Raw genomic sequence first — 72,089 nt, 5'->3', positions numbered from 1 at the left:
TCTATAAGCTCAACTGTTTAAGGAATATCCTAGAAAAATCCCTTCATCACTCTTTGTATCGAATTTTCCCAAAATTTCACGATCACGTAAAATATAGCACTTGCTGCCAAAAACTCGAAAGTATTTAACAGTAGGCTTTTTATTGAACCACAATTCGTAAGTCGTTTTATTATTATCTTTGCTAGTGTAGACTCGGTTAATAATATAGCAAGCTGTGTTGACTGCTTCAGCCCAAAGATTTTTAGAGAGCTTCATGCTATTCAACATGACATTAGCCATTTCTTGAAGCACCCTATTCTTTCTTTCAACAATTCCATTTTGTTGTGGAGTTTTGGGAGCAGAGAATTCATGTAATATTCCTTGGTCGGCACAGAACTTCTCAAAATTGCTATTCTCAAACTCAGATCCATGATCACTATGAATTTTACTGATTTGAGAAGATTTTTCAGTTTGAATCCTTTTGAGAACTTTTCTTACTTCTTCAAGGGTTTCAGATTTATCCCTTAAGAAGACTACCCACGTGATATCCGGTAAAGTCATCAACTATTACCAGATTATTTTTCCCACCACAACTTTCCGTTCTGGTAGTCCTATCACATCCATGTGGAGAAGTTCGAGTGGTCTTGATGTAGTATTTGAATTCACCCTTTTGTGTGAGTTCTTTGTTTGTTTGCCTATCTGGCACTCACCACATATTTTATCTAATTTCTGAAGTTTGGGTAAACCTCTTACAAGTTCTCGTTTGCTCAATTGATATAAATTTCGATAATGTACATGTCCAAGATGTTTGTGCCATAAATCTGTCTCGTCTGTATGGACCATGTAACATGTTTGATTAGATGATCTGGATTCGCTAATAATATAGCAATTTTCAGACGTTCTACATCCAGTTAATATTACGGAACCCTTATTGTTTATTATCTTACAGCTTTGATTAGAAAACCGAACATTATGGTTATTATCACATATTTGTGATATACTAAGCCAGTTATGTTTTAAGCCTTCAACGTATAAAACATTTTTAAACACCGGAAGATTAAAAAGTTGAACCGTACATTGGCCTATAATCTTGCAGTTGCTACCATCACCAAATGTGACTGAACCATCAGTCATATCTTTTAGATCCGTGAATAAAGCTTTGTCACCTGTCATATGCCTGGGGCATCCACTGTCTAGGTACCACTTTGAATGACTTGTTGCTTTGAAAGCAGTATGAACAACCAAGCAGGTAACTTTAGGAACCCATTTCATAACTGTTTTAGGTTTAGGAACATTGTTGGTCTTCTTTTGTGTATATTTGTAGGAATGACCTATAGAGTTAGATTTTAAGAGCTCCTTGAGTAAATCAACTATCTTTTCAGCTAGTGGATTTCGTTTTTGATTAAAGTTGACATGGCTGTTTCTAGGTTTTTGAAAAGTTTTAAAATTTTTAGAAAAATCTTGATAAGTACTTTTCCCTTTTGAGTTTGAGGACTCTCCTTTAACAAACATAGGAGGAGTATACATTTGTTTAGGAGATAAATTTTTATCATAGCCCAACCCGGATCGATCGCCACATTTTCTAAATCCGGATAATAGTTTTTCTAACTTTGGATCACCTTGGGCATATTTCCATGTGTCCTTTAGACTCAGAAGAGAAGATACTTCAATTTTAAGTTTGTCAATTTCAGATTTTAAATCAACAATTAGTGAGTTTTTGAATTCCAAATCGCATTTTGATTTTTCAAAACAATTTGAAATTTGTGATTTTTCTAAGACAAGTGAATCAAAACAATTTTTGAGTTTAGAAAACTTTTCTTTTGGAAGTTTAAGGTTTGACAGGAATTTTACAACTTTCCTTATATAGGGCATTGTAAGCGTCTTGAAGATCATCTTCATTTTCACATTCACTATTCAGATTTTCTTCACTTGTAGAGTCATTATTTGAAAATGTGAATTTGGCTAGAGTCATAAGAGCTTTAACCTCATTGCCGACTCAGTTTCAGAATCTAGAAGAACCTTCAGAATCCGATGATTCATCCCATGTAGCCAACATACCCTTCTTCTTGGGTTTGTCCCTTTTAGGACATCTATTTGCTAAGTGCCCATATTCTTGTAATTGTAACATTGACTATCTTTCAAAGATTTTCTAGATTTGGGTCTAAACTTCTTTTTATCATTTGATTTTTGAAAATCAACACTTTTCTTGCTTTTGAAAATCTTGTAAAATTTTTAGCTAAAAGAGCCATATCATCTTCTGAATCAGAATTTTCTTCTCAATTACATTTAGAAGATTTTAGTGCGATAGATTTACCTTTAGGAGCTTTAAAGTTTAACTCGTAGGTTTGTAGAGAACCAACTAGTTCTTCTACCCTCATATTATCCGTATCACGAAGTTCTGGATCGCGGTTACTTTAGAATTGAATCGTTTAGGAAGTGAGCGTAGTATTTTTGCACACACTTTACTTTCTCGGGATTTTATCGCCAAGACCCCACATTGAGTTTACAATGTCATTCGATCTAGTGTAAAAGTCCATAAACATTTCATTTTCCTCCAAATGAATTTCTTCAAATCTGGTTGTGAGGAGTTGGACTTTAGATTTTTGACAATTGTAGTACCCTCGTGTGTCATTTCTAATATATCCCAAGCTTGCTTTGCGGTCAGAGGAAATGATTCTTTTGAACTCATCCGGTGATAGTGCGCAAGTAATTGCATTTAGTGCTTTAGCATTTGCACTACTCTCACTTTTCTCAAGAGTGGTCCATTGGTAATATGGTGTGTCTTTCATTGATTTTGAACCATCAACCCCAGAACTTCCATGATAGGAGGATTCCATTCGGTCACCGTGGCTTGCCACACATTTTCATCCATTGATTTGAGGAAGATACTCATTCGGCTTTCCAATAGGCATAGTTGGAGCCATCAAAGGGTGGAGGCCTAGTGATCGAAAGGCTATCAAAATTTGACATCTTAAATAGCTTAAATCGTTAGCTCAGAATTAAATCCAAAAAAAGAGCTATTAGGCTCGATACCACTTGAAAAGGCCAAGCTATATGTCCTAGAGGGGGTGAATAGGACAATGCCAAATAAAAACTTATAACAGCGGAATAATAAAGAAAATGATAGCCAAAGTAAATCACAATGCAGTAAATTAAAATAACCTCAAAATTAAGATCTTGAGAGGTTGATACAAACGTTGTTCTAAGGACAACCTTACACCAAAACCAGAGTTTATGGTAGGACAACCTTATTTCTAGAAAGATCTTTGTATCAATCTCAAACCGAAGAGGAATACAAAAATAAATATAAACTGAATTGAAATGACCTGTAATTAAAAATGTATTGTTCTAGGGACACCATACACCATAAAAATGGCAGGGCAACCTTGCTGGAACAACTTTCAAAAGAAATTAAATATCAAGTGATAAAGGAATAGCAGAAAATAAATTCTAAACTATTACAACATTCTCACAAGCTTGAATTAAATGATTACAACATTCACCACCATACATACATCCCACAAAATAATTAAAGATTAGAAGAATAAATCAACCACAACACAAGGATTTATAGTGGTCCGCCTGTGTGTTCACCAACCGTTATACAACACCACACAAAATGCTACTCCACTCCTAATATCCTCACACAGTATATTAGCATTCACTAAAAATAGGTTTTCCCAGTTCACCCAAAACCTTTACAATTGTGTTTTTTTCTATGGGCTTACACAATTAAAAACCCCACTTCGAGTTTTCCTGGCTCTCCTCGTAAAACCAATACAACAAGATTTTTCCGCAAATCTTGAAAGAAACCAAAATAGAAAGGGATTTACAATTAAATGTAAAATACCCGATTATCTCCTTCGTTGTAGCACCGGTAGAACCAAATCAAAGTAGATGATTGAATGTCCAAGTTCAATGTCCAAGACTCGATTACAATGGTTCTAATTCTAATAGATTTTAAATTAAACCAAATAGGGCTTGCCTTAATTGATTTTGATTCCAAAGAAAGGGAATAATAATTCCTCTTATCAAATCGATTGGAATAGCAGAAATAAAATCAATTAAATAAAGCTAAGGAAAGAGAATATTAAATAAGCACACTTAGCTTAGATGGAGCACAATTATCTCTCGAAGTTCGACGAAGATTGGCTTGAATGAATTAATTAAATCGATGATTTCTTCGAGATTCGTGCACTATTTATAAGTGAGAAGATCGGGTCTTCGATCGTCTAGAGTGCTCTTCGACTAGTCGAAGCAATATGATATTTGAAAAATTCGGCGGGATATGCTTTGACCGTTCTACGATCGTCGAAGCTCTCCTACGATCGGTCGTAGGTCACCTACGATCGGTTGTAGGTTTCCTTCGATCGGTCGAAGAACCTAAACCATTGCTCGAATTCGAGTCGAAGATGTTCGATCGTCGAAGATGTAGTCGACACTGCTCCTACGACTGGTCGAACAGATTCTGGACTAGTCGAAGCCTAACTTTCATCCCGAATTTGTAACAAACTCACGATTGATCGAGGAATTTCTTAAACTCGGTCGAAGCAAGTCTAGGACTAGTCGAAGAAGGCCTAGGACTAGTCGAAGAACAGACCAATCACATGTAAAATAAACATTCGGTTTATGTATCCAAAATGACCTACTTCTAAGGTCAACCTATGGTCAGTTAAACCTTAATCATGAAGTAAAGGACATTGAAACATTCGGAGCTAGTGACCTTGAAGAATGAGCCTTGAAGTCTTGATGTTGATCAATCTTGAAATCTTGATGTAGCTCAATCTTGAAAGGGTCTTGAGTTCTTTACCAACTGCCATGTACTCTTCTTGAAGTCTTGTAGCTTGAGTCTTGTCTTGTGAGCTTAGCTTGTTCATGAATGTTGATCCTTGAGAGAGCATCACTTGTGCAAGTTATATATAACATAACAGTGATTTTGACACCACAAATTTGGCAACAGACAGGGATATAAACTATCCCATGACGATACCCTAATGGTGACCATGACCATAGCCAACCGCAAAGTGTTTCAAATTTTGGTGGACACCGGCAGCTCGGCTGATATCTTCTTCATTATCACCTTCAACAAAATGGAGATTGAAAGATCCTGACTCTGACTCGTCAAAACCCCTCTGCTTGGATTTGCAGGAAAAAGGTCACTTCAGAAGCATCTATACTCCTCCCAATCACTACGGGAGAGGGACAAAACCAAATGACGATGATGATCAACTTTCTTATGGTTGATTGTCCTTCCTAATACAATGTCATCCTCAGACGACCGTCCCTCGACACCATACGAGTGGTAGTATCAATCTACTACCTCATAATGAATTTTTCGACCGAGTACAATGTCGTGGAAGTAAGAGGAGACTAGTAGGAAGCCCACCAATGTTACTCCACAACTTTAAGGATGCAACACCGTACGATGATCATTGCTTCCCTCGATCTCGAGGAAGAGTCCCTCAAGAGAGGGTCTCTGGTGGAAGACCTTGTAGACACCCCCTCAGTGAGTCTGATCAGACCCGTACTGTACGGGTCATCTCATCGCTGGCTCCAGATCTATGGGACAAGATCATGAACTACCTCCGATGCCATGCTAACATTTTAGCCTGGTCCCACCAAGATATGCCCAGCATCAGCCCGAAAGTAATGGTCCACAAGTTAAACATTGATCCTGACCACCGACCAGTGAGGCAGAAGCGAAGATCGTTTGAACCAGAACAATATGCCATCATTTGAGAGGAGGTTGGTAAGCTCTTGGAAGCCAGATTCATCGAGGAGATCTATTATCCTGATCGAATTACCAATGTTGTCTTAGTGAAGTAGTCCAATAGGAAATGGTGGGTCTGTGTCGACTATACAGATCTGAACAAGGCCTGTCCCAAGGATAGTTTCCTCTCCTGACGATCAACTAGCTGGTCGACAACACTGTAGGACATGAGCTCTTGAGCTTCATGGATGTGTATTCAGGTTACAATCAGATCGCCAAGCACCTATACAACAAGCAGAAGATCACCTTTGTCACCGACAAGGGGCTCTACAGTTACAAAGTGATGTTATTCAGGTTGAAGAACGCTGGAGCTACTTACTAGTAACTAGTCAACAAAATGTTTACTCGGTAGATAGGGGACTCCATGGAGGTTTACCTTAACAACATGCTCTTCAAGAGCATCAAAGTTATTGGTCATACCAACGACCATGAGGAGATGTTTACAGTCTTGTGAAAATATCAAATGAAGATGAACTCGAGTAAGTGCGCCTTCGGCGTTGGCTCAGGAAAATTCCTTGGCTTTCTGGTAAGCCAAAAGGGAATTGAGATAAATCCTGACAAGAATTGATCCTTGTTGGATATGATCTCACCCAGGACGATGAAAGAAATTTAGTGCCTCACTTGAAGGGTTGCTGCCCTTAATCGCTTCGTCTCCTAAGCCAGTGATAAGTGCCTTCCTTTCTTCTAGCGGTTGAAAGGAAAACAAAAGGTGGAATGGACCGAGGACTACGAGCTAGCGTTCCAATAACTTAAGAAATACTTAGGTTCACCTCAGCTACTTTCTAAGCTTGAGCAAGGAGAGCCTTTGCTACTTTACCTGGAAATCTTAGCCATGACTATCAGCACAACTCTTATCCGGGAGTAAGCGAGGAAGCAACTCCCAGTGTACTATGTCAGATAGGCCTTAGTCTTAGCCGAGACTAGGTATGTAGACATTGAGAAGCTCACCCTAGCTTTGGTCGTATCGTCTCATTACCTCCATCCTTACTTTCAGGCCCATATAATCATAGTCTCGACTAATCAACCTCTTTGTTAGGTACTCTAGAAGTCCGAGGTATTAAGAGACTAACGAAATGGGAAAATGAGCTCAACGAATTTGACATCAAATATTAGCCTTGGACTGCCATTAAAGGTCAGTCGGTGGCCGATTTCATTGTCAAGTTTGCTTATGGCCGAAACCTGGAAACTGATCCGACTGGTGAGATTGACCAATTGGTTGAGGTTGATCAGGAGGTCAACGCCGACCCACTGACCTAAAAATTGTACATTGATAGTTCATCTTGTATGTTGATGTTTCATTTAATTTTAAAGGCAGCGTTGCCAGGATAGTCCTCGAGGCACCTGACCAGACCTGCATGCAATGTGCCTTAAAATTTGGATTCTAGACATCGAATAACGTGGCAGAATAAGAAGCACTACTCATCGGGCTCAGGCTAGCAGTGGCAATGAGGGCCTAAGTTATGAAAGTCTACAGTGATTCACAACTCATCGTTAACCAGGTCGCCAACGAGTAACAGGCCAAATAAGAGAAAATGATTGCCTATCTCCAGAAGGCCCGTGAACTCATAAGAGAATTCCAAAAATGTGAAGCCATTCTAGTCCGCAGAACAGAGAATTCCAAAGCAGATACATTGGCAAAGCTAGCCACAACAACTGAGGATGACATTCTGACCTCAATCCCCATTGACTTCCTATCCGACCCTAGCATCAATAAGCCTGACCTGGAAGTAGCTTGCCCCGTCAGCTCAACCTCAAGCTGGATGGAAATAATCTTTGAATATCTTTGGGAAGGCACGCCGCCCAAAGACAAGCTTGAGGTGCATAGAATTCTAGTCAGGTCAGCTTGGTATACCATGGTAGGAGACCTCCTTTACAAAAAGGGTTCTCCTTTTCTTATCTACGATGCCTCCGACTTGAGGAAGTTGAATATGTTCTGAAAGAGATACACGAGGGAATATGAGGAAACCACTTTAGTAGTTGTTCTCTTGCTCACAAGGTCATCCGACAATGGTACTTTTGACCGACCATTCAGAAAGACGCCAAGCAGTATACTTAGAAATGCGACAAGTGTCAAAGATTCACAGTGGTACCTCATCAGCCATTCGAGCAGCTGACCCCCATAACTGAACCATGGTCGTTTGCCCAATGGGGGATAGACATCATTCACCCACTACCAACAGGTAAAGGTCTCACCAAGTACGCTGTCCTCACGGTCAACTACTTCATCAAATGGGCCGAGGCCAAGCCATTGGGTAAGATCATTGATTTCGTTTGAAAAAATATCATTTGCCGACATGGAATCCCACACACTGTTGTCAAATTTGTGGTGCCAAAATCACTGTTATGTTATATATAACCTGCTTAAGTGAAGCTCTCTCAAGGATCAACATACATGAACAAGCTAAGCTCACATCAAGCAAAGCTCTCAAGTACAAGACTCAAGATCTTGAATGAAAGAACTGCTCACAAGACTCAAGCTGAAAAGAAAAAGAAAGTACAAGGCAAGACTCAAGCTGAACTCAAGACTCAAGTTGAAACTCAAGCCACTTTCATGATTGAGCTACTTCAAGGTTTAGTCTACATCAAGACTTCAAGGCTCATTCTTCATGGTCTCTTGTTTCAATGTCCATACTTCTTGATTGAGGTTTGTTTGACCATAGGATGACCTTAGAAAGTAGGTCATTTCGGATACATAAGTCGAATGTTATTTTACATGTGATTGGTCTGTTCTTCGACCAGTCTAGGTCCTCTTCGACTAGTCCTAGACTTGCTTCGACCGATCTAAGAAATTCCTCGGTCGTAAGTTTGTTACAAATTCCTGATAAAATCTGTTAGCCTTCGACTAGTCCCGGAATCTGTTCGACCAGTCGTAGAGCGTCGACTGCATCTTCGACCACTCGTAGAATCTACGACTCGAAGTCCAACGAGTCAGCAACTACGAGTCGAAGGAAACCTACGACCGGTCGTAGGTGACCTACGACCGGTCGTAGGAGGGCTACGACTCGTAGAACGGCCAAAGCATATCCCGCCGGATTTTTCAAATATCTCATAGAGCTTCGACTAGTCGTAGAGCACTCTAGACCATCGAAGACCTGATCTTTTCACCTATAAATAGAGCACGAATCTCGAAGAAATCATCGATTTTAATTATAGTATTCAAGCCAATCTTCGTCGAACTTCCGAGAGATAATTTTGTGCTCCATCTAAGCTAAGTGTGCTTATTTAATATCTTCTTTCCTTAGCTTTATTTTAATTGATTTTGTTTCGTATATTCAATCCGATTTGAAAAGAGGAATTGTTATTCCCTTTCTTTGGAATCAAAATCAATTAAGGCAAGTCCTGTTTGGTTTAATTTAAAATCAATTAGAACTAGAACCATTGTAATCGAGTACTGGACATTAAACTTTCAAAATCAATCAACTACTTTGATTTGGTTCTACCTTGCTGCTACAAGAAGATATTCAGGTATTTTACATATTGTAAATTCCTTTCTATTATTTTGGTTTCTTTCAAGATTTGCCAGAAAAATCTTGTTATATTGGTTATCTGAGGAAAGCCAGGAAAACTCAGAAGTGGGGGTTTTTTTTAATTGTGTAAGCCCACATACAAAGACACAATTGTAAGGGTTTTGGGTGAACCTGGGAAAACCTATCTTTAGTGAACGCTAATATCCCCTGTGTGAGGATATTAGGAGTGGAGTAGCTTTTTGTGTGGCTGTTGGATAACAGTTGGTGAACACACAGGCGAACCACTATAAATCCTTTGAGTTGTGGTTGATTGATTTATTCTTTTAATTGTTTTTATTCTTTTTGTGGGATGTATGTATGGTGGTGAATGTTGTAATTATTTCAAGCTTTGTGAGAATGTTGTAATAGCTTAGAATTTACTTTCTGCTATTCCTTTATAAGTTTGTTTTTCAATTTCATTTTGAAAGTTGTTCCAGCAAGGTTGCCCTGCCATTTTTATGGTGTATGGCTGTCCCTAGAACAATACATCTTTAATTACAAGTTATTTCAATTCAGTTGATATTTGGTTTTGTATTCCTCTTCGATTTGAGACTTGATACAAAGACCTTTCTGGAAATAAGGTTGTCCTACCATAAACTCGTTTTTGGTGTAAGGTTGTCCTTAGAATAACGTTTGTATCAACCTCTCAAGATCTGAATTTTGAGGTTGTTTTTCTTTCTTGCATTGTTATTTAATTTGGCTATCATTTTCTTTATTATTCCATTGTTATAAGTTTTTATTTGGCATTGTCCTATTCACCCCCTCTAGGACATATAGCTTGGCCTTTTCAAGTGGTATCAAAGCCTAATAGCTCCTTTTAATTCTTGGATTTAATTCTTCGATGATTATTAAAATCTAACTCTATAGGTCATTCCTACAAGTATACACAAAAGAAGACCAACTATGTTCCTAAACCCAAAACAGTTATGAAATGGGTTCCTCAAATCAATGGATGAAAATGTGTGGCAAGCCACAGTGACTGAATGGAATCCTCCTATCATGGAAGTTACTGGGGTTGATGGTTCAAAGTCTATGAAAACCACACCATATTACCAATGGACCACCCTTCATAAAAGTGAGAGTAGTGCAAATGCTAAAGCACTAAATGCAATTACTTGCGCACTATCACCGGATGAGTTCAAAAGAATCATTTCCTGTACCGCAAAGCAAGCTTGGGATACATTAGAAATGACACACGAGGGTACTACAATTGTCAAAAATCTAAAGTCCAAATCCTCACAACCAGATTTGAAGAAATTCATATGGAGGAAAATGAGATGTTTATGGACTTTTACACTAGATTGAATGACATTGTAAACTCAATGTGGGGTCTTGGCGATAAAATCCCAGAAAGTAAAGTATGTGCAAAAATATTACGCTCACTTCCTGAACGGTTCAATTCTAAAGTAACCGCAATTCAGGAACTTCGTGATACGGATAATATGAGGGTTCAAGAACTAGTTGGTTCTCTACAAACCTACGAGTTAAACTTTAAAGCTCCTAAAGGTAAATCTATCGCACTAAAATCTTCTAAATGTAATTCAAAAGAAAATTTTCAGAAATGATATGGCTCTTTTAGCTAAAAATTTTATAAGATTTTCAAAAGCAAGAAAAGGGTTGATTTTCAAAAATCAAATGACAAAAAGAAGTTTAGACCCAAATCTCGAAAATCTTTGAAAGATAGTCAATGTTACAACCGTCTAGAATATGGGCACTTAGCAAATAGATGTCCTAAAAGGGACAAACCCAAGAAGAAGGGTATGTTGGCTACATGGGATGAATCATCCGATTCTGAAGGTTCTCCTGAATTCTGAAACTGAGTCGGGCAATGAGGTCAAAGCTCTTATGACTCTAGCCAAATTCACATTTTCGGATAATGACTCTACAAGTGAAGAAAATCAATAGTGAATGTGAAAATGAAGATGATCTTCAAGATGCTTACAATGCCCTATATAAGGAAAGTTGTAAAATTGTCAAACTTAAACTTCAAAAAGAAAAGTTTTCTAAACTCAAAAATTGTTTTGAATCGCTTGTCTTAGAAAAATCACAAATTTCCGATAATTTTGAAAAATCAAAATGCGATTTGGAATTTAAAAACTCTCAAATTGTTGATTTAAAATCTGAAATTGAGAAACTTAAAACTGAAGTATCTCTCTTTTGAGTTTAAAGGACACATGGAAATATGCCCAAGGTGATCCAAAGTTAGAAAAATTGTTATCCGGATCAAGAAAATGTGGCGATCGATCCGGGTTGGGCTATGATAAAAATCAACCTCCTAAACAAAAGTATACTCCTCCTATGTTTGTTAAAGGAGAGTCCTCAAACTCAAAAGGGAAAAGTACTTATCAAGATTTTTCTAAAAATTCAAAAACTTTTCAAAAACCTAGAAACAACCATGTCACTTTAATCCGAATCGAAATCCACTAGCTGAAAAGATAGTTGATTTACTCAAGGAGCTATTAAAATCTAACTCTATAGGTCATTCCTACAAACATACACAAAAGAAGACCAACTATGTTCCTAAACCCAAAACAGCTTATGAAATGGGTTCCTAAAGTCACCGCTTGGTTGCTCACACGCTTTCAAAGCAACAAGTCATTCAAAGTGGTACCTAGACAGGTGGATGCTCCAGGCATATGACAGTGACAAAGCCTTATTCACCGATCTCGAAAGATATGACTGATGGTTCACCACATTTGGTGATGGTAGCAATCGCAAGATTTTAGGCCAAGGTACGGTTCAACTTTTTAATCTTCCGTGTTTAAAAATGTTTTATATGTTGAAGGCCTAAAGCACAACTTGCTTAGTATATCACAAATATGTGATAATAATCATAATGTTCGGTTTTCTAATCAAAGTTGTGAAATACTAAACAATAAGGGTTCTGTAATATTAACTGGACGTAGAACGTCCGAAAATTGCTATATTATTAGTGAATCCAGCTCATCTAATCAAACATGTTACATGGTCCATACAGACGAGACCGATTTATGGCACAAACGTCTTGGACATGTACATTATCGAAATTTATATCGATTGAGCAAACAAGAACTTGTAAGAGGTTTACCCAAACTTCAGAAATTAGATAAAATATGTGGTGAGTGCCGGATAGGCAAACAAACAAAGAACTCACACAAAAAGGTGAATTCAAATACCACATCAAGACCACTCGAACTTCTCCACATGGATCCGATAGGACCTACCAGAACAGAAAGTCATGGTGGGAAAAAGTATATCCTAGTAATAGTTGATGACTTTACCAGATGCACTTGGGTAGTCTTCTTAAGGGATAAATCTGAAACCCTTGAAGAAGTAAGAAAAGTTCTCAAAAGGATTCAAACTGAAAAATCCTCTCAAATCAGCAAAATTCGTAGTGATCATGGATCTGAATTTGAGAATAGCAATTGTGAGAAGTTCTGTACCGACCAAGGAATATTACATGAATTCTCTGCTCCCAACACTCCTCAACAATATGGAATTGTTGAAAGGAAGAATAGGGTGCTTCAAGTAATGGCTAATGTCATGTTGAATAGCATGTAGCTCTCTAAAAATCTTTGGGTCAAAGCAGTCAACACACTTGCTATATTATTAACCGAGTCTACACACAAAAAGATAATAATAAGACGGCTTACGAATTGTGGTTCAATAAAAAGCCTACTGTTAAATACTTTCGAGTTTTTGGCAGGAAGTGCTATATTTTACGTGATCGTGAAAATTTGGGAAAGTTCGATACGAAGAGTGATGAAGGTATTTTTCTAGGATACTCTTTAAACAATCGAGCTTATAGGGTCTGAACAAAAGGACTGGTGTGATTCAAGAATCCATTAATGTTGTCATTGATGATCATTTAAACACACCAACTTCTAATTCAGATAATGATGAAGTACTAATCATTGATAAACCCGATACTTCATCAAATCAAACTGATTTCGAGTTGAGGACTGTTAAAGATCATCCAACCACACAAATTCTTGGAAACCCTCTCACCGGTGTTCGCACCCATAGACAACTTGAGGATATATGTAATTATGTATGTTTTACATCCCAAATTGAACCATCTAACGTAAAAGAAGCGCTCACTGATGAGAAACCGGATTGTTGCGATGCAAGATGAACTCAACCAATTCATAAGAAATGATGTTTGGTATCTCGTACCAAGACCTAAAGATAAACACATCATTGGAACAAAATGGATTTTCAAAAATAAGTCGGATGAATGTGGAAATATAATTAGAAACAAGGCTAGACTGGTGGTACAAGGTTATACTCAAATTGAAGGGATTGATTTCGATGAAACCTTTGCACCGATAGCACGTCTTGAATCTATCAGACTATTTATATCCATTGCATGTTTTAAAAAGATAAAGATCTATCAGATGGATGTAAAAGTGCTTTTCTAAATGGCGATTTACATGAAGAAGTCTATGTTGAACAGCTAATGGGTTTTGAAGATTCCAAAAATACTGATTATGTGTATCGGCTTAAAAGGCACTTTATGGATTAAAACAAGCACCTAGGGCATGGTATGAGAAACTAACGAAATTTCTTTTAACTCATAATTTTCAAATGGGATCTGTTGATAAAACTCTGTTTGTTAAAAAACAAAATGATCATATCTTAATGGTACCGATTTATGTTGATGATATCATTTATGGATCAACGTGTACTGACTTGACTACTGAGTTTGCAGATTTGATGAAATCACAATTTGAAATGAGCATGGTTGGGGAATTGACTTATTTCCTTGGATTGCAAGTAAAGCAACAATCAAGGAATATTCATTTCTCAATCTAAGTATGCCTTGAATCTAATCAAGAGATTTGGATTTGAGAATGGCAAGAATTTCGATACTCCTATGAGTACTACCACGAAACTATCAAAAGACTCTAATGGTAAAAATGTTGACTCAAAACTTTATCGGAGTATGATTGGTAGTTTGTTATATCTAACTCTGCTAGTAGACCCGATATTTCTCTAAGTGTTGGTATTTGCGCAAGATATCAATCGATCCAAAAGAATCTCACTTGATTCTTTGTCAAGCGAATTATTAGATATGTCGCAAGTCCTGTTAATCTCGGTCTCGGTATCCTCATGAAACCAATGTTCAATTAGTTGGGTACTTGACTGGGATGGTAATCTAGATGATAGAAAATCAACCGGTGGTGGTTGTTTTTCATTGGAAATTGTCTAGTTTCCTGGTTTAGTAAGAAACAAAATTCTATATCACTTTCAACAACTGAAGCTATATCGCAGCTGGTAATGCATGTACACACTTGTTTGGATGCAACGAATGCTAAGTGATTATGGAATTAAACAGATTCTATGTTATTACATTGTGATAATTCCAGTGCGATAAATATTTCAAAAATCCTATTCAGGATTCTCGTACTAAGCACATTGACATTAGATTTCATTATATAAGGGAATTAGTAGAAGAAAAGTTATATCTCTAGAATATATTCCTACCGAAGATCAACGAGCTGACATTTTCACAAAACCTCTTGATAAAAGCAGGTTCAAAAAGATGAAATTTGATCTTGGCATGTGCATTTTAAATTGATAATTTATGCCTCCTTGTATATTATTGTATATATTTGCTAGATTGAATTACAATTTTTGTTTAAATTGCAAGATATTGAATTTTTGGGTTTGTACGACCAGTCGTGAGTATACACGACCGGTCGTACTACGACCGGTCGTAGATACCCACGACCAGTCGTGGAACACGGGTTTCACTTCATATTGGGGATTTTTCTCTTTCTTCCTCATTTCTTCTTTCTTCTCCTTGGAGCCGAACTTTGACTCGTCGAACCCATCCTTCAAGTTCTTCAAGGTTAGTGTTCCAAATCCGTTTTTCTTGCATATTTGTGTCAAGATTGCTTCCTTTTCTCTCTTGAAGCTTTCTATCTTGAAAATCATTGAGATTTGGGGTTGAGATTTTAAAAAATCTGTTTTGAGCAAACCCTCTTCTCAATCCTTTGCAACTTCTTTATTCCTTTAAATCCTTGTTGCAAATGGCTTCTAGAGGTAAGAAAACTACTTCACGTGGTCCTTCTTCTTCCTCCAGATCTACCCCTTTATCTAAACGTCATCTTCTTGTTCCCAATGATGATCCATCATTTGTTAGGGACATTAGATCTCGTAAGGTTATCGTTGAACATGCTGTTGATGTCAATCACATTGCTCCATTTGACATCCTTCCTATGCTTGAAGATGTAGGTTGGACTAACTTATTGCATTGGGGTGGGCCTGCATACCGGTCTATTGCCCAATCCATGTTTTCATGTATTAGTGCATTTTCACAGGATAATTTAACTTTTCAAATTTCTACTAGAGAAGGGCCATTTGACGTTGATCGTCATTTAATTTCAGCCCTTATGGAAATTCCTGTGAATGATGAGGGTATTCCAATTCATAATTTAACTTGATAAACCCTCAATGGCTTAAAAACGCATGCTCACTAGAGACTTGTGTAATATGGATGTTCAATGGACTCAAAAGGGAATGCGCTCCCGCAAGGTATTTGTTACCCAAATACGAAATTCTTCACAGAATCTTTGTGTCTAATTTATATCCTCGATCGGGTAATAAATCGATTTAACTTCATTTATGGTTCGTGTTATCCATGCTATCTCAAATGGTACTCGATTTGTTTGCCTTCCTTAATCTGTCATTTCATTCTTGATTTAGACTCCATCCTGGTCATAGTGACATTCCATTTACATACTTTATGACCGTATTGGCTACTCATATGTTAGTCGATATGCTGTTGATGAAGCACCTATCCATCATCGATCTTCAACAATACAAATATTAATAAGATGAAGTTGGATCCGCTTCGAACAAGGTGGTGGTGTTGATGGTGGTCTTGAAGAAGGTGGTGTTGATATTAATATGGATGATATTTTTGAGGAACTGGATGGACTCCGCTAATGATCCAGATTTTGTACCATCTGATGTTGATGCACGTTTGAGTGCATTAGAAGATAAAGTTGAGAATATTAATGTTAAGTTGGAGAACATGTCTATTGCTCATGATTTGCAATTCAAATACATGCGCAAATATCTTAGGCGCCTGAACAAAGGCATGCACCAACTTGATCCTTCTATTCCTGCTCCATCTTCAAGTTCTAATTCTGACTAGTTTCTATGAGACTTTTGGTATGTAATAACTTTATTACTTTGCTCTTGTTTGCTTGGGTATGAGTTAGATTCTATTGATGTAATGCTGAATATATGTGATGCTATCTTGAGTATCTCTATGTCACTCTGAATATTTCTTTTGCTATACTCTCTTACTTCCTCATATTTCCTCTCATGACTTCCTTTATTTAGTTCTCCTTTGTCATATTGTGACAAAAAGGGGGAGAATGGTTTGTTCTTAATGTGATTGTGTGAGGGGAATAGCAGTGGTTATGTTACCCAGGGGGAGTTAGGGGGAGTATATGTTTGATCTTGTTGATCTTGTTGAATGTTGAAACTGGTTGAATGTTTCCAGTTGATTTAGTTGATTTACTTTTGTTTGGTTATGTGTTTTGTCACTAATTTGACAAAGGGGGAGATTGTAAGAGCTATACTTTATATCCCTGTTTGTTGTCAAATTTGTGATGACAAAATCTCTGTTATGTTTTATATAACCTGCTTAAGTGAAGCTCTCTCAAGGATCAACATACATGAACAAGCTAAGCTCACATCAAGCAAAGCTCTCAAGTACAAGACTCTTGAATGAAAGAACTGCTCACAAGACTCAAGCTGAAAAGAAAAAGAAAGTACAAGGCAAGACTCAAGCTGAACTCAAGACTCAAGTTGAAACTCAAGCCACTTTCATGATTGAGCTACTTCAAGGTTTAGTCTACATCAAGACTTCAAGGCTCATTCTTCATGGTCTCTTGTTTCAATGTCCATACTTCTTGATTGAGGTTTGTTTGACCATAGGATGACCTTAGAAAGTAGGTCATTTCGGATACATAAGTCGAATGTTATTTTACATGTGATTGGTCTGTTCTTCGACCAGTCTTAGGTCTGCTTCGACTAGTCCTAGACTTGCTTCGACCAGTCTAAGATTTCCTGGATCGATCGTAAGTTTGTTACAAATTCCGGATAAAATCTGTAGCCTTCGACTAGTCCCGAATCTGCTCAACCGATCGTAGGAAGTGTTTCGCATCTTCGACCATCGTAGAATCTACGACTCAAGTCCGTCTTTGCAGGACCTACGACTCGAAGGAAACCTACGACGATCGTAGGTGACCTACGACCGATCGTAGGAGGGCTACGACCTCGTAGAACGGCCAAAGCATATCCCGCCGGATTTTTCAAATATCTCATTAGAGCTTCGACTAGTCGTAAGAGACCTACGACCAATCGAAGACCCGATCTTTTCACCTATAAATAGAGCACGAATCTCGGAAGAAATCATCGATTTTAATTATAGTATTCAAGACAATCTTCGTCGAACTTCGAGAGATAATTTTGTGCTCCATCTAAGCTAAGTGTGCTTATTTAATATCTTCTTTCCTTAGCTTTATTTTAATTGATTTTGTTTCGTATATTCAATCCGATTTGAAAAGAGGAATTGTTATTCCCTTTCTTTGGAATCAAAATCAATTAAGGCAAGCCCTATTTGGTTTAATTTAAAATCTATTAGAACTAGAACCATTGTAATCGAGTACTGGACATTGAACTTGGACATTCAATCATCTACTTTGATTTGGTTCTACCGGTCTGCTACAACGAAGAAGATATTCAGGTATTTTACATATTGTAAATTCCTTTCTATTATTTTGGTTTCTTTCACGATTTGCCGGACAGATCTTGTGATATTGGTTATCTGAGGAAAGCCAGGAAAACTCAGAAGTGGGGGTTTTTAATTGTGTAAGCCCACATACAAAGACACAATTGTAAGGGTTTTGGGTGAACTGGGAAAACCTATTCGTTAGTAAACGCTAATATCCCCTGTGTGAGGATATTAGGAGTGGAGTAGCTTTTTGTGTGGCTGTTGGATAACAGTTGGTGAACACACAGGCGAACCACTATAAATCCTTTGAGTTGTGGTTGATTGATTTATTCTTTTAATTGTTTTTATTCTTTTTGTGGGATGTATGTATGGTGGTGAATGTTGTAATTATTTCAAGCTTTGTGAGAATGTTGTAATAGCTTAGAATTTACTTTCTGCTATTCCTTTATAAGTTTGTTTTTCAATTTCATTTTGAAAGTTGTTCCAGCAAGGTTGCCCTGCCATTTTTATGGTGTATGGCTGTCCCTAGAACAATACATCTTTAATTACAAGTTATTTCAATTCAGTTCATATTTGTTTTTGTATTCCTCTTCGATTTGAGACTTGATACAAAGACCTTTCTAGAAATAAGGTTGTCCTACCATAAACTCTGTTTTGGTGTAAGGTTGTCCTTAGAATAACGTTTGTATCAACCTCTCAAGATCTGAATCTTGAGGTTGTTTTTCTTTCCTGCATTATTATTTAATTTGGCTATCATTTTCTTTATTATTCCGCTGTTATAAGTTTTTATTTGGCATTGTCCTATTCACCCCCTCTAGGACATATAGCTTGGCCTTTTCAAGTGGTATCAAAGCCTAATAGCTCCTATTTAATTCGTCTCAAACAATGGAAAATAGTTCGATAATGACCGATTCCGAGGCATATGTGAAAGACTCAAGGTCTGGAATGCTTACTCGTCTCCTCGGCAACTTCAAGCTAAGGGCCAAGTAGAGGCGGTCAATACGATCATAAAAAACCACCTCTAAACTAGGCTCGACAAGGTCAAAGGAGCATGGGCCGAGGAGCTTCCTTATGTGCTTTGGGCATTTTGAACTACTGCTTGGACGTCTAGGAGAAACTCTCTTTTCCCTAGCCTTTAGAGCAGAGGTAGTCGTTCTAGTCGAAATAGGACTCTCCACACCTTGTGTTAGGTCCTATGATGAAGTTCAAAATGCCAAGAAGATGACCCTTAGTCTTGATCTACTCAAAGAGGGAAGGGAGCAAGCTCAACTCAAGGTTGTGACTCGGCAACAATAGGTCACCCAATTCTACGATTCCAGAGTAAGGGTTCGAAGGTTTCGACTAGAAGATCTGATCCTCCGTAAAACCTTCTAAAACACCAAGGAACCCAATTCGGGGACCATAGGGCCTAACTGGGAAGGCCCCTACAAGATAATGGGTATGACCTGACCCGAGACATATCGACTTGTAGACATGGAGGGACGAACTTTACCGCATCCATGGAACACTGAGCATTTGAAGATCTACTATCCATAAAAGTCTGATCAGACTTCGGATAAAAAAAATGACCGACCCATTAGGTTGGAACAACTTGTTTATCTACTATACAAAATCTATAATAAAAATCCCTAAGATTAGGAAATTTCAAATTCTACCCATCGTCTAAACTATTTGGACTACATGGTTTACTAAGGATTAATTTCCTTAGTGCAAGGGAAAACAGTCCTCTCACTAGTTGTCCAAGCCTTAGAGAAGAGGTCGGACTACTAATCATTTTCACTACTTGGACTATGTGATTTACTGTGAGGATCTCCCTTAGTATAAAGGAAACTAGTCCTCTTAATTGAATTGCCTGACCCTTTATGAAGAGGTCGATGCAGTTAACTTACCTGTTCTAAAAGGTCATGACTCCTTTAATGAAGGGAAGAGCTCAAGATCTCACCCTCAATACTTTGACTACTCGAATGATATGCTTAGTCTACTACTGTAACCAACGTGTAACTAACCGACCTATTAAATCTACTTAATAATTCCATGCACAACATCAATTATTACAAAAATTATCTTTCTACTGATAAAAGAAAGAAATATAGCAAAAAGTAAAAAATTATACAAGTATGATGAGGGGTGACGAGTCTCAACCAACTCGAGAGGGGGACTGCTTAGCTTCGGCATCGGTTGGCTCAGGGTCTGTCAGTGCAGGGTCTTCAGCTACCTCGTCACTGACGTTGTCAAGATTCAGTTCGGGGTATAACCCCTTAACATCCCTTATGCAGTGTTCATAGCTGCAACTGTAGATCACCTCTACCTCGTAAGCTCTGTCCTTCGAGGCTTTGTACTCCTCTACAGCTGTAGCCTTGATCGCTGAGACTGCCGCTGTAGCTTCTGACAACTAAGAAGCCCAAGTCGCCTTGACTTCAGCCAACTTGGTTGTAAGCTTTCTCTCCCACTCTCACCAGCTCAGCCTTCAACTTCGTGGCCTTAGCTATTGCTTTAAATCACTCCTCTCAACTAAAGAAAGATGCGACCGCATTCCCTCTAGCTCGACCAATGCCGAACTCTCCTTCTATTGGGCTTCACTTAAATAGATCTTCATCGTTGTATGCTCCTCCCTACTTAGTTCTAGAGCCCGTCAAAGGGCCTTGACCTTAATAATCTTACCTTGGAGCGCTGTCTCTGCCTACTAATACTCATCCACCATATATCTCATTTTTTGACGAGTAGACAGAAGGGCGGGGATGAGACAAAATGAAGAAAGCATGTTAGAAACTCATATGTATATGAACAAGTGCATCGACGAGGAAAAAATATACCTTATAGAAGAACGCCACTATGCCCCTCAGGAGGATCTCTGGATGAGTATTGATCAGATCGACGACCTGATCCTCCAGAGCATACCTGGCCGCCTAGTTGGTCAGACCACTCATATGGTACCTAGGAGGTACGGAGCTCGATCCCTCAACCTCGACTGCTTGGGGGTTTGAGGTATCACCCTCTTCAACTTGAGCCTAAACGATTACTGCCTGGGGCTCCTCGGCTGTGGGTTCCTCGACCGCTTGGGCATCACAAGCTGGAGAGGTCCCCTCCAGATCCACCACCTCCAAAGCCACCTATTGTGGAGGGCTAGTCTGGGCAGGAGCGTCTCGAGTCCCTTCACCTGACATAGTCAGAAGCTACCGCTCCACCAAGGACTCCTCGACATCAGAACCTGACCTCACCTCCACCACGAGAGAGGCTCCTATTAATATGGTTAGAGGGACCATCACCTTCCTCCTCATGGTTGACTTCATTTTGACCATTTCAGTAACAGGGGGGATGGACCTTTTTCCAAACCGCGATGGCTTGGCCATGTCTGTACAACAGAACATCTAAAGTTAGCAAAAATCTACTTTACTTGAGTGTGTCTACAATTCGCTACCTACCAGAAGGAGTAGTGGAAGGGGAAGGTTGGAAAAGTCTGAACTGATAAGGAAGGTCTGGGGTGATCAACACGCTCTAAAGCCTCTGGGCTTCACTTGTCATCTTAGCCTTGTTCACCTGCGTGAGTTGTAGGTTGGAAAGATTAGGTGGGGTATTGGAGAAGCCTGCAAAAGCCATCAGTGGCAGGTGAAAGTGACTATAAATGTATGGAGAAAAATCTTAAGTTTAACGCCTCGACAATGTCTAATTGAGGGTGGAAAATTTGGTAGGAATTCGATCTCGCAGTTGGTCTAGTTCAACATTAGGCACCTCTCATTCTTCAGATGCCCAGAACCACTTATTCTTTCAGTTTTTTTAGAAGTATGGTTGCTAGTGATGAGGGCCCGACCCTTGTTTGCCCATGCCGAGAAGTAATACCAGCTAAGTTGCATTGGGTGAGCCTTAGCATGGTATAGGTTCATGAACTCCTCGGTCGTTAGCTCGTTGTTCCTGATTTAAAACCAAAATATTTATGTCCCCAACAATGCCCTCCATGCATTTGGGATGATCTGACCCGGGGCCAACCTCATGCGAAAGGTGACCTCTCACACGATTCAATGGAGGGGGAGGCGAAGCCCACACTTCAAAGTGACTAAGTAGATGGCCACCTCACCCTTGCACGGGTTACTGGGTTCGGGGGCTCTGTATCCCACTGAGTCCTGAATCCGGTATTTAGATCTAATCTGAACTAGATCAGGCTCCGTCAATGTCAACTAGTAGGATCGACATCGACTGGCTACTCGATTGAAGTCTGAGTAGCTTCCCTCTATGATGGAACATATTCCATCGTTCGGCCATGATCAATGGTACCAGAGATGGAGGATCGGAAGGAGACCTAAGTTTAGAATCTTCACTTCCCAGATTGGAATCTCCCTGGAAAGCATAAGGTTCGAGGCCTTCATTTGAGATATCGGACATATCAGGTCAAGAAATAGAAAATGGAAAGAAAGAAGAAGTGAAAGTCACAAGAGAAGAAGATTTTTAACTTACCAAAAATCACTAAGTCTAGGAACTCGAGAACAAGCAGCGGGAGAAAATGACTGGAAACATTAGGGTTCTTCCCTTCTTATAGGTAGCTCGGCCACAAGAAATTATTACTCACATTAAATGCACCAGCCAAAGAAGTTCATCGGCATGTGCATGCAATCACGTGGAGATCTCTCACTCAACCAACACCCTGACTTCCCAAGTAATGCCATGTGTCTGTGCCCCATAGGTCAGGCACTGAAAATCTGCCCTACCAGCGCATGCCGCTTTGAGAGCATTGTACCATGATTACAAATCTTCCTTAATCTCCACACATGCTGCCTCTATTTGCATTAATGGTGAACTGACTTGACCTCTCACATGTGAGATATCATTGATCCGACCTCATTTCGCCAACTTACTTCCTGAGCTCACCATGGTCATCTAGGAAGTAGAGGGCTACTATTATAGGTACAAGTGTTCTCGTCAAAGGTATGAGGTCAGGTCAGACAACTATCCATGTCGTGTGGTCAGCTAGTGCGAGTCATAACCAAGGAACTCTTCAACGACTAGAAAACAGTAACCTACTGTATGAGATCTGTCCCTCCAACAACTCTACTTGCCATGAAATGAAGTGTCTCTACCTTCTTTAGAAGAGGACGAGCACCGAGCTCTCCCACGGCTGTTTCTGAAGTCATACCTATAAGTGCTATGGTTGATTGCTCCTTTGTTTTATCAAATTTTGTGGTGCCAAAAACACTATATGTGTCTTATGTAGAATGAGAATATTTATATGTTCAAGGCACCGCCTCACAGTGCTTCAAGTTGAGAATGAAGCTCTACTTCAAGACATGTAAGGTCAAGTACATTGTCCACTCCTGTAAGCTTCAAAGTCCAGAGTATTTCAAGAGCTACAAGAGCTACATCAAAAGACAAGTTCTTGTTCAAGACTCAAGTACAACTCAAGACTAAAGTACAAATAAAATACAAGATGAAGCATAATTTAAATCCAAGCTTTAGAAGATCTTATATTCAAGCTACATCAAGTATGGAGATCTCAAGTTTCATAATCTTTAAAGGTCAATCATCATCTGAAGAAATGAAGACTCAATGTCCTTACTTCACATTTAAGGTATGAATGACCTTAGATTGACCTTAGGGTAGGTCATTTTGTATACATAAGTCAATTGAATTTTTTTATAAGTGTTTGGTCTGTTCTAAGACTAGTCTTGGACTTTGTTCGACTAGTCCTAGAATTGGCTCGACTAGTCCAAGAAATTTTAAGACCAGTCTTAAGTTGTTGCAAGTTTTCAAAATTTTTGGGTTGAGCTATGACCAGTCCTGGAGTCTGCTCGATCGGTCGTGTGAATAATGTCGATTCATCCAAGACCAGTCCAGCAGCTACGACTCAAACTATAGCAATGAATTTTAGTTTCTCACGACCAGTCGTGTGCAAGTCACCACCAGTCGTGGAGGACTCACAACCAGTCGTGGAGAGCCTATGACTAGTCGTGGAACAGTTTTATCCAATCGCGCTTAAAATTTTAAAATGCTGTTGGTCCTATGACCCCTCATAGTTTCCACAGGACCAGTCATAGATGCGATTTTTACAACTATAAATAAAGCACGAATTTTAGAGTTTTACATCAAATTCAACTAAAATCAAGGCATCACTTTGAGAGATAAGTTTGTGTTCTTTTTAAGCTACATTGTGCATATTTAAAATTCTCTTTTGTTAGCTTTTTATATTTGATTTTGTTTCTGCATTCCAATCTGATTTGAAAGAGGAATTGGGATATTCCACTTCTTGGAATCAAAATCAAGTAGAGCTAGCCCAACTTGATTTAATTTAAAATCAATTAGAATTTATAACCATTTCTTAAGTATTAGACATTGAACTTCTATATTTGAACTTCTACTCTGATTTGGTTCTTCTGGGCTGCTACAAAAGGAGAAATCCAGGTATTTTACATTTGTGTAAATCTTCTATGTTTTTGGTTTCTTTGAGATCAAGCTAGAAAAATCTCTAAGTGTTAGTTATCAGAGGAGAGCCAGAAAACTCAGAGTGGGGGGTTTTTGACTTATGTAAGCCCATTTGAAAGACACAAATGTGAGGGTTTTAGGTGAACTTGAGAAGCCTATTTTCATAGTGAACGCTAATATCCCCTGTGTGAGGATATTAGGAGTGGAGTAGCAAACCGTGTGGCTGTTGTTTAACAGTTGGTGAACACAGAGGCGAACCACTATAACTCTTTGTGTTTTGTGGATGTGTGAATTATTTTCTATATCTTTTATCATTCAAGTTTGTGGGATGTATGTGTGGATGTGAATGTTGTAATATTTTCATTTCAAGCATTGTGGAGAATGTTGTAATAGTTTAGACTTCCATTCTTACTATTTACTTTTATTCCTCTTCAGTTTGAGATATTGATACTTAAACCGTTCTAGAACAACATTTGTCCTTAGAACAACATTTGTATCAACCTCTTAAGACTAGAATTTTGAGGTTGCTTTACATTTCCGTATTATGATTTGTTTAAAGTGTTATCTTTTCTTTATTCATTTAAATTTCACTGTTAAAGATTTAATTTGGCATAGTCCTAGTCACCCCCCCCCCCCCTCTAGGAAATATAGCTTGGCCTTTTCAAGTGGTATCAAAGCCATAAGTTCATTTTTATTGTTATATTTTTGGATTTATTTCCTGAGCTAATCGATCTAAGCTATTTATAACATGCTAAATTTTGATAGCCTTTCAGTCACCAGGCCTCCACCATTTGATGGCTCCAATTATGCCTATTGGAAAGCCAGGATGAGGATTTTTCTTAATTCCATAGATGAGAGCATGTGGCACGCCACAGTGACTGAATAGACCCCTCCTACCATTGAAGTAACTGGTATCGATGGATCTAAATCTATGAAAATCTCACTTTATTTTTCTTGGACCACTCTTCAGAAAAGTGAGAGTAGTGCCAATGCAAAAGTACTAAATGCAATCACTTGTGCACTATCACTAGATGAATTCAAAAGAGTTATATCTTGTGATACTGCAAAGCAAGCTTGGGATATTTTAGAAATGACACAGGAGAAAACATCAATTGTTAAGAAATCTAAAGTCCAAATCCTCACAACCAAATTTGAGGAAATAAATATGAAAGAAAATGAAATGTTTATGGACTTCTACACAAGATTGAATGACATTATGAACTTTCTGTGGGGTTCTGGCAATAAAATCTCAGAAAGTAAAGTGTGTGTAAAGATACTACGCTCACTACCTGAACGGTTCAACTCAAACGTGACCGCGATCTAGGAACTTCGTGATACGGACAATATGAGGGTAGAAGAACTAGTTGGTTCTTTACAAACCTATGAGTTAAATTTTAAAGCTCCTAAAGGTAAGTCTATTACCCTTAAATCTTCTAAAAATATTTTTCAAGAAAATAATAGCAATTCTGATTTAGATAACTTAGAAGATGATATGGCCCTTCTAGCGAAAAAGTTTTACAAAATTTTTAAAAGTAAAAAGAGAGTCAATTTTCAAAAAGAAAATGATAAGAAAAGATCCAAATCTAAAACTTGGAAATCGTTGAAAGACAGTCAATGTTACAATTGCCAAGAATATGAGCATTTGGCAAACAAGTGTCCTAAAAAGGACAAACCTAAAAAGAAAAGTATATTGGCTACTTGGGATAAATCTTCCGGTTCTGAAGCCTCTTCTGAATCAAAAGATTCTGAAACCGGGTGGGGCAATGAAGTCAAAGCCCTTATGACTCTAGCCAAGTTCACTTTTTCAAATAACGATGATCTAACTAGTGAAGAAAATCTAAATAGTGATCATGAAAATGAAGAAGATCTTTAAGACACTTACAATGCCTTACACAAAGAAAGTCGTAAAATTTCTATTAAATTAAAACTTCAAAAAGAAAACTTTTCAAAGCTTAAAGAAAATTTTGATTATCTTATTTTAGAAAAATCCCATGTTTCAGATTGTCTTGAAAAATGCAAATGCATTTTAGAATTCAAAACCACCTAGATTGAAAATCTGAAATATGAAAATAAAAAACTTAAACTTGAAGTCTCTTCACTTTTGAGTTTAAAGGACACATGGAGGTATGCCCAAGGTGATCCAAAGTTAGAAAAACTTTAATCTGGATTAAGAAAATGTGGCGACCGATCCGGTTTGAGCTACGATAGATATATTCCTCCTAAACAAAAGAATACTCCTCCTAAGTTTGTAAAAGGAGAGTCCTCAAACTTAAAAGAGAAAAGTTCTAATCAAATGTTTTCTAAAAATACCAAAACATTTCTATCATTTAAACTTAAAAGTAATCATATCAACTATAATAATTAGAACCGAAACCCTTTAGTTGAGAAAATACTTGATTTACTTAAGGAGTTCTTAAAATCTAACTCAGTGGGTCATTCTTACAGCAACTACAAACATAAGAAGACCAACTATTGTAAGACCCGACCCGAGTTAGCATGTGTGTATGTGTGTGTATGAGTATGCATCTCGTTCATCTTGGTCCCGCAGTCCTACCGGTCAAATTTCAGTGACCCGCGACCATCGGATAGTGTTTGTGGTCATCCTTAAGTCCGGTTACATAGACTTGATTCGGATTGAGCTAAAACCTGTGCCATCTTGTCCGCTTTGTCGTTGTAGTTCCAACGGCGCGTCTCGTGCGTAAATCTGAAGTGTCCATCAAAAGTTGTAGGCCGTGTATTATTTAGGCCACTGATCACAATGTGGGACCCACTTGGTGCTTGTGCACGTTTTCGTAGGTGACACCCACCCTGGAATCCCATTATTACCTAGCTTAACCTACAAGCTACCCTACACCTTTTTTTTATAGCTAGTATGATGGATTTGCCTAAACCTAGGCAATGATTGCTCTCTTTCTTAGAAAAACTATGATGCATTTCTCTATCCTAAGCCCCTCTTTTCTAGCAAAATTTAGATTTTTCCCTTCTCTAGGAGAAACTCATCATTTCTTGCCTTAAAATCCTCTTTCTCTCTTTTCCCCTCTCATTTCTCTCTCTCTCTCTCTCTCTCTCTCCCTCTTTCTTCTCTTCTTCTCCAGCAACTTTTCTCCATTATTCCAGCTCACTTTCACTCATATAATCCCCCATTTTACCCTTGAAGAAAGATCTCAACCTCAGATCCATGTACCTTGGTGCTTGAAGACCATCTTGGAGGTGTTTGCTTGAAGACCTTATAGGTGGGTGTGCATGTACTTAGAATCTTAGGATCTATATTCCTTCTTCTTATTTATTCTCTTCACCTTATGTTTGAAGCATGCGGGTCCCATCAAATGATGGTGAAGGCCCCATGTCTTCTTGGATGTGGCCATTGGTCCATCTTTTTGTGCATGCATAACTCATGGGTGGGGCCATTCTCGATGGACCCCACCATGGTTTCTTTTCTTAGTTAGAAGGATCCTTAGGTCATCTAGACCCTTGATCCTTGGTGGATATGTCATCTCCACCATTGGATTTTGATCTAAAGATGCATGCATGGGTAGATCTTGTAATACCGTCAATATAGTGAGATGTGTGGTTTGTGAGGAAGGGAAGGGCCTCGATGTGGTGAAGCCCTTCCCTAGTGGTAGATTCTCTTTCTTGTCTTAATAATCACTTATTTTTCTGAGGTGTATGGCCCACCACTTGGCTTGGAAATATCCAGACCGTCCAAGTGGGGTGGATGCCCATGGCAGTCCACTCCATGGATGGTGATGACTTGTTGCCCCCTTTAGATGCATATGCAATGGATTTTTATATGAGGAATAGGTTTGGATGTTTTTGAGGCCCACTGTGGTAGACCACAACTCAGGTTCCATGGGGTGTTTTCCCCTTGATTTGAATTATATACTTAGTTTATTTCATTAGTATGTTGTTGTCCAAAAAATTTCTGGACAGTTTCTGGTGGGTTTTGGGTCAGATTTTTGGACTAATTAGGAGACTATTTCTACCCATTTGATATAATTTTTTTAAAGGTGTGGACCCTACCTAGATGTACCCTAAATTTTACCTCCATTTGACCTTAATTGAGGTCCCAAAGGAGTGGCCCAAGTGAGATGGACAGTCCAGATTTTCTGGACTATCCAGCAACATTGCAGTTTAGAAATCCATAAATACATAATAGTTTTTGTAATGGTGGGACACTTTTGTTGACTCGAACTTATAGTGCACTTGTATGGGGAGGTTAAAATTAATTTTATCCAATTTTTGGAGAACTTGGGCCCACCCCTTTGGGGTGTTCAAATCAGGGACATCACTACTTTAATTTTCTGTTGTGCAGTCCAGCAATGTAATCTGATAAAAGCTTTAATTCATAAACATTTCTTCTATAGATGGGCCACTTTTCTAGACTTCATATTGTTGTAAGCTTGATGAGGGACCTTGGGCCCAAATTTCAGGAATTTTGGAGGCCCAGAACCCACCTATTTGGATGACCCAAATTCCGGACAGTGGACAACTATTTTTCCAGCAGCATTCCACCCTGGATAGGTTGGAATTATGAAATTTATTAAAATACTTTTAGGTGTCTAAAAGTTATGAAAATTTACAGAAAGGTGACCTACCCATGGTGGGACCCACCTAAAAATGTTTGGGGCCAGTAGACCCCTGTGCACACCGTGGTAAGCGCCGGACTGGCCCACCACATTGGGACATCTAGGTCAGTCCAATTTTCTGGACAGACCATTTTATTTAAATTAATTAAAATATTTTTAGGTGTCTAAAAATTCTGAAATGTTGTGGGGATGTGTCCCACCTATGAAAGTGTCACCCTGTAAAATTTTAGAGCCATCGGGCCCTTGTATTGCTGGTGGTGTGGCCTGGAGTGGCTCATTAGGCAGGGATGCCCAGGTTGGGGCGTCCAGCCTTGGCTGGCCCTCCACCCTACCTTATAGGCCCACCCAGATGTGTTGTATAACCCACCATATTGTGAGGATTTTGTAGGATAATTTATGCCTTTACACCCTAAATTTTGGGTTTAATTAATGCATCATTGAGGCTAACCTTGTTTGGGGCTATATGGGTATTTATATGTAACCAGATTTTTGGACTCCTTGTAAGCCCAAATGGGCTGGAACCCTTTAGATGGGCCCAATGGATTCTTAGGCTGTATTCTCCATGGTATTCTGTTAGGCTAGTGGGCTGGAATGTATGAGTGGGTGGGGCCTTGGTTGCCCACTAAAATAACTAAAATCTTGGGCTAGGTTGTAAGGCCCAACTTGCTTATCTTAAATACGATTCTCGCCCATGTGTTGGAGTAATGGGCTGCCCACTATGCCCACCACGATGTATGCACTTAGTGGCCCTTATGTTTGGGCCCTAACCTTCCTTATGGGTCCATATTATTGCATGTGGATTTGGATGTATATTGCCCTTACTGGGCTGATGAATTATGTGTAGCCTTAGGCCACCTTATCGAGGCCCAACATGTGATGTATCTATATGTATATAGCTGCCCATCTATTTCTTATGGTGATGCTCGGGCCACGGGCCTTGATCCTTGGTAGATTATTATTAGGCCGCCTTCAGGGGACAATGGTGGTTGAATGCCCACCTTGATATGCCCCTCTAGGCCCTTGTTAGGCCCATTCTTGCTTCTATGGGTGGTTAAAGGTCCAGCATAGACCATTGTTAGGCCCATTCTTATTATTTAGGCACATGTCATTATCCATCTAGTCTCGTGGGCTACCCCAGGCTATTGGGCCCCCATTGAGGTTACATTCCTTTTGAAAAACAGTCTAAGTACCTAGACCCTACTAGTGAGGAGGGGAGAACATCTTCATCGCATGGGCATTTCTTATTCATCTTCATGGCCCACTCCCATACGCATCATATGCATGCTTGGCTGAGATGTTATTGGTCATGGTCATGCCATTGGGCAGGATATTATGAGGGATGGAGTTTTCCCCTCTTGAGCATGTTAAATGTTTAGGTATGATGCATGGCTGTTTGTATGATTCATGCATATGACATTGCATAGTATGATCGACATTCGCCCTCGCTTCATCAGGGCCTTGCCTCCATAGGGATATTCATGGATGGCTGGATGTGTGGACACTGGAAATGATGTTTAAGCATACCATGTGCATAGGATGCCCACAGGTGAAATTTTTAAAACTTTCATGGTACCAAGGATCTGCTCCAATGCCGTGACTGAGTGGAAACATGAGCGCACGAGGGCCTTACACCTGTAGCCCGTGACTCCCACTATTGTGTAGTCGGTTAGATAGGGATGTGGCCTTATCCTCTTATGAGTGAGGGCATTATTAGGCTGAATCTGACCAGCTCGTGAAATGGGTCCACTACCGTCAGGCCTTGTTGGAGACCCAGTGTTGCTGACTTTTCTCTCTTTTCCTATTATCTGATGTATGTCCTTTTAGGGCTGATGTAAACTTGTAAAATTTTAAATTCTTAATGGATTTTATGATATGTGCGCCCTTTATTAGTCTTAGATATACTTGCTATGATCTTGGGTAAGGTCGTATTGGAATGATTATAATGTTATGAACATCCTCCTTGTAGGATCTCAGGATCGGAACTTGCCTCACGAGCCGAGAATGGGATATTATGGAGGCTGTTGCGGTTAGAACCAGCCATCGGGTTCCTTATGAGTCCGGTTACCGAGTCTGGGGCATGACAAGCGTTGGTATCAGAGCATAACAAGTATTCTAGGATAACTCAGGATAACATCGCATGTCTGCCAAGAACATAGGACAAGTTATGTCCCGAAATTCTTCCTTTCACTCCGTATTGAGCCTATAATTATCCTGATTCCTTGCGTCATCATTATTTTGTAAACGATGACGCGTGGACATGATGCCCGTGGTCATGGCGCTCGTGGCCGTGGTGCCCATGGATGAGGCGCCTGAGGTACTCATTCTACTCGAGCACATCCTGCTCCCGTTATTAAGGATCCGATTTCAGAGGTCCTGATCCAGCCTGTTCCTCCAATTGCTCTGATTCTCCCACCTATTCCCCCTCCTCAGCCTACTGTTCTGGTTACAGAGGCTTCAGTTGCTCCGGTTCCCCCACCTATTCCCCCTCCTCAGCCTACTGTTCTAGTTGCTGGGGCACCTGCTCCGCTGGCAGCACCCGTGCCTCCGCCTGAGGCAAGTGCCGCCCCTCCCTTTTCGATAGTAGCTATAGGAGATGAACATTTCCATCAGCTGATGCAGCTTGTTGCCATTGCATTACAGACCCATCAGCCAGCTACTGCCAAGGTTTTTGGGCAGTTTGATTTACCACGTGTTAGTGCGATTGCTCGAGAGTTCTAGCAACATGATTCTCGAAGGTTTAGTGGTGACCCTGACCCTTCTGCCGCTGAGGCTTGGTGCACTGAGGTTACTAGGATTTTTGACACTATACAGTATCCTACGGGCTAGAGAGTATCCCTTGCAATCTATCACCTTCAGGGTGAGGCCTGTCATTAGTGGTTATCTGTATCCAGGCCTTAGTTCTTTTGGACATGGGAGGAGTTCATGGTCCGTTTCGACTAGAAGTTCTTCCCTAAACACGTTCAGATCCAGTGAACGATCGAGTTAGAGACCCCAGTGCAGGGTGATTTGTCTATCTCTCAGTATGAGGCCCGTTTCTTGGCCTTGTCTCGATTTGCTCCTCATCTCACCAATGATGAGAAGATGAGGGCCCGTCATTTTGTGACTGGGTTGCGTCCTGCCTTTCGTAGCCGTGTGGTAGGGCATTGTTTGGAGACATTTGACTAGGTCATCATCGAGCACTAGTTTATGAGGAGGACTGAGCTATGACCTAGAGATCGAGAGAGTAGAGTTCCGGTGGAGATCGGAAGAGGAGGGCACTAGCTAGCAGTTCTAGGCAGCACTGTCAGCAGAGATGGAGGGGCATATCGGGGTTTCGGTAGCCCGTGGTTCAGACAGTAGCTTCTTTCTCCTCATCAGTACCGCCAGCTGCTTCATCTTCTAGCCCCTTTTCTAACGTTTGCTTCGGTTGTGGATAGATCGGGCATCGGAAGTGTGAGTGCCCTCTCCCCATTCAGCAGCAGAGGCCACTGTAGTTGCCCCCTCCTTGTCCTTCTCAGCAGCAGCAGAGAGCATAGCTTCCACCCATCGCTCTTAGGGTTCCTCCTTAGTAGCATAGGCAGCCAGGTAGACCTCCTCAGCAGAGACAGCAGTAGCAGCAACACCAGTAGAGGGATTATTCGTATGTCCGGTCCCTAGGTCCAGTATGTATCGCAGCTTAGCAGGCACAGACTCAGGATCCTCAGTCTTCCAGTTTGCCTCCCCTACCAGCTCAGGGCCATTTTTATTCTGTGCAGTAGGCGCCAGGCCAGGACCCATAGTCATCGGCCGGTGGAGTCATTAAGGGTATTCTTCTTGTTTCCACTTGCATTGCTCATGCTTTGTTTGATTCTGGTGCTTCTCATTCTTTTGTGGCTGAGCAGTTTTGCCAATCGACTGGTATTCCGTCGGAGGCCGTGTCTGAGGCCTTGACCGTTTCGACTCCCACGGGGAAGTCCATTGTGCTGACCCGTCGTTGTCCTTCTTGTTTGGTGTTAGTGGGCGAGATGTTTCTTCCCATCGATCTGTTCGTGATGCCGATGACAGGTTTTGATGTGATTCTGGGTATGGACTAGCTTGTAGAGTATGGTGCCGTTTTAGACTGTGCCGCGAGGAAAGTCACGTTTCATATCCCAGGCTTATCAGTATTCCAGTTCGTCGCCGAGCCCAGAGGAGAGTCGTTATTTAGTTTCTTGGCTTCGGTCGTTGAGGATTCTGTGGCAGAGAGTTTTGAGTAGCTGCCAGTTGTTTGTGAGTACCTGAATGTATTTCAAGAGATTTCGGGCTTACCGTTGCATCGGCAGGTGGAGTTTCAGATTGATTTGGTGCCCGGTACCACGCCTGTCTCAAAGGCCCCCTACCAGATGACACCATTGGAGTTGAGGGAACTGCAGGAGTAGTTGGATGACCTCCGAGAGTTAGGTTTTCTTCAACCCAGCAGTTCGCCTTGGGGAGCCCCGGTATTGTTTGTGAAGAAGAAGGATGGTTCATTGCGACTCTGTGTGGACTATCGTGAGCTCAATAGAGTCACCATCAAGAACCGATACCCGCTTCCCCGAATTGATGACTTGTTCAATTAGTTGTAGGGTGCACATTATTTTTTCAAAATAGACTTGCATTCCGGTTACCATCAGATTCGGGTCCGGGAGGAGGACATTCCGAAGACGGCTTTCCGGACACGTTATGGTCACTTCGAGTTCTTGGTCATGTTGTTTGGACTAACCAACGTGCCCACCGTATTCATGTAGTTGATAAATGAGGTTTTTCAGCCGTTCCTCGATCAATTCATGGTGGTATTCATTGATGATATTCTTGTATATTCGAGGACCCGATAGGACCATGCTGAGCACCTGCAGATGGTACTTGAGACCCTCCGTGCCTACCAGCTGTATGCGAAGCTGGAGAAGTGTGAGTTTTAACAGGAGGAGATGAAGTTCCTCGGTCATGTGGTGATGAGGGAGGGTGTCGCTGTGGACCCCTCGAAGGTTGATGCAGTGCGTTAGTGGGGCCAGCCCACGAACGCATCCGAGATTCGTAGCTTCCTTAGTCTAGCGGGATATTATCGACGGTTTATCGAGAATTTTTCCCATATTTTAGCACCGCTGACTCAGTTGACGTGGAAGGGTGTCGAGTTCATCTGGAGTGACGCTTGCGAGAAGGCATTTACAGAGTTGTAGGACTGCCTCACATCCGCTCTTATTCTCAGTCTTCCTGATGGGAGTGAGGGTTTCGTTGTTTTCATTGATGCCTCCAGAGTTGGCTTGGGTGCTGTACTGATGCAGCATGGGAAACCAGTGGCGTATGCCTCGCGCCAGCTTAAGGTTCATGAGCTGAACTACCCCACTCATGATTTTAAGCTCGCAGCAGTCATCTTCGCACTGAAGGTGTGGAGGTATTATCTATATGGGGTCAGGTTTGAGATCTTCTCGGATCAAAAGAGCTTGAAGTATCTGTTTTCGCAGTCCGAGTTGAACCTACGACAGAGACGATGGATGGAGCTGCTGAAAGACTATGATTTTGACCTTCAATACCACCCGAGTAAGGCGAACGTTGTGGCGGACGCGCTCAGCCGTCAGCCACGAGGCTTGGTGGCACAGACAATTGTGTGTGAGTGGCAGATGCTCGAGAATGTATCTGAGTTTGACTTTAAGTTCGTTATGCAGTCTTCCATTGTTCAGCTTTCGAGCTTGTCAATTCAACCCTCTTTGGTGGCTAGGGTGATCGAGGCTCAGCAGACGGACGAGTCACTTCAGGAGTACAAAGTAGAGGCCGCATTCATGGAGCAGTCAAATTGGCAGATTGGTTCTGATGGTGGATTAAGCTTCAGAGGCAGGTTGTGTGCCCCGGACGTGCCAGAGTTACGTGGTGATCTGATGACTGAGCCATACCGATCAAGACTTACTATCCACCTAGGATCTACAAAGATGTATCGTAATATGAGGAGGCAGTACTTCTGGCAGGGGATGAAGTGCCTGATTGTGAGTTTTGTGCCTAAGTGTGACACATGCCAGCATGTCAAGGCCGATCATCAGAGACCCCCTGGTCTCTTGCAGCCATTGAGCTTTCCAGAGTTGAAGTAGGAGCACGTATCGATGAACTTCATCACAGGTTTACCGAGGACTCAGCGCGATCACGATAACATCTAGTTTATCGTTAATCATCTGACGAAGTCGGCTCATTTCATTCCAGTACGCGCTTCCTGTTCTATAGACCGGCTTGCTAAGGTGTTCATTGAGGAGATAGTGAGATTGCACAGCGTCCCAGTTTCGATCGTTTCAGATCAAAACTCCAGATTTACGTCTCAGTTTTGGAGGAGTTTCCAGCAGGCGCTGGGGGTCACTTTACGTCTCAGCACCGCTTATCATCCGTAGATGAATGGGCAGACCGAAAGGGTCAACCAGATCCTTAAGGATATACTCAGAGCTTGTGTGATCGACTTTGCGGGCAGTTGAGATGAGCATTTACTCATCATCGAGTTCTTGTACAACAACAGCTATCGGACGACTATCGACATGACTCCTTTTGAGGCACTTTATGGCAGGCCGTGTAGATCTCCTAGTTGTTGGACTAAAGTTGGAGAGCGTCATCTCTTAGGTCCCGAGCTTGTGTTGCAGACGTCAGAGGCTATTAATGTTATCAGGCAGAGGATGCGTACAGCTCAGAGCCGGCAGAAGAGTTATGTTGATCGTCGGTGTCAACCCCTCGAGTTCGCAGTCAGGGACACGGTATATCTTAAGGTCTCGCCTATGAAGGGCGTAGTTCGCTTTGGTGTGAAGGGCAAGCTCGCCTTGAGATCTATTGGACCTTTTGAGATTACCGAGCGCGTAAGCGCTATGGCCTATAGGCTTACCTTATCTCCTGAATTGTCCGCGATCCACGACGTGTTTCATGTTTCTATTTTGCAGAAGTGTGGGTCGGACACTATTCCCGTGATTGATTGACAGCCACTCGAGGTCCGTAAGGATGCTTCTTACTTTGAGCAGCCAATTCATATTCTTGATCGGAAGGAGTAGGTCCTCAGGACCAAGGTCATTCCCTTGGTAAAGGTGCAATGGGGTCATCATTAGGAGGCCGAGGCATCTTGAGAACATGAGGCCGAGATTAGAGAGTGTTATCCCCATTTGTTCGATGATTGATTACTTGTTTTGCCTTCTCTTGTAATTGATGATTGAGATATATATGATGATGTTTATGCATTTCATTGTTCCGAATGTATCAATTTTGATGATAAAATTTTTTTGTTGGTTGGGAGGATTGTAAGACCCGACCCGAGTTCGCATGTGTGAATGTGTGTGTGTGTGAGTATGCATCTCGTTCATCTTGGTCCCGCGGTCCTACCGGTCGAATTCTGGCGACCTGCGACCATCGGATAGTGTTTGCAGTCATCCTTAAGTCCGGTCACGTAGACCCAATTCGGATTGAGCCGAAACCTGTGCCATCTTGTCCGCTTCATCATTGTGGTTCCAACGCCGTGTCTCATGTATAAATCCGACGCGTCCATCAAAAGTTGTAGGCCACACATTATTTGGGCCACTGATCACAATGTGGGACTCACTTGGTGCTTGTGCATGTTTTCCTAGGTGACACCCACCCTGGAATCCCATCATTACCTAGCTTAACCTACAAGCTACCCTATACCTTTTTTTATAGCTAGTATGATGGATTTGCCTAAACCTAGGCAATGATTGCTCTATTTCTTAGAAAAACTATGATGCATTTCTCTATCCTAAGCCCATCTTTTCTAGTAAAATTCAGATTTTTCCATTCTCTAGGAGAAACTCATCATTTCTTGCCTTAAAATCCTCTTTCTCTCTTTTTCCCTCTCATTTCTCTCTCTCTCTCTCTCTCTCTCTCTCTCTCTCTCCCTCTTTCTTCTCTTCTTCTCCAGCAACTTTCATCCATTATTCTAGCTCACTTTCACTCATATAATCCCCCATCTAACCCTTGAAGAAATATCTCAACCTTAGATCCATGTACCTTAGTGCTTGAAGACCATCTTGGAGGTGTTTGCTTGAAGACCTTGTAGGTGGGTTTGCATGTACTTAGAATCTTAGGATCTACATTCCTTCTTATTTCTTCTCTTCACTTCATGTTTGAAGCATGTGGGGCCCATCAAATGATGGTGGAGGCCCCATGTCTTCTTGGATGTTGCCATTGGTCCATCCTTTTGTGCATGCATAACTCATGGGTGGGGCCATTCTCCATGGACCCCACCATGGTTTCTTTTCTTAGCTAGAAGGATCTTTAGGTCATCTAGACCCTTGATCCTTGGTGGAGATGGCATCTCCACTATTGGATTTTGATCGAGAGATGTATGCATGGGTAGATATTGTAATACCATCAATGTGGCGAAGCCCCTTCCCTGGTGGCTGATTCTCTCTCTTGTCTTAATAATCACTTATTTTTCTGAGGTGTGTGGCCCATCATTTGGCTTGAAAATATCTAGACCGTCCAAGTGGGGTGGACGCCCATGGCAGTCCACTCCATGGATGTGATGACTTGTTGCCCCCTTTAGATGCATATGTAATGGATTTTTATATGAGGAATAGGTTTGGATGTTTTTGAGGCCCACTATGGTGGACCACAACTCAGGTTTCATGGGGTGTTTTCCCTTTGATTTGAATTATATATTCAGTTTATTTCATTAGTATGTTGCTGTCTAGAAAATTTCAGTTTCTGGTGGGTTTTCGGTCAAATTTTTGGACTGATTAGGGGACTATTTCTACCCATTCGATATACTTTTCTTGAAGGTGTGGATCCCACCTAGATGTACCCCAAATTTTACCTCCATTTGACCTTGATTGAGGTCCCAAAGGAGTGGCCCAAGTGGGGTGGACAGTCCAAATGTTCTGGACTGTCCAACAACATTACAGTTTAGAAATTCATAAATATTGCCTTGAGCCACCTCATCGAGGCCCAACATGTGATGTATCTATATGTATATAGCTACCCATCTCTTTCTTATGGTGATGCTCGGGCCACAGGCCTTGATCCTTAGCAGATTATTATTAGGCCGCCTTCAGGGGACAATGGTGGTTGAATGACCACCTTGATATGCCCCTCTAGGCCCATGTTAGGCCTATTCTTGCTTCTATGAGTGGTTAAAGGTCCACCATAGACCAATTTTAAGCCCATTCTTATTATTTAGGCACATGCCATTATCCATCTAGTTTCATTGGCTACCCCAGGCTATTGGGCCCCCATTGAGGTTACGGTCCTTTTGAGAAATGGTCTAAGTACCTAGACCCTACTAGTGAGGAGGGGAGAACATCTTCATCGCATTGGCATTTCTTGTTCATCTTCATGGTCCACTCCCATACGCATCATATGCATGCTTGGCTGAGATATGATTGGTCATGGTTATGCCATTGGGTAAGATATTGTGAGGGATGGAGTTTTCCTCTCTTGAGCATGTTGGATGTTTAGGTATGATGCATGGATGTTTGTGTGATTCACGAATATGACATTGCATAGTATAATCGACATTCGCCCTCGCTTCATCAGGGCCTTGCCTCCATAGGGATATTCGTGGATGGCTGGACGTGTGGACACTGAAAATGATGTTTAAGCATACCAGGTACATAGGATGCCCATGGGTGAAATTTTTAAAACTTCCATGGTACTAAGGATCTACTCTAATGCCATGACCGGGTGAAAATATGAGCGCACGAGAGCCTTACACCTGTAGGCCGTAACTCTCACTGTCGCGTAGTCGGTTGGATAGGGATGTAGCCTTATCTGCCTATGAGGGAGGCATTATTAAGCTGAGTCTGAACAACTCATGAAATGGGTCCGCTACCATCAGGCCTTGTTGGTGATTGGCTGTCCACCGACGGGTAGTGAGGTCCCTTACGCTCGTTTGACTATGCGGGGTCTGTAGAGCGGCAGCCATTCAGTAGTGTAATGGACTCCGGTGATTTCCTTATGATTAGAAATATACTTGACATATGGTTTGGTTATGAGCACTGACATTACTTGTATCGCATTAGCATTGGCTGTGTAAGCCCCCTTCATACACTACCTTAGTATGGCGTTCAGTACTCATTGCATGGCATTCATAATAAGTGATATTCTCATTGAGTATGTTCTTTCCTTGTACCTCCTACTATTCTTCTGTGCACCATTGACACACACTTTCACCACCCTCTAAGATTCTATAAGCTTATGCACGATTGATGCGTGCAGGTGATCCTAGGCAGGTGTCATAGAGTGGCGGAGTGTGGATTAGAGCTGAGCTTGAAGACCCCGTGTTGTTGATTTTTCTCTCTTTTATTATTATCTGATGTATGTCCTTTTCGGCCTGATGTAAACTTGTAAAAGTTTAAATTCTTAGTGGATTTTATGATGTGTGCCCTTTTTTAGTTTTAGATATACTTGTTGTGATCTTGGGTAAGCTCGTATTGGAATGATTATATTGTTATGAAAATCCTCCTTGTAGGATCCCAGGATTGGAACCTGCCTCAGGAGCCGAGAATGGGGTACTACGGAGGTTGTTGCAGTCAAAACCGGCCATCGGGTTCCTTGTGAGTCCGGTTACCGAGTCTGGGGCATGAAAACTATACTCCTAAATCCAAAACAATTATGAAATGGGTTCCTAAGGTTACTTGCTTGGTTGCCCACATGACTTTCAAAGCTACAAGTCATTCAAAGTGGTACTTAGACAGTGGATGCTCAAGGCATATGACTGGTGATAAAGGTCTATTCACCGATCTTAAAGATATGGCTGATGGTTTAGTCACATTTGGTGATGGTAGCAACTGCAAGATTATTAGCCAAGGTACGGTTCAACTTTCCAACCTCTCCTTATTTGAGAATGTTTTATATGTAGAAGGTTTAAAACATAAAGCATTTCTTAAATATGCGATAAAAATCATAATGTTAAATTTTCTAACATAGGGTGTGAAATTTTAAACAATAATGGTTCAGTAATATTAACTGGTCATAGAACTTCTGAAAACTTCTACATCATAAGTGATACTAGATCATCTAATCAATCATGTTACATGGTCCATACTAATGAAACTAAGTGATGGCATAAACGCCTTGGACATGTACACTACCGCAACTTATATAGATTGAGACAAAGAGAACTGATAAGAGGTCTACCTAAATTACAGAAAGTAGACAAAATAGGTGGCGAATGCCAGTTTGGTAAACAAAATAGGAGGACTCACAAAAAGGTGAACTCCAATGCCACATCAAAACCGCTCATGCTTCTCCATATGGATCTTATAAGACCAACTAGGACGGAGAGTCGAGGTGGCAAAAAATATATACTGGTAATCATGGATGACTATACTAGATTCACCTGGGTAGTCTTCTTAAGGGATAAATCAGAAACCCTTGATGAAGTGAAAAGAGTTCTCAAACGACTCCAAACGGAAAAAGGTTCTCAAGTCTGTAAGATCCATAGTGATCATGGATCAGAATTCGAGAATAGCAGTTTTGAGAAATTCTATTGCAATCAGGGAGTATCACATGAATTCTTTGTATCCAAAACACCATAACAAAATGGAATTGCTGAAAGAAAAAATAGAGTGCTTCAAGAAATGGCTAATGTAATGTTGAATAGTATAAAGCTATCTAAAAATCTTTGGGCTGAAGCCATAAATACTGCTTGCTATATAATCAACCGGGTTTATACAAGTAAATCTAATAATAAAACGGCTTATGAAATGTGGTTCGATAAGAAGCCTACTGTCAAATACTTTCGAGTTTTTGGTAGCAAGTGCTATCTTTTACGTGATCGTAAAAATCTGGGTAAGTTCGACACTAACAGTGATGAAGGTATCTTTTTAGGATATTCTTTAAACATTCGATCATATCGAGACCGGTGTGATTCAAGAGTCCATCAATGTGGTCATAGATGATCACTTGAATACACCTGCCCCAAGTTCAGATAATGATGAAGTTCTTTTATTTGACAAACTAAATACTTCATCAAGTCAAAACAATTCAGAACTGAGGACTGTTAAAGATCATTCAACCACTCAAATTCTTGAAAACCCTCTCACTGATGTGCGCACTCGTAGACAACTAGAAGATATATGTAATTACGTGTACTTTACATCCCAGATAGAACTGGCTAACATAAAAGAAGCTCTTACTAGCGAAAACTAGATAGTAGTGATGCAAGAAGAGCTTAACGAATTTGTAAGAAATGGTGTTTGGTATCTTGTTCCTAGACCTATAGATAAACATATTATCGAAACTAAGTGAATTTTCAAAAATAAGTCTGATGAACTTCGTAATATAATTTGAAACAAGGCTAGACTGGTTGTACAAGGGTACACTCAAATTGAAGGCATCAATTATGATGAAACCTTTGCCCTAGTAGCTCGTCTTGAACTAGTCAGACTATTTATATCCATTGCTTGCTTTAGAAAATTCAAAATTTATCAAATGGATGTAAAGAGTGCCTTCTTAAATGACAATTTGCATGAAGAAGTTTATGTTGAACAACCAACGGGTTTTGAAGACCCTAAGAATGTTGATCATGTCTATCGCCTAAAAAAGGCTCTCTGTGGTTTGAAACAAGCTCTCAGGGCATGGTATGAAAAATTGATTAAGTTTTTTCTAAGTCATAATTTTCAAATGGGAAGAGTTGATAAGATTCTTTTTGTTAAGAGACATAACAATGATATCTTAATGGTGCAGATCTATGTTGATGATATTATTTATGGATCTACCTGTACTAACATGACTGTTGAGTTTGCAGATTTAATGAAATCTAAGTTTGAAATGAGCATGGTTGAGGAATTGAATTATTTTCTAAAATTGCAAGTAAAACAACAACCTGATGGTATTTTTATTTCTCAAACCAAATATGCTTTGAACTTAATTAAAAAGTTCAGATTTGAGAATGAAAAAATTTTTAATACTCCTATGAGTACAACTTTAAGACTCTCAAAGGACTCTATAGGTAAAAATGTGAATCCTAAATTATATCGCAGTATGATTGGTAGTTTACTTTAGCTAACTATAAGTAGACCTGATATTGCTTTTAGTGTTGGTATTTGCGCTAGATATCAATCTGACCCTAAGGAGTCCCATCTAACTGCTGTTAAGCAGATTATGCGATATGTCGCAAGTTCAACTAATATGGGTCTCTGGTATCCATATGATACTAGTGTTCAGTTGGCAGGGTACACTGATGCTGATTGGGCTGAAAATATCGATGATAGAAAATCAACCAATGGTGGTTGTTTCTATATCAGAAATTATTTAGTTTCTTAATTTAGCAAGAAGTAAAGTTTTGTATCGCTCTCAACTGCTGAGGCTGAATACATCGCAGCTAGAAATGCATGTACTCAGCTTGTATGGATGAATAGAATATTAAGCGATTACGGAATTGCACAGGATTTAATGGTTTTATATTGTGATAATGCCAGTGCGATAAATATATATATATAAATTCAATCTAGCATTCACGAACCAAGCACATTTTCATTAGATATCATTACATTTGTGAATTAGTGGAAGAAAAGATTATCTCTTTAGATTACATTTCGATCGAGACTCAACTTGCTGACATTTTCACTAAACCACTCGACAAAAGCAGGTTTAATAAATTGAAATTTGATCTTGTAATGTTTAATTTAAATTGATTAATAATGCATTTCTGTATTATAGCATATATAATTGTTAATTTATTTATTTTAAATTTTAGAATTATGTGAAAAATGCATATTTTAGTCGGTACACGACCAGTCGAGGACGTACTCGACCAGTCGTGGCACGACCGGTCGAGGACGACCCACAACTAGTTGTGTAGGGCGCTTGACTTTTTAAATTTTGGAAAAAACTCCTTCATTTCAACTTTTCTCTCCAACGAGCCATCGCCCGACCGGTCGTACCCACCTTCCTAGATCTTCAAGGTTAGTGCATCATTTGCATTTTTCTTATGGATTCTAGTCAATATTATTTCATTTTCACTCTTGGAGTAATTTATTTTGTGATTCATTGAGGTTTTGAGATTTTCTTTTGAAAAATCTGTTATAGCTAAACCCCACTCTACATCCTTTGTGATCTCTTGATTCTTTGTACTCTTAATTACAAATGGATGCTAGAGGGAGAAAGAAAACTTCCTGTGGTCCATCTTCTTCTAGATCTACTCCTATCACTCGGCGCCATCTTCGATCTCCCGAAGATGATCCCCCATTTGTGCGGGATTTACGATTACACAATGTCATTGTTGAACGACTTGTTGATCTTAAACACATTGCTCCTTTTGGTCTCCTTTCACTCCTCTAAGTTGTAGGCTGGGCTAAGATCCTACATTGGGGTGGGCCAGCATACCAATCTATTGCACAGGCTATGTTTGCTTGCATTTTTGATTTTTCAACTGAGAATTTAATGTTTAAAATAGCTACTAGAGAAGGTTCATTTGATATAGACCGTCATCTGATTTTGGGTCTAATGGACATATTAATTAATGACGAGGGTAGTCCTATTTATACTCTAGTTGAGAAACCCTCAGAATCAGAAAAACGCATGCTCACTAGAGCATTATGCAATATGGATGTGCAATGGACTCGTAAGGGGAATGTGCTCCCCTCAAAGTACTTGTTACCCAGATACAGGGTTCTCCACAGAATCTATATTTCAAATCTGTATCTACGTTCTAGTAACAAAACAGAACTAACTTCCTTTATAGTTCATGTTTTGCATTCCGTCATCTTTGGTACTAAAGTTTGTCTGCCTTCTTTAATATGTCATTTCATCATCGAAATCACTTTTCGTCGCTAAAAGTTACTTTTAGCGACGAAATGAATTTTCGTCGCTAAAAATTTACTTTTAGCGAGGAAACTTTTAGCGACGAATATTTTCGCAGCTAAACATCATGGATGAGACTTTTAGCGACGAAAATTTTCGTCGCTAAAGGCTATAAACAATTTTCGAAAATTTTTAAATGGATTACTTTTAGCTACGAAAATTTTCGTAGCTAAAAACCCTGGATCACACTTTTCACGATGAAAAAGCATACAAATTTTTCAAAAATTGGAATGGATTACTTTTAGCTACGAAAATGTTTGTAGCTAAAAATCACTAATGAGACTTTTAGCAACGAAAATTTTCGTTGCCAAAGACTGCAAACAATTTTTCAAATAATGTGAATGGCTTACTTTTAGCTACGAAATTGTTCGTAGCTAAATATTCTAGATAAGATTTTTAGCGACGAATATTTTCGTCGCCAAAGGCAGCAAACAAATTTACATGGATTACTTTTAGCTACGAAAATTTTCGTAACTAAAAATCCTGCTGAGACTTTTAGCAACGAAGATTTTCGTCGCTAAAAGCTACGAAAATTTTCGCAGCTAAAAATCCCGGATGCGTCTTCTTTATTACACGTAAAATTTTGGCTGGGAATTGATACTGGGTGGGACAGTGACGGAATTTGAACCGTGTCAATTTGAGAATCTGCGATCACCAATTCCAAGAGCCCAGCTAAAAGAGGAAGATTGATGTCTGGCAGGAAGTCCATTATAAAAGTTCTACTTATCCATCAATTAAAAGCCAACCGTGAACTGCTGGGGGAAAGGCTAAGATGCTGATAATGTTGCTGCAACTGAAAAGTAGAAAGTTGTTTATGATTTTTGGCTATTTCTCAAAGTAACAATAGATAACAACATGTCTGAGTCCTGGATCCCTAGTTACATTCGTTGGCCACCCTCCTTATACTACCATGGCCTCTACAGTTCATTCTGAAGTGCATTGTGCAAGAAAAAATTCCAAACCATAATTTGTAAACTACAGTACCCATGCATGCCTAGCATATGTATCCCAGACAAGCATTTCAAAAGTACAGCATTGCGCTTAAAATAGTAGTTTCCAATTGAAAGAGTTAATTGGGGCCCATCGTGAAGCGTCTAGGTAACATGGACGAAATGTTGGAACAAAAGAAATCTTAAAACTTAAAAGAATCTTGTTAATCTACTATATCTGGGTAATCCATTGGTGTAGATGATAAGAAAGGCATTTGATAAATCCAAATACGTGTGGCTCTTCAGGCAAAAGTCAATTTTTTATGTAACCATATGGTATTGGCATCTTAAAAGTAATCAGAAAGGTGAAGTGTCGACCGCTTAATGTTTAAACATTAAAACAGCTTATTGTTCAACTCCAAACCATATTCTTTGTAAAACTAGCATACAATGACATATAAAATGTCTGACAAAACTTGCAACTGTATAAATTGTGCTACCTGCATACCTTACCTAGTCACCATGTCACGAATCACACGTGGCACCAAAACAGGAACCTTTTTGTTGTTAGCATGCAAGAAATGCCGAATCCTTTCCATAGCATCAGCCTCTCGCAAAAAGTCAAATTCATATCCAACCTAGAAATGCATACACACAAAAATAAAAGAGCAATGAAATTTCTTTAAAAAAAAAAAAAAAAAGAAGGTTGTAAATCATCCCAAAAAGACTTGCATACAAAATATCCATACAAACAACTGAAAATGGATAGTTTCAAACTTTCAACCTAGCAGGTCTCACACCAAAGGAATCTTCCATCAACTCAGAAAGTAATGCTGATCAGTGAAGGCAACATTGCAGGAAATCAGCACGATCGCAACTGAGGGTTTAAATGAGTTCAAAAATATTTTGGTTTCATTTTCTATATTCAGTATCCTCCAAGTGTCCCAATCGCTTGCTATCACCCAGGTAGAAAGATTATCATTATAGCAGCTTCAATTATAACAGCATCAGTAGCAGGGAGGGCAATGGCGAGATTGATATAAGGGCCATGATGTCAAGGGCTTGTTACAGCTTACACGCCCAAGGAAGAAGGTTGGGGGATGTGACGATTCAGCAGAGATGTATATCCTAGCCATTGTATTAAAATCTTCCCGACCCATCAAGATTGTTAATGTCAGAAACAAAACATATTTCTCAGAGCCTGAAATCTTTTTGGAAGGACGAATTGCTTCTAAGAGGAGGAGAAACAAACACTAGTCAAGGGCCAGAGATTATCAATACACGTTTTGCAATTTGTATTGATATCTTGGTAAACCATTCCCATAACGGTTTCCTAAACAAAACCCTGTGACAGTGAATGACGTGGTTTTCTTAATTATTGTTGATACCAAGTTTCTAAATAACAGTTTCCCAGGGGTATGCACTCTAATACAGCCGACATGGGCCTATATTTTACTTTTGCCCCCAAAAAAATGTTTAAAAATGACAGGAATTTTGTGTGTAAGTTTAAAACAGCAGAATGTATGATTGTGTTTCATGTATCCAATGGTTTATTGGACCATTCTTGGGTAAGAGTATGATGGTTAATATTACTTTTCACAGTGCAAAGTTTCAGCTATGTCTCTTCTTTACCTTCCATTTTCTTCTTAACAAGAAAATCCATATTTACTAATATTCCCATTTTTCTATTTTTCAAAAGAATGAGTTTGGACTCCGAAAGCGTCGGCTCCAGCACTCATACTTTCAGCCCAAACCCTAACCATGGACTCTAAAATTACCAAGTACTCATAAACATTCATTGCAAGCATTTTCTGTCTATGTGCATGACGACCATACTGTTAAGATCAATCCTCTTATTTTCATTTACAGAAACTAGTGGATGACAAATTATGTGTAACATACAGAGATGGTTCAGCCACTTGTGCAATTAGGGAAGGTTCAAAAGGACAAACATATTTGAAAGTTGGTCAAACCATAAACAGACGTATTATGGACGGAGACATTGTTTTCATTAATAGGCTACCTAGTACTAATAAAAATTCAGCATGTAGTTGGTCAAAATGTAGCATGTATGTGATTTTATTGTATATGTATCAGCCTCGATAATTTAAGCATATCATGGAATTTGAATCCTTGGGCATTTGATATGTATGCTTACCCTCTAGAGTGCATATTCTCTAAGATTTGATATGTGTTTTTTTATTTGAATCGTTTGGCATACATTTCCAGGTCTGGAACTATGAGAAAGAGGTTCTCCACAACTATGAAATTAAAATGACATATGATAGTGAAAATTTTAGCCTACCAACAGCTGTTCAGGCAAATAAATTTCTCTGTGTGTAAAGGTACTTGTGGAGAGAAATACCAATTCTACCATTCCCAGGAAACATAAAAACCAGGGAATGAATGCCCTGGCAACCAAACAGGCCCTAAGGGGCACTTCTTGCATTGATATTTTTACTTTTCTATAACCAGACCTTTTTTTCTGGTTATAGAAAAGTAAGTAGACCTTTCTTCTGACTATAGAAAGCAGACCTCTCTTAAGCCTTTGACTTATAAATGGTGAGGAAAGTCTGGGGGTTTCTTCTTTAAGTTACTCAACGTTCATGGTCATTACAAAGTAGATTGTGGATCTTTTAAATGGTGGATTGTAGGGTCCTTCCAATTGAGTCGGTGAGTTGTATGGAGGTTGCTCCCTTTAGCTTGTATGTGGGGAATATGGAAAGAAGAAAGTAGGTGAGCTTTCTTGTAATATCTTGTCATTGATATTTGTAGTGAAGGAAAGAATTGAACACTTCATCATAAGTTAAGACTGGTACTGAAGCTTTTAAGGCACCAATGCCTCGATATGGGGTGGTGGTTGGAACTTGGTCATTTTTAATTATGTCAAGCATTGGGAGAAGATTGACCTTTTGGTGCCTAGGCTTGTGAAAATTGAATATGGAAATTCAAGGGGGAATCTTGGTGGCTTGGTAGTTAGGGGTGTCATTAGAGAAGAAGCTTGTTGGGTTGGTGCAGCTTCTTTCAATCCACTTAGGAAAAACAAAGCCAAGGAAACATACAGGCTGATGAGTCCATATGCACAAATGGCTTAAGATCCTGTTGATTTTTTTCTCTATCTTTTTCCAAATGTTCCACCAGCGAAAGTTCCCACTGTTTGCATTGAGATGCATGAATACCACTTGTATTGTGGGGCCCAGTTAAAAAAGTGAATGATTTGATACTTTGGCAGCATATGATGTTTGAAAAGCACCTGAAAATTTCTTCATTAATCAGCATAATTTTGTGTAAACACCCACTAAACTACTTTAGTAGCAGTCCACTCAATGAGCTCATCATTCATCTGTAAAATGTGAACAGCAGAACCAAACGATGGGGTGCAGAATGTCCTGTTTTATATTGTTCATTACAGGTAAAAAAGAAAGTAATGGGCTGGCATTTTAAGTCACCTCCCAACAGATTTCAAAAAGAAACAAGAGAATTGCAAGATTACAAATCTTCAAAAGACAAGGAAAGTTCACAAGTCAGCACAACTATTAGCAAGAAAATCTTAACATATCTTAATTTCTTGTCCTTTGGTGGGAAACTAATTATATAGTTTCGAAACATACTCCAGTAGTTTTGCTAATTATATAGTCACAAAACATTTCTTATGGTTTTTACTTGAACCCTTTGACCAGCTTTACTATTCAATTTCATAAAACAAGTTGTTTTTTGTAGTCCTTTTAACATGCTAGACTTACCAAAGTTTATGTTTATAGAGCTTAATAGCAAGACTTCTTACATTCCTAGTGTGTAGCATCAATATAAGAAAGTGTGAGGGTTTTAAAAATAATAAACTCCACATGACATCATTTGGTTAACATAATAGCAAGACTTCACAGGAGGTCCCCCATCTAAGTTACAACACTCATTGTTCCTCTTCACAGTTCCAACATTCATGCCAAGATGACTGTGAAGGCCACATTGTCGGGTATCAGTCCTTCCCCTAGCATCCGTTGGAAGAGCCTGACTGCCTCAGCTCCACATCCATGGATTGGTAAGCCTTGTATCACTTAATTATTTAAACATGAATTCCAATTTTCATTTCTTATTAGAATAGGTAGTGAAAATCTCATATTTATCTCAAAATACTCACTTAGTTTGGCATTCAAGCAATATAAAGAACTTGAAAGATATAGTAAGGGCCAACATCAGCAGAGAGAGAGAGAGAGAGTCAGGGCTGGGATCGAAATGAGTTGTAGGGTTTATATATATATACAATCAGAGGCATTGCATCCTGAGCAAAATTCTGAATAGTGCCTTATGCTTTAACAACACTCAAGTTTTGGGCTCAAGCTCACAGGCATTGGGACCATTTGGAATCTAATAATATGATAGACACTACAAATAAGCATTGCAACTCCGCCTACTAGTGACACTCCAGCTGGTCCCAAGCCCAATGAGGCAGCAAATCTCAAAAACATGACATGCAGAAACGGCACAACCATAAGCTGCTTATGAAACAATGAAGACTAAAAGATTTAGGGTACTGCAAACCAAAAGGCCCACAGGGAGCTGCCAGCAGGGTAGGTTATAGAGCCTATCTTCTTATAACTGGTGTCTATGAACACTAAACTACTTAAACAACTGCCTCTCAGAACCCATTTCCAAACACCGATATTTCCAAAATATGTTCTTAAAAGTTAAAAGTGTATTGGCTTCCTCACCAAATCTCCAAGGCCACTAGGCCCACTACTGAATAAGAGCTTATTCCTCTCCCTTCTGTTGCCAATAATCAGTCATCAATAGCTTCCCCTCATTGAGATGATATTTCCGACTTTTTTCCTACCTTGTTGTAGGAATCTCTTTGTATCTTCTAAACTCTATCCACAACAAATGCCGGAATCTTAGTCATGGCATGTAACAGATAGGAAGGCTAGTCTCTACGAACGAGAAGTGAGTTAAACCAACGAACTATTAGAATTGAATAAAGTTCATGTCAATATGCACCTAGTTAACTTCAAGCCAAATCCCATTTGGAGTCGTACTTTGGCAAGTTGTTGAGTTTTGTTAACAGAATTTTATTCAAGCAATGGAAGAAACCACATCAAGAAAGAGTGAAAGAGTTCCAATACTAAAGAAGAATGAAGGATGCATTTAGTCAAAACATCAGCCAAATGATTTTCCTCTTAACACACAGGTAAGAGAAATGTTTAAGTTGGAGGCGAGGAACTGGGTTTCATCAAAGATAAAGGTTTCAATGGTTAGGAGTGCTCTTGGCAAGATCAGATAATAATATTCATGGAATCATTTTCATAATAGCCAACCTGTAAATTCTCATAGAAAACAATTGTAAACCTTCCCAAAGAGCCAAAGTCTCCACTCTTGTTGAGGCCCCCTCAATAGCTGGCATGGAGAAGGATGAGAACTAAAAATATCTCACCAATAGCATTCCTTGCCATGGTTCCTATTCCACAGGGACCCAAATTCTCAAGACATGAGTTGTCGAAGTTGAATTTCCACCACCCTCTTGGTGGAAATTTCCATCCAGAAATCACCTTCCTCTTGACTAGTTTAGTATTCACCATTAAACACCAATTATAGAAGAAATCAAAAGATATCCCCCAGAAGGTATGATCAGTCATGAGTTGCTTTTATTCTTATGATGGAAAAAGGATGATTAAACCCAAAAAAAAAAAAAGTTCTAGAAGAAAGCATACTAAAGGAGAGTTGCAAAATCTTCTTCATGTTGGCAAACCGTTTAAAACTTTGGTGTCCTCTACTGTAGCTTGCCCTCCAAAAGAAAATTAAAATAAATTTCTTAAATGACAAAGGCATCACAACATAGTTGTCCACTAAAATATGTGCCACTATATGTCCATCTCGGCCATGCTAGACTCTGAAAACCCTTCACCAACTTCTCTCATTTCTCAAGGTACAAGCACTTCTGTCCGCAAACACACGAAACTCCAGACAACTTCTCATAGATGTTGTTGAAGATCCACCACCTTTAAAAATAAATTAACATAAAAAAGGCATGTGCATCAAGAACAACTCCTACTAAGCTACTCACGCAATCTTGCCTATGGGTAATTGTGCCAGCATCAATTGGAATATCTAGGTCACCAAGCTTGATCCCTTTTTTTAGTTGAACGCAAACCATTGACGTATTTCATTTACTGACAATTAATTCTTAGTCAACATATTCAAAGGGTAGGATTGCCCCATCAAGGCAAATTTTGGGGTATAGTCCATACACGAGCATGCGCAACAACCCAACAGCCTAGATGGCTAAACTGTGGTAATGGGTTCACCATTACAAACCAAAAACCCATATTGTGCATATCCTTGTACAGGGATCATACAATTAGTGAAAATCCACACCCTACAACACTTAAAGAGTAGATCCTAACATGTTGATTGAGCCGGCAGTGAACACCCCAGACTGGCAAAGACCAGGGTTCAAGTCACACTGATGTACCGGTTGCAGTCCTGCCCAAAATGACTATGTAATCCACCAAGAAAAAGTGTAGAGATTTGAAAATGAGCTTGATCAGGAATTCAGGTCTTGAAATCAAATAAAACAAGCTGCCTCAATGAAAATTAACACATTGAGCACAAAATGCATGGAGAAATGCAAGCCATTCCACGACACATGCCACCATAGAACACGTCTCAAAGACCCCATCAATTCATCAGGTGGAGTCAACTGTAAACATACCCTTGCCCAAAAGATCAGGTGGGCCACATACGTATGAGAAAAATGACAACGACCCGCCAAATGAGTGGAAATCTCGATTTTGTGGTCACGGAGCCGCAAACCCCCCGGTGGCACCCCAACCTCACCAGATGAGTGGCCCATATCAGGCAACAAGTGTGCCAAGATGGCACACGTGACAAGATCGCATCGGCATTTACGAAATGAAATTTCTATATTTTGACATGATTCAACTACCGCAAGAGAAAAACGAACTACATGGATTAAAATTCAAGAAATCAAGGGGAGAGAGAGAGGGAGAGAGAGAGAGAGATAGAGATTTTCGAAGAGAAGCTTACGAGGTTTTGAAGGAGCCGGAAGCGGCTGCGGAGCTGGTAGTGGCTGCGGCATTTTCAAAGCTTCCACCATCTGGAAATCTCTGTGAGAGAGAGAGAGAGAGACCGTATAGCCTAGGGTTTGGTTTGGAAGAAGGCCAGGAGTCGCATTGACTCAGGCAGCGCTAATATTGGATGGATATTGGATTGCGTACTAAGTTACTCAGTACGCTCTTATCGTACAGAGTAAACTCGGTTGGGCTCACCGAGAATGCATGTGGTTTATCCATGCCGTCCATTCGTTTTTTCAGATCATTTTAGGGGGTTCAACCCAAAATTGATACATATACAAAGCTCAAGTGGATCATACCACAGTAAAAAGTGAAAGTATTGATTTCCACCATTGAAAACTTTCTAAGGCCCCCCGTGATGTTTATTTGACATCCAACCTATTCATGATATATGATATCAGACAGACATGGATGAAGGGAAAAAACAAACATTAGCTTGATCTAAAACTTCAGTTGCCCCCAAGAATTTTCAACTGTAGATGTTCAATTCACACTGTTTTCGATGGTGTGATCCAATTGAGATTTTTATATACTCTATTTTTGGTAGAAAGCCCTAAAATAATGTGTTAAAATAGATGGATAGAGTGGATACAATGCATAAATGACAGTGGGGCCCACAGAGTTTACTCAGTAAGTACTGAGTTACTCAGTACGCAACCCGCTTCCTATTGGATGGAGGGCGATAAACCTGATCCTCGGGCCGAGGACAATACTATCACATAAAACATTTGATCCTCTGCCTGAGAAGCAAGGTCTAGGGTGTCAATGGGCCGAGTTAGGGCTGGGTCGAGCTCTGTCCAAGCTTAAGCCCGGCCTGTAATTCTGAACCTAAGCCATGCTCGTGATAAGCCAAAATATTCTAGACCGAGTACAGCCCAGGACATATACACAAAGCTCAACCCAAGTCCGAGCAGGGTAGGTTACAAAAGCCTATCTTGTTATACAGAGCAGATGCAAATAATGGTGAAAACGTTGATGTACTTGTCTGCATGCTTCTACTCCTGCTACTCACTCCCTCCCTTCAGTCTTCCCTATTCAACCGTGGACGACAAATCACATACCCCATATGGAGCTGTTGTTGTTGCTTCTACAATATTAAATACCCCATGTGTAGGGACTGTCATGGGATGGTTGATGTTGCAGGGAGAGGGAGATCGAGAGAGGGAAGGAGAGTGAGAGGGAGATCGAGAGAGAGGGTTGAGATCGGGAGAGGGAGATCGAGGGAGAGGGTTGAGATCGGGAGAGGGAGATTGAAGGAGAGGGAGATTGAGAGAGGGAGAGGGAGATCGGGAGAGGGAGATCGAAAGAGAGGGAGATGGAGCTCGCGTTTGGGCATTTTGGGCATTTTGGAGGGATTAGGGCGTTTTGGCGACGGAAATAATCCAGTAGTCTGCAGGATATTTATATAAATGTGACTCTCAAGCCATGTGCGTGTATATGAGGCGCGCACCCGTGGTGCTGGTACCACCGTAACTAACCTTGCAACTGTTTTGGGCCCCATGCCATGGATTGACTTGATTTTTAAGCCGCAGGCCCACCATGGAATGGTGCATCTGACTGATGGGGTAGATGTTCGACACCCATCACGGTGGGGCCCACACAGCTTGACCGTATGGAACCTTTTCAAATAATATATATATATATATGCAGTGATCCCGACCTTATTTGAAACCATATAAAATACTACTAAAAAATAAGAAATGTCCAGATACATTTGTCAAGAAAATTTCCTTATGATTTAAACAGGGATTAGTGTAACCTTATAGAAACACAAACACAACTTTATCGTGCTCTCTTATGCTCCTACAAACATCTATTGCACAAACTCGTTGATACAAATGAAATACAAATCATCATTTAAGCCATATCCCAACTAATTGGGGTGAGCTCGACCATGTAAATAATCTTATCTATCTCAAACCCGACTTAAAAGCTTAGATCTAATGATTCGATAAGTGCACAAAGCCAATTGGATTTAGGTCCAAGTCTTCAAAAATAAGATCCGGACCTAAAAGGACTTGGACCTGACAAGATCAGGTCTTTTCTCTGGTTTTGCATAGTAGAGATTTGGCATAAAATCTATTGGTGAAAAGCTTTTTATCTCTTAACATGCTCATCTACAGCCAATGATTAAAAACCTTTAGGAAATCCTAAAAAAACATACTTTCTCTAACATGCTCATCTATATATATATATATAAATTTTAAAATATTTTATAATAAAACATCATAGTGATCCTCGGGAAGATTGCAATAGTTAATGTATTTGTTCTCACTGTTTCCCCATAGTATGGCCCACTTGGACAATGGATCTATCTCATTTTTTAATCTCATTCTATCATGGTTCGGAGAAAATGATGGACGAAGTAGATTTTACACTGTTATCGTAGTTAGCACACAACAATTCATATCTTATTGTGTTTTATCTTCATTCATATCTTTTTGATATTATAAACATGAGGGATGTCAAATAAATATTATTATGCGCCCAAGGAAGGTATCAACAGTGGAAATCATTATTCCACACTATTTTGTGTCGCATGGTCCACTTGAGTTTTAGATTTATCGAAAATTTGGGATTAACCCACACTGTTCCTTCATTTTTCAAGATCATTTTAGAGAACTATTTAAAAAATGATTCATATCCAAATATTAATTAAATGAACAACACCACAAAAAAGGAAACAAATTGGCCACTCCCCCTGACACCATCCACTGGCTTGTGGTTGGTACTCTGTGGGCCCCACCATGATGTATGTATTTAATCCATGCCGTCCATCTATTTTTATAGATCATTTTATGATATAAGAGAAAAAATGAGGTATATCTAAATCTCAAGTGGACCACATTACAAGAAAAAGTGTTGGATGAACGTTGACCATTAAAAACGTTATGGGGGCCATAAAAGTTTTAGATCAAGCTGATATTTATTATTTGCCTTCATCCGGGTCTTTATGACCTAAATCAACATATTAGATTTCAAATAAACAATACAGTGGGCCTTAGGAGGATTTTAATAGTGGATATCCAATCATTATTGATTTCCTGTGGTGTGGTCCACCTGAGACTTATATACCTATCAATTTTTTTATGAAGCCCTAAAATGATCTCTAAAAATAGATGAACAGAATGGATGACACACATACATCATGGTGGGGCCCACAGAGCACCCACCACCAGTAGCCAATTTGTCTCCCAAATTTGGGCGCGCGCTCAAAACAGAGCCGCGCCCAAAGAGAGGTATTTCACTCTCTCTCTCTCTCTCTCGCTTTTATTTTGCCTCGTAGCAAATATCGGGGTCTTAGATCATAATTTCTGCTTTTGTCCAACAGCGATCTTTCTCGCAACTATCTCAATGGATCGATCCCTGCAGCATGGGCTTCCCTTCCTCTCACCAATTTGTAAGTCCTCTTCCATAATTGCATCTGGAATCTTCTATGACTAATCTACAAAACCCTCTCTTCCTCTCTCACTCTCTGAGGGACATACCCAAAAAATTGTTTGAACATTGCAGGTCGCTTTTGGGAAATCACATTTCTGGAACAATTCCAAAGGAGCTAGGAAACATCATGACACTCAAGTCACTGTATGTGATTCACAACTTTCATTTGATTAGGCAGATGAAATTGCGTTTAGCTACTATTATTCATGCAATTCGTGAGTTTGCAGAGTCATTGAAGTTAACGAGGTCGAAGGACCTCTTCCTCCAGAGCTTGGTAATTTGCGCAGCTTGGAGAGATTGTAAGATTCTCTGTTTTGCCACTGCAATTTTTATTTTTTTATTTTTCAAATAGTGACCTAATTCTCATTTCATAGTTATCTTTCAGGGAATTCATATCTTTACTCATCTTGATTGATATTTTCCATTAGCATCTTTTCTTTCTACTTTTGGTAATTCAGGAGTACAAATTTGTACTGTTGTATCACCAATGTTGAAAGAAGGTTGCCATTATCAATCAGGGCAGGTGCAAATAGTGTCACCCTTATCTTTATTACATTTGAGCAGCTGCTAAGATTTGTGACCTGAATTGAGAATCTCTAAAATTTAAATGTTATTTATTTATTTATTAGTTCTGGTTGCCTCCTATGTCCTAATTAAACAGAAAATGTGATTAATGTGTAAATATACGCTGGCCATTGTTAGGTTACATTGGTGAACAGAATGGCTGAGGGTCAACCAATTGTGAAGTGTTTATGCTATTCAACACTATCAGTTGATGGTCAATATGTGGTGTTGAGAGGACTCCACGACCATTTTAAGGAGTGGAATGCCCCGCTGGGTCCACACCGCGTAGCAGGTGTGGGCCTCACTTATCACCACCATCTGATCATGATCAGTTGGTAGTGATTGGCATACAGCCTATGGTGATAATAAACAATAGGTGTTTTTTTATTAAAAAAAACTTTTTTCCTTACATAATCCAATATATTACTGGTGCAGCCTTGCTTGTTCGAATAACTTGACAGGAGAAATACCTGTCACCTTCGGCAACCTGAGAAACTTGACGGACTTGTATGTCAATTCTTCACTAGTCACTGGGGTTGTCTTTTCCATTTAGAAATTATAAATTATTAAACTCCATTCATATTATTTCTGTAAGATCCCTGATTTCATCGGGAACTGGACACGACTCAAGAGACTGTAAGAACTTTATTTGATATGTTTTCAATGTAAATTGCTTCTTGCTTCTATATGAGAACATCTATATGAACCGTGATTCTGAACCACTGCAGGGATATGCAAGGCACGTCTATGACGGGACCTATTCCTTCTAACATCTCTTTCTTGGTGAATCTAACTGAACTGTGAGGGCACATTCCATGTTCTTTTCTTGCTGCTTTATTACTTGGAATTTTCTTGGATTCATACGCAGCCTTGGAAGTGGTATGAAATGAATTACTTTATTGAATCCAATATATTTTGATTTTCAGGAGGATATCTGATTTGAATGGATCGAGCATGCCTTTCCCTGCATTGGGGGATATGACTAAAATGCAGAAATTGTGAGTTGAATGGATATACCCCTGATGGCATAAATATATCATTGTTCGTTGCTTCTTTTGTTCATGAAGTGTCTGTCTTGCTCGTATACTGCAGGGTACTAAGAAATTGCTTGATTTCTGACATAATCCCACAATATATTGGGACAATGACAAATCTGAAATCCTTGTAAGTTACTTTGGACAAATCTTTTATACATGGCCTTTATATATTTCTTTTCCCATGCCATTGAGTGCTGACTAGGCATTGTTAGGTGCACAATATTCTTAAGTTTGGATGGTCAACTCTAAATTAAGTGATGAAAACATAAAATGAAAGTTGAAGATTCAGCTCCATGAGTTGACATGCAAATCACGACCACTGTCCAGCCAACTGTTTCATGGTTTGAAAGAAGTTAAATTAGGAAGGGAAGTGCAAAACTGAAGTGATTCGACGACAAATTCATGGTGATTTGGCCTTTCACTTTCATTTCTATGTTTATTTTGCTGTGTACTGGCTAATCCATCATGCTACTGGACAAGGAAAATCCTTTTGTGCATTCCATGTTCTTTACAAAATACTACAGTCTTCAATCTCATGGCCTGCTATGGATGAGAACACGCATTGAATACATGTAACTTACAAATTCATTTCAGAGAGAATCTTCCCCAGTTTTTTTCTAATGATAATTTTCTCTTGTAGATAACTTACCTTTAACAATTTGACAGAAGAAATTCCAAGCAGCTTTTCAAGACTCTCAGCGCTAGATTATATGTAAGAAAATAGACATTCATTACCAAAATTTCACTGATTCTCTTGCTAGATACTTCAGGAAAATGGATAATCCTTCTGTAATTTTTGGACCCTCAATAATGCTTTAGTGATATTTTTGTCGCAAATTAGAAATCCGTCTCATGATATATATTGTTTTTAATGTAGGTATCTTACTAGCAACATGCTGACTGGGGTCATACCCTCTTGGGTCCGAGGTAGCAACCATTACTTGTATTACTCAGTAAATCTCAAATTACATTTCACTGGCAACAGGATCTGTATATTCGATGGCTTCTTTTCCATGCATATTAATGTTTTGTTAAACTCTCTTGTGAGATTACTTTAGGCCTTTCAGATTCCTACTGGGTTATTATTTTTTCCACTCCTGAAAAGGCATAAACATAGCATTGCATGATGCTGTCTTGCACGGACTTATCTTACAACAATTTTACCAGGCCTGATATAACCCAATGCTCAGCAGGAAACTTGTAAGAACAATAATTTTCCACACTTTGTTTGTTTTCCTTTTCCCAGTGCTATGTCCTTAGTTTTTCTCTTTCATGGATGTTCCTCTCTATTCATATGCAGGAATTTTGCTCTATCCTTTGGTAGTTCTTATTTCCTTTGCTTCTATTATAAATTCTGTTTATTCTTTCTGTCATTACACTGATTGTTTCAAAGATTTTATTTCGAATGGAGCTTGGATATTAGGAACAATGTGTGATCTAGGTTGTATGAATGAAACTATAATAGTTATCAATTGCATCTGGTTTATCTACTTAATGTTAACCATCATTTTCTGTTGCAAAGTTACAATCAGTATCTGTTCCTGTTTCTCTAATATGTATCTAATATTGAACTAACTCACCAAGTTGTTCAAGTGTTGATATATCATCATCATACAGGAACCGGACACTTAGAATGCCTTAAATGAGAAGCAACGATAGCCGGTGAATGCCAACACTAAGGATAGAAGCATCTATGAACAAGTAAGAAAGCTTATTTCTACATGAAAAGTTGAATCTAATTAATGCTTCTTACATTGGTATGACAGTGTTGCCCACACCCAATGTGAGATGTAACCAAAATAAAATGCTTGTTATATATGTTCAACAGGCCTATTAGATATCCTTGGTGACCATCTATCTTATGGACATGTCTTTGCAGAGATCTCTTCTTATGTCTGGCAGCATTTATATTCAATGTAAATCCAGGCCTTTCATCAGGTATGTCTGGTTCCCAGTTGGGCCATACATGGGCATCAAATCTGGATTGCCAGTTGACTTGGTTTCCATTCTTACCATACATACGTGGCTCATCTCAAAAAAAGAACCAACCTGATTTTTCTAGCCACAGCACATACACGGTGGCAACCACTAGATAAATTGGATCTTGCATACATGTAGGGATGGTAGTAATTAGAATCCTACTCACACACTTCTTATTGTAATTGGTGCATTCTTGCACATGTAATTGATGCATTCAATTGTGAAAGGATTTATGACCCACACCTCCTTATCCAACAATCAAAACACTAAAACCAGAAAACAGAAAGAACCAAAATTAAAGAGAAAAATGAAAATTAAACCAAAATTGGACACATGCCATGATGGTTTGTGATTTGAATTTTTGGTGAGGAAACTTGTTTGACAGTCATGTTGAAGGTGATGCTTTTGTCCTTCTGTATCATATGTATGCAACTGATGCTTGATGTGGAAATCTGGCCATTTTGAACCTTCTCTAATTGCATAAGTGGCTGAACCAGCTCTGTATCCACTAGTTTCTGTAAATTTGGATGTTTGATGGTTACTTGCCATTTAGTATTGAGTGGTTTTTTGGAAGGCTTAATGTTGCTGAAAATGAAAAAAATATTTTTCTACTCTCTAGGAGTATTTTCATGCCATTTGGCGTTGGGTAATTTTGCGCATTGGAAGGCTTACTGTTGTTTCCTTCTTAGCCAATTTGGTTGAATTGATTTATGTGAGCTTACTATTGATCAAAAGAAATAATATACATGAGCTTACGTGTCCCTGTGTGTGGTCAAAGGGGCATGGGATCCAATGTTGACAGAACAAAGGTCATTGTTAGTATTTAAACGGCCCCTCTTTTTTTGCTGTTGAGATTTTATCATGGGTCCATGATATCTGTTTATTCTAGAGGAATTTCAATCTTTGATGAAATCATCTGCAAATTGTTGTGGTCTTGTATCATGGATAGAATTTGTTTCCACAAAAGAAGATTTTGGATCTGAACTAGCTATAAGTACTATAAGCAGATTTTGACATTTTGCTTGTAATCTAGTAAAATGCACCATTACTCACTTGCATTTGTGTATTGTATGTTAATATCCCATTACTCTCCCTGCATTTATGTATTGTATTTTAACGCATGTTTAGATGTATTCCAGAATGAGAATGAAATTGAGTATGCATCAGCCGGTGCACATTCACTGGATTTGAGCTGTTTGGTGCATCTAGAAAAATATTAATAGTTGGATGTGCTAATGCTCATCTGCAAAATGTGCCACAAAAACATTTCTGTTACAGGTTCATTATCTATCATTGTGCTTTCTCCATGCAAAGACCTCAGCTTTAACAGCTTCATTATCTATTATTCTTCCAAAGATGTCACAATCCATGCATTAAAATCTGTAAATATATATGAATGCACTGTTATGTCCTGGAATTCTTGTATATGGTTTGGTTGATTGTTCATTTCTAGCCACAAGGCCATTTTTGTTGTATTGAGGTGGATATGAACTTATATCATCTTACAGGTTGCAATCGACTGTATGGTGGAGAGTTGCAATGAACCTGCCTGGGTTCTTTCCGACTAACCAAAGAAGTCAAACAATTAACGCCTAATAGAACACCTACATGAGAAATTTCTAAGCACCATCATCGACAATTTCCTTGAAAATTTTCCCACCCTTTATATAGATGTGAAAAGTCAACATTAGCTCTCAAACAGTTGAGGTTTGTACACTACATCAGTTCTCTTCTATTTGTTTTCTTTTCTGATTTCTTTCCTTGAAAGTTTTTGCTTTGTCCAACTTTTTCATACATAGTTTGATTTGCAGACGGTTGGATTTGCTTCTTTCAAAGTGGGGATTATGTTCTTCTAGTGAACATGTTTGCAAGTGCTAGCCAATGGAACAAAGTGACAAGAGTGAGAGAGGCAATGAGAAACAAAGGATTTCAGAAACCAGAGCCAGGTAACACCCTCATCGAGCTACATCCAACAATTTAGCTTGAATCAGAATTTTCAAGGACTGTTGTGGATGCATTTCTTTCTTGTGTAGCAGATTTTCTATGTTGTTAGACTCCCCTCTTCTCTTTCTGTACTTTTCTCTCCCAACTTTTCTTCTTTTTTTTTTTCATTTTCCTTCTCCACCTGATTTGAAAATAGAAAGGGAATTCATATTTATTACTCTCCTTCCACTGATAGACAATTCACTTTCTAGGATAAAATGGTAAATTCAATAGAGCTATTGCATCTGTTAGTTTTTTTTTTTTTGGCACCATTTAAAAATTGGCAATGACTCATCCACCTTACATATCAGATTGATTTACAGCTATACACACCATCCAGATTGTGGATCTCATTGTTGATGGAGCATTTCTAAAATCAGACATTTCTAAATCACACTGATCAAGCAATCCTAACCATCCAATTAATGGATATCATATGGATAGATGGTTAAAAATAAAAGTAAATGGTCCAAATTTGGAAGGACAAATCTGATGGTTAATGTTATCTTCTCAGTGAAGATTTTTTATTGTGCACTTGTGCTCCATCCATAGATTTGGATGGTCTGGATTGCCATACAAGCATGCCATGTGTATGTCTAAAGTCTCACCACCATTTTATAAATGGTGCAAAACTAACACTTGACTCCCCTTGCTCAAGACCTGACAGATGACTTTTTTTTTTTCTTTTTAAATTTATGGGCAGTGAAAATTGTAATGATGGAGAAATTCCAAGTATCGCATGGTAGCTTATGCTGAAATGAAAAATGAGATAGTGCCCATATCTGATGATCAGGATTCCTCTGTTGTGAAAAATGAGATAGTGCCCATATCCGTGAAATGTTCTATTGAGGGTAGGCTGAACAGTAGGACAATTTTTTGCGTTTACCAATGATTGCTAGGTTGAACAAATTCTTGTTCAATGACCTTTATGGATATTGATCCCAAAAACATTTTAGTGCACTGTTTCTAGTCTATATCCATTATATTATGAACTTACGTTTTGTGTTTGCTCTAATATAATAAGATGTCAATTTTAGATTTCTTCTCTCCCTCTCTATGCTTGAAAGAATGGGATTTTGGTTCAAATGCATAAGATGGACATTGAAATCATTGGTCTTCTTTGATTTTTTTTCTTTACCATTTCTTCTGTAAAGTGCTTCTAAGTTGTTTGAACTGATGCAGGTAAGAAGTTCTGGAATGTGTTTCATCTGCAGCCTATGCGTGATCAGAAGGTACAATTCCAAAAAAAATATCATCTAATTTCACATTATTTCCATTGCTTTATGATTATACAATTCCAAAAAAATGAGAACCAGAGGTTAACAGTACACAGACTGCTGAAATTGATGTTTTACCAATAGATCACTACTATGATGCCTTAGGAGGGCCTGAATTGGATACTCTCAGGGTACATGGACTTTTGTTTTTTTTTTTTTTTTGCTGCTACTGTTGTTGTGCTCCATTTGCTTCGTTCAGCTGACAGGATATCATCTCTATAATTATAAATGCTGTTTCAAAGCAAGTGTGGAGTGCTACTAATTTGGAGAGATCTGACATAAATAAAGTCTTCTATTGGTACGAGAGCATAATCAAGTTCTCAAATCTGCACTTGATTGAAAAAGATCTTAATGGCATTAGTGCTAACATGGAATGCATATGCAAAGTTAGTTATTTATGTGCAAAAAAAGAAAAAAAAAAAAAAGGAGAATGTGGTCCCGACCCAATTGAGGAAGTTATGCCCAAAGTGTAGTTAGCATAGTGTCCCAGTGGGAATCAGAAGTTTAACTGGTAATGGTATCATCTCTCCTTGATAGGGGCAATAGTAATGGACTGAAGACAACTGAATCTGCTAAGGCATCTAGAAGACAGTCCATCAATTTATTATTATTATTATTTTTTCATTTTCTTCAGATACTGAATCTGCTAAGGCATCTAGAAGACAACTGAAAGAGACAATCTACTCAGTGTTGTTTGATATGAATGTTCCTGCTGTTTGTAGAAGAACTGCAGGCATGGCAGCTGAGACCACTTCTCATCACATTATTGCTGAAGTGTGCAACATTCGCAGGAAGACAAATAAATCTTCTTAAAAAAAGGTGAAAGAGCGTGCTTCTTTCTCCCAAAGCAATTTATAACCTCTTGACAAGAGTGCAGGATCTCATCCATGCTCCGCTCGAGTACTTTCAAGCGCATCTTATCAAGGTGAATGTGGCCAACAAGGCCTGTATCCGCTTCTGAACTTTCAGGTATTTGTCGATGCCTTTAAAGCGACTTTTTTCAAATGATTCTGAACTAAATATGCTGCATTCTCCTTGCAATGCATTTTCCCATAGAAGCACTCATTCAAATATAGAATAACTCTCTGATCTATAATATCATTCTTGAAGTTAACTTTGCACAAAAGTATTTCCTTCATCGATTCCCATGAAGAGTTGTTGCTCTGAGAAGAATCAAGAAGTGCTTTATATGCAGGATTTGATACAGCAGTAGCATCTAATACACCAACTGGTTCATCAGCAAGAGACCTGCCAGGACTATTTTTGTCCACATGTCCATACTCAAATTGAATTATAGAATTGTTGCAGAGGTTTCTCGCTGTCCCATCATAACAGATAACGACATCTCTAAGTGTGGCCATTAGATTTTTAAACAAAGTTCCTGGTTCAGTAAGTCCTCTGGAAGAACGGATCAACACTTCCCTGGATGATATGGAATGGACCAACTCTTCATAGGGGGTCAGACCTTGAAAAAAGGAGCTCTTAACTAACCCAAATGCCTTAGAAGGATAGTCAACTCCATTAACAGAATACTTATTTTGGAAGTGGAAACTCATATCACCATTAACAGAATACTTTTTTTGGAAGTGGAAACTCATATCACCATTAACAGAATACTTATTTTGGAAGTGGAAACTCATATCCTCAACTAAATGCCTTGAATAAAACTTCCCTCGGTCATAAAGTTGAAGCCCCAAAAAGCCAAGTTGTTGAACAACCTTACTGATAGCTGAATCATTTTTTAGAATCTATCAAATTACCCAAAGCAGATAACTTTAGAATACGAGTCACGATTGACAGTTTTATAGTTTTCAGGTAGCTTTCCACTAACAACTCTACAAGTTCATTGTAATTTGATCTCAAGTGAAGCAGCAAAGGTGATATGTCCTGAATCTTCTTCTTTATATCTTCAGTAACAGCCTTGGGAATGTCAAAATCATTCAGGCCAACACTATATCATTCTAAAAAGAGAATCTCCTTCAGCAATGGCTGCAACATATTAAAGAACTTAACAGCCTCTTCTGTTCCCTTCTTGTCAAGAACAAAAGTAACAATCTCTGTGAATGATGACTGCAGTAAATCTCTATTGAAATCAATCCTCACCATTTCACTTTTACTAATCAAATGCCTCTCCCCAAAGCAGTCAAAAAACGCAGGTAAAGCACTCTGTACCATTTGCAAAACAGTCCACAGAGGACCTGTACGGTGAGCCTTAAGCAAAGCAGGTTCCAGTAAACTGGTGAAACACACATAGCCAACTGTTGCGCAGTCGCTTTGTTCAAGAAAAAAGTCCTAAACATGAGTTTAAGTGACAATAAAGAATCATGCACCAGTTGTAAATTCAGACTACCACTATGAGAACTACAGATTTGCTTTTCAACACTAAACAGCTCCAAAACTTCTGCCTTTGCTGCTAGAGACTGGATAAAATATATGAACACAATCCCCATCAAAATCTGCACCTAGGGGAGCACAAATAAGGGGATTGATCTTAACAGTATGGTCGTCATGCACATAGACAGAAAATGCTTGTAATGAATGTTTATGAGTACTAGGTGGCCTATTAATGAAAACAATGTCTCCGTCCATAATTCGCCTATTTATGATTTGACCAACTTTCAAATCTGATTTAGTTTACTTTGATTCTCTTTTTTTCCAATTTGGTTTTGAAAAATTTGAATGTTGGAGAAGTGCTACCGTGATTTGTCTGGATGTATTTAAGTGACTATTTTGTGTGTTCTCTACACCATAATGAAGGACCACAGCTGGATACAGAAAGTTGTGAGGTGCATTGGACACAGAAGGCTGAAGGAGATCTAATAGTCGAATGCTCCTGAGCTTTCACAAATACCATTTTTCAGTGAAGCTATCATCTAGATATGCAATGATCATTTCAGTGAAGCTGAAATTACCAATTTGAAACTATCATAGTATTTGTATTGTGTGATCATTACTCTAAGTTCAACTAGAAAGGAATGTAATTGCAATTTGTACTCCATTATGAATAACACTAACCATCGATACAATTCAATCATTGCCACCTAATTGAACTGAACAATTGCAATCCAACTCAGGTGTGTTTAAAATGCAGCGTAAAAGATGCATTTAGATCAATGGATTATTTCTAGCCTGGTGAACTGTGATTAGCTTTGTTTTGAGCTTGTAGATTATCTTTGCATTAAGTCGATGAAACTCAATCAGGCCTTGAAAGATTTGAATTTTATTTTGTATTGTGACTTGAATAAAAGATATGATGTCATTGAGAAAACCTAAAAGCCACAACTCAGTTTTTCATTTTTTCTTTTTGCAGTGGCTATAAGTACATGCCTTATCAACTTTTGGCTTGCCACGTCACGATGGAGGTGAGTTTCTTGGCTGTTAACTGGTAGCTCTTTGTTGGAAAGTATTCTTCTTCATCATGGTTATCAAACAATTCTTGTTACAACAAAAGTGGCTGATGTGCCAGTCCATGTTGGCATTGAGTTGTAGTTTGACCACCAAGTGTGTCAGGTTTTTGGGTATCACTCTGTGATTAGAGTTCATAGAGAACCCACAGACATGTTATGGAGTCACAAATCATATGCCTGTTTCCAGTGACTAGTAGAAATGATGTCACATGATTTTCAATTCAATTGGCAGGTGTATTACAGTGCAGAAACACTCAGTGTGCCAGTGGAGATGATAGAAGGGAAGTGTGAAGCTAGAAAGAAGCATGATCTTCCATCTCTGGATGACCCTGCAATCTTTAAGCATATCTTCTTCAGTGAATACATGTATGATCCTTCCAAATGTTGGGTGGTGTAGATAAAAGAGAAAGATGGCGATGATGTTAAGATGCAAGGACAAGGAAACAAGTGTGCATGGCTATGGAACTTGACTAGAAAGTAGGTGGTAAGGAAGTTGTCGAAATAGGAAGAAGACGATGATTTTTTGTATATTTGTTTATTATGTTAAACTTATATGTATTTATGCGTGAATGAGTATGATGCGGATAAGATTGTTTGTGTAAGACCCGTGTCCTAATCCGTCGCTCCGTTGGCTTCCGCGGTCCTTCCTGGTCAAATTCCCGCAACCTTCGCACCATATCCGGCGTTTACGCACGATCCTAAGCCAGTCCCGCACACTGACGGCGGCTCGATCCGAAACTTATGTCTTGGCGATCGCGCTGCCGCCGCGGTTCCAACGCCGTGACTTGCGCACCGAACCGATACCTGTGCCAGAAGATGTGGGTCGGTTTATTCCGAAGAAACACCGCTCGTTATGAATTCGAAGGAATCTCTACACAATTAGTCCCATCAATCAACCATAAATGCAACCATACCTCAAGTACATCAACCCATTCCCTTTTTTTTAAAGTCCACCCTCTTTCCACCTCACCACTCCTCTTTTTCTCATTTTCAACAACAACCATACCCCTTTTCAAAAATTTCAACCCAACCCATCACTCATCACTCCATCACCTTACCTCACCCATCCATATCCTCTTTCTCTCCCTCATTTCTCAAAATCTCCAAGCAACCCCAAGCCTCAAACGTCCAAGCTTCCTCTCCCTCTCAAGTGTGGCCCACCTTCCATCCTCCATCTACACCCTCTCATCTCTCATCCCCACCATCAAAAGTCCATCAACCTCCATCAAAGTTGAAGCTAAGGAGCATTGGAGTCTAAGGGACCAAGAAGAAGGAAGATAAGGTGGGTGATTTTCCATTATTTTAAATTTTAGGGCCCACTTGTTGGTGGGACCCATTTGGATGTATGTGATTTAATCTAGAGGGCCCATAGTGGCGGGGTTCCTCTACCTCACCGTATATCTCTCTCTCTATCTCTCTCCTTTTCTTTCTTTGTAATGGTGTGGATCCCACCAATGTGTTACATCTACCCCGTCCATCTACATCAGACGGTGTGGCCCACTCTATTACAGGTGATGATCCACACCATCCACTGTTTGGATGGGCCCAATGCACTTTTTTTTTGTATATATATACTTATATATATATATGTTATATTTTATAATATATATATATATATATAATATATATAACATAATATGTATTATATATATAATATACATATATATATTTGGTGGGCCACGTCCATGTGGGACCCACCACAAGGCATGTGTTTATCCACACCGTCCAGCGTCACTGGACGCTGGACGGGCGAGCCCCTTTGTGTTCTTTAAAAAAAAAAGAGAAGGGAGAGGTGGGCCACTCATGCAGGTCCCACCTTGATGCTTTCATGCAATCCAAGCCGACCACCCTATTTCACAGATCATTTTAGGCGTTGAGCCGAAAAATGATCTCAATCTGAACTTATGGTGGGCCATAGCATAGCGAACGAGTTTCCTACCTTTGATTTACTCCCTAATGCTCCTATATATCTGAAACAGCCCAATATTGGACTCTATGGGTTTGTATCGAGCCACAGGGACAAATGGCTGGAGTGGATGTTGCTAATGTGGGCCCTACCATAGAAAATCCATAAAATTTTCAAAAAAAAAAAAATGTAAACAGAGGCAGTAACATCTGCTGCTGCCGCTGTCAGAGGGCGGGCGGGCGGACCGAGCAGGCCCTCACGGCCCAACTATGGTCCCCACGTCGATGTTTTTCGGCCATCCGCACCATGCATTTGATGGGTCCCCTCGGACCAGCCGTCCATCCATAAACGGAACTCAGGCGGGCCATACCATCTAAAATCATGTGAAGACATGCCTAAAACATATAAAATCGTTGGTGGGACCTACCTGAGTTTTGGATGCGATTGAAACTTGAATTGGACCCTTACATTTGTGGGACACACACAATGAATGGGTGGATTTGTGAACCACATTTCGGTGGGCCCAAGGTTTTCCCAAGGTCTAGTGACCTTATGAGCAATTGGATGGCAAATAAAAATTACGGTGGGCTCCCCGCCCACGTGACTGCTCAATAGGTTAGATGAAAAATAAGCATTTCGGTGGGCCCTCCCTTCCTGCTGGAACTGTGAACAGGTTGGACGTTAAATAAACATTTCGGTGGGCCCCTGGTCCACACGACCTATCAACAAGGTTGTATGGAAAACCAACATTACAGTGGGCCCTATTCAGGCCCACGTGGCTTTATGAATAGATTGGATGATAATAAATATTTTAGTGGGCCCTACCCTGGTCCACATGACCTTATGAACAGTTGGGTGGAAAATAAACATTATAATGGGCCCTAAGTTGGGTGGAAAATAAATATTAAATTTGGACATAGGCCGGGTGGAGAACAACCATTCTGGTGAGTCCTACTTGAGACCCGCCTATGTATGTATTGTAAACCACGCCCTCTAATACTGTGGGCTCCATCATGATGTATGCGTTTCATCCAAGGGTCCAACTGTGTTGAAGATAATCTAAGGCCCATTGTGGAGGCCCATCTTCATGTATTAGTGGTCCTTGTTGAGGCCCTCCTTGATATAGATATGGGGCTCATGTTATGTAGCCCATTGATGTATTTGGGTCCTTGGGTCAAGGCCCAATTATATGTACAATAGGCTCATTACAATGTGTGATTCATGGAAGGCCATTCCTTGGGAGCAATGTTGGTTTGATGTCCACATTGAATGGATAATGTTGGTTAAATGTCCGCATTATAACTCTCCCTAAGGCCCACTGATAGGCCCATAATTATGGTAAGTAGGCCATCTAGGGCCATCTCCATTATACCTAGAGCCCATCTCTTTATACATGTTTAGTATAGATCCATGATTCATGATCATTCGCACCATATGTATGCCTCGATGTGAGGAGTGACCGATCATAACATATACCTTTGGATAGACTGTTTATGGGCTCCCCGATAGGCGAGTCGCCTCATATAAGTGCATGGTATATACGGACTTGCATGGGTGATAGTGTGATTCATGCACTTGCATTTGTGTGATTGTAGTTCTTGTATGCCCTAGCCACATCAGGGCCATGGCCTCCACAGGACACATCGTGGATGGCGGGATTGAAACCGAAAATATTTGGTTCTAGCATACGGGTGCCATAGACATCCCGGGTGAAAATCCCTAAACCCGATGGTACCGGAGGATGACTCCAACGGCGAGACCGAGTGGATATATGAGCGCACGAGGGCCGAATACCAGAGGCCGCGTCTCCCACCGTGTCGTGGTCGGTTGGAAAGGAGTGTAGCCTTACTCGCCCGAGGGTATGGGGCAATACTAGGCTGAGTTTGACTAGCTCGCGAATGGGTCCGCTATCGACGTCTCCGGATAGGTATTGGCGGACTATTGGTCGGCGGATAGTGAGGTTTCTTACGCTTACTTGGGTATGCGGCTAGGAGAGCGACAGTGCCATTTGGAGTGTATTGAACCCCGGTGATTATCCAGAATGAGAACTGTACTGATATATGATGAGGTTTGGAATGCTTGAGTTGCATCTCGCATCGCATGACTGTGTTATGGCCGATAGCATTCATATCTTACACCGCATAGCCTTGGTACTGCTGATTGCATTCATGTGCTCATCACCATGATGTCGCATTACTCTGACCTTGCAATTTGAGCACGCTTATATTGCGCACATACTTACACCACCCTCTAAGCTTTCTATAAGCTTATGCACGATTGATGCGTGCAGGTGACGCCAAGACGCAGTCATAGCCTCGTCGCAGCCGAGCTTTTGGAGAAGCTTCTGGAGTTTTGTTTCTTTTGTTACATTGTATTTTCCCTTTCAGACGCATTGTACTCAAACGTTTTTGATCATAGTGGATTTTGTGGTGGTGTTCTTGTGGTTATTGTTTGTGGGTTATGCTTTTTGTTATGCTCATTATGATTCAGACCGATGATTTGAAACCCTCCTTGTAGTCTCCCAGGATCGAAACCTGGTGAATGGGTGCCGGGGTCCGAGAATGGGGTTCTACGGAGGCTGTCGGCGACGAACTTATATGTATTTATGTGTGAATGAATGTGATGTGGATAAGATTGTTTGTGTTTGGATGAATGTACTTTTATGTTTGGATGGATTTTCTTGTTTGGGTTTAGATGGATGTGAATGTAAATATGATGAAATATATTATATAACAGTGTATATCGGGATGAATATGATGAAATATATTGTTAACAGTTGTTATCAAGAATTTTGTGCGGAATTTTGAGCTAGAATAATTTTTAAAAGAGACTTTTAGCGAATATTTTTTAGCTAAAAGTTTTGTAATTTATTTTTAGCTGCAAAATTTTTCATTGTTAAAAGTCTTGTACAATTTTTAGCGACGAAAATTTTCGTCGCTAAAAGTAGAATAATTTTTTAGTAGCGAAAATTTTCACTGCTAAAAGTCAGTAAAAGCTTTTTTAGTGACGAAAATTTTTGTCGATGAAAGTGGAACGATTTTTAGGAGTGAAAATTTTCGCCGCTAAAAGTCTTGTACAGTTTTTTCGCGACGAAAATTTTCGTCGCTAAAAATGGAACGATTTTTAGTAGCGAAAATTTTCACTGCTAAAAGTCTTGTAAAATTTTTTAGCGACAACAATTTTCGTCGCTAAAAGTTTTGTAATTTATTTTTAGCGAAAATTTTTGTAGCTAAAAGTTTTGTAATTTATTTTTAGCAATGAAAATTTTCACGCTAAAAGTTTTGTATAGTTTTTTAACGATGAAAATTTTTGTCGCTAAAAGTGGAACATTTTTAGCGGCGAAAATTTTCTTAGTAAAAGTCTTGTACGATTTTTTTTGCTGCGAAGATTTTCGTCGCTAAAAGCTTGCATTTAGCAACGATTCGAAATTTTCGCTAATAAAACGCTTCGACATCGGTCTTTTAGCGACGAATTTGGCAGCGAAAACTTTCGTTGCTAAAACTTTTAGCTACGAAAATTTGACTTTTAGCGATGAAAATTTTCGCCGCTAAAAGTAAGATTTCTTGTAGTGTCCGCCTTCTTTAATATGTCATTTCATCATTCAGTTTCGTCTCCATCCAAGATACAGTGATATTCCATTTGTATATCTTTTTAACAATTCAAATATTAACAAGATGAAATTGGAATTGGCTCCTGGCTAAGTGGATGTGGGTGGTGGTGGTGTTGAAGTAGGGAATGTAGAAGAAGGTGGCGATCTTCCTCCTGATGATATCAATATGGATGACATTTTTGATGAACTTGAATCAGACTCTTTAAATGATCCTGACTAGGAGCCATCTGATTTTGATGCTCGTCTACATGCACTTGAGGAGAAGGTAGAGAACATGAATGCTGCCCATGATTTACAATTTAAATATATGCGCAAGTATCTTAGGCGCTTAAACAAGGGCATTCATCAACTTGATCCTACCATACCTACTCCTTCTTCAGGATCTAATTAGGTATTTTTATCCAATGGTCTATAATAACTCTTATACAACTTTGTTTTCTTTCAATGTGTCAGATTGACTTTGGTTGACTTTGATTTTTGCTGGTAAATAATATGTGAACTTTGAATTTGCTTATTTATATCTCATATCTTGCTTAGTTAATTCATTTATTACTCTCCTGTTTATTATCCTTTTCCATTTCTTATTTTCTTCCTTTGTCATATTGTGACAAAAAGGGGAGAAATATTTCAAGTTTTGGATTAATTGCTTATGGATATGGATAGTAGCATCATTTTTATGGTTATATATGTGCTACTCAGGGGGAGTAAGTAAGAAGGTGTTTTGTCTAGTCCATGATGATATGTGTTAGTCCATGATGATATGTGCTAGTTGATGATAACTGGTGGATGATTCTTTAACCAGGCTGTAACTGGTTTTCTTTGATAACTAGTGCATGATTCTTGTGTGCATATTGGTCATATTATTGTTAAGTGTGTTTCGTCACAAATTTGATAAAGGGGGAGATTGTAAGTGCTATGGTTGATTGTTCCTTTGTTTTGTCAAATTTTGTGGTGCCAAAAACACTATCTGTGTCTTGTGTTGCATGAGAATATTTATATGTTCAAGGCACTGCATCACAATGCTTCAAGTTGAGAATGAAGCTCTACTTCAAGACAGGCAAGGTCAAGTAACTTGTCTACTCCTGTAAGCTTCAAAGTCCAGAGTATTTCAAGAGCTACAAGAGCTACATCAAAAG

The 72,089-nt window shown here is 39.5% G+C and overlaps 2 protein-coding genes, 1 long non-coding RNA gene and 1 pseudogene across 5 annotated transcripts; 2 read left to right on the top strand and 2 right to left on the bottom strand.

The window, feature by feature from the left end:
• Positions 1-31,255: 31,255 nt before the first annotated feature.
• On the top strand, positions 31,256-31,701 carry LOC131224921 (uncharacterized). The gene is made up of 2 exons (XM_058220361.1): positions 31,256-31,297; positions 31,339-31,701. Exons 1-2 carry the CDS (start codon positions 31,256-31,258, stop codon positions 31,699-31,701), a joined length of 405 nt encoding a protein of 134 aa, XP_058076344.1.
• Positions 31,702-50,279: 18,578 nt separating this feature from the next.
• Positions 50,280-51,861, bottom strand: LOC131225817 (uncharacterized). The gene is made up of 2 exons (XR_009161568.1): positions 51,702-51,861; positions 50,280-50,653 (listed from the first exon to the last, which is right to left on the bottom strand). It is a non-coding gene; the product is annotated as an uncharacterized LOC131225817 (long non-coding RNA).
• A 3,156-nt stretch (positions 51,862-55,017) lies between these two features.
• Positions 55,018-57,735, top strand: LOC131225264 (probable LRR receptor-like serine/threonine-protein kinase At1g53440). Of its 3 annotated transcripts, XR_009161272.1 has the most exons (10): positions 55,018-55,148; positions 55,262-55,333; positions 55,417-55,488; positions 56,189-56,260; positions 56,349-56,389; positions 56,482-56,553; positions 56,680-56,751; positions 56,846-56,917; positions 57,431-57,502; positions 57,668-57,735. XR_009161272.1 is itself a non-coding variant. In XM_058220767.1 (8 exons), exons 2-7 carry the CDS (start codon positions 55,317-55,319, stop codon positions 57,432-57,434), a joined length of 309 nt encoding a protein of 102 aa, XP_058076750.1. In that variant the 5' UTR covers positions 55,018-55,148; positions 55,262-55,316; the 3' UTR covers positions 57,435-57,502; positions 57,668-57,735. The 3 variants fall into 3 exon arrangements, 2 of the variants coding, with proteins under 2 accessions (XP_058076750.1, XP_058076751.1); XM_058220767.1 differs by lacking the exons at positions 56,189-56,260; positions 56,349-56,389; XM_058220768.1 differs by lacking the exons at positions 56,189-56,260; positions 56,349-56,389; positions 56,846-56,917.
• A 5,029-nt stretch (positions 57,736-62,764) lies between these two features.
• Positions 62,765-64,646, bottom strand: LOC131225847 (DNA-directed RNA polymerase V subunit 1-like; annotated as a pseudogene).
• Between the last annotated feature and the right edge of the window lie 7,443 nt (positions 64,647-72,089).

Source organism: Magnolia sinica, chromosome 14, assembly GCF_029962835.1.
Source record: "Magnolia sinica isolate HGM2019 chromosome 14, MsV1, whole genome shotgun sequence".
Lineage (NCBI taxonomy): Eukaryota > Viridiplantae > Streptophyta > Magnoliopsida > Magnoliales > Magnoliaceae > Magnolia > Magnolia sinica.
The sequence above is the reverse complement of the archived record's forward strand: the minus strand, read 5'-3'. Positions and strand labels throughout refer to the sequence as shown.

Coding starts and splice junctions, on each gene's coding strand:
- LOC131224921 (XM_058220361.1), top strand. CDS start 31,256: ATGGCGCTCGTGGCCGTGGTGCCCATGGATGAGGCGCCTGAG. Junction 31,298..31,338: donor CCATGGATGAGGCGCCTGAG/GTACTCATTCTA, acceptor CCCGTTATTAAG/GATCCGATTTCAGAGGTCCT.
- LOC131225264 (XM_058220767.1), top strand. Junction 55,489..56,481: donor TTGCGCAGCTTGGAGAGATT/GTAAGATTCTCT, acceptor GAACCACTGCAG/GGATATGCAAGGCACGTCTA. Junction 56,554..56,679: donor TTGGTGAATCTAACTGAACT/GTGAGGGCACAT, acceptor TTTGATTTTCAG/GAGGATATCTGATTTGAATG.